General features: G+C 42.0%; 1 protein-coding gene and 1 long non-coding RNA gene across 2 annotated transcripts; one reads left to right on the forward strand and one right to left on the reverse strand.

Annotated features, from left to right (window-relative positions):
* Positions 1-26,137: 26,137 nt before the first annotated feature.
* On the reverse strand, positions 26,138-27,847 carry LOC111757570 (uncharacterized). The gene is made up of 2 exons (XR_002791888.2): positions 27,674-27,847; positions 26,138-27,497 (listed from the first exon to the last, which is right to left on the reverse strand). It is a non-coding gene; the product is annotated as an uncharacterized LOC111757570 (long non-coding RNA).
* Positions 27,848-27,966: 119 nt separating this feature from the next.
* On the forward strand, positions 27,967-37,330 carry Dact1 (dishevelled binding antagonist of beta catenin 1). The gene is made up of 4 exons (XM_063241533.1): positions 27,967-28,357; positions 30,916-31,048; positions 31,707-31,862; positions 34,446-37,330. The coding sequence occupies exons 1-4, from the start codon at positions 28,088-28,090 to the stop codon at positions 36,197-36,199; spliced, it is 2,313 nt and encodes a 770-aa protein (XP_063097603.1). The 5' UTR covers positions 27,967-28,087; the 3' UTR covers positions 36,200-37,330.
* Positions 37,331-72,089: the final 34,759 nt, after the last annotated feature.

The raw sequence follows: 72,089 nt of genomic DNA on the forward strand, positions 1-72,089 counted from the left end.
GGGTGTACAGAATACATTGATTGCCGGGGGTTAGAAACAGGAGTGAGGGCGATGATAAAGAAAGAGGACCAAGGGTTTATCTCTCACCCACCATGTTCAGTACTGAAATTGAACCGGGGACTCACGCAAGCCAGGAAAACACTTGACCACTGGTTACAAGCCCTGTGTTTTTTATTTTGAGACAGCCTTTCATTATATTGCAAAAGCTAGACACAAGTATGTGATCCTCTGGCCTCGACTCCTGACTGTGCACCAGGATTACAAGTGTGTGCCATCTTGTTCAGCTGGGAGTTACTTGATGATGAAGAAGCAACTGCGTATACTGACTGTGGCAGTGGTCATATGAACCCCGCCCCACACATGCACACAAGTGTGTGTGTGCAAATGCCAGTGAAACATGGTGATATCAATGCCAATGAAACATAGTTATATCAATGCTAGTGAAACATGGTTATATCAATGCCAGTGAAACATGGTTATATCAATGTTGGTTTCCTCGTTTTGATACAGTTATGTAAGATGGTGGCTGGAGAAAACTGGATGAAGGGCAGACAGGACTCTGTTATCTTTTCTTTTTCATCTTCCTGTGAACCTAAAATAATCTCCAAGCAAAATGTTAAACAAAAATATCAGTGAGCCTTTTATATTGTATCTTATATTATGATTTCTACTTGTCTGGAGAGAAAAATGATCAAAAAATTTCAAACTTCAATTTTTTTTTTTTTGGTACTGGGGATCAAACTCATGACCTTGTGCTTACCAGGCAGACACTTGTGCCGCCAAGTTAAATCCCTGGCCCCAACTTCAAAGGTGTTTTGCTTGTCTTTCTTTCTTTCTTTTTTTGTTTTGAAACAGAGTCTCACTATGCAGTTCAGACTGGTCTTGAGCTCACTTTTTAGTACAGGCTGGTGTTGAACTCAAAACAATCGTCCTGCCTCATTCTCCTCAGTGCTGGGATTATAGTCCTGTGCCACCACAGCAGGCTTCTTTTGCTTGTGTTTCTATTCTCTTTTTGTTTCGAAATATGCATTATTAGCATAACAATGATGATAACAATGAGGAAATTGAGGTGGAACTACAAATGTCAAGGCTGACTGAGGTAAAGTTGAAGGAAAAGGTAAATGCTTAAAAGGTTCAGTACTGGGCAAAATTCAGAACACATGTGAAGACAGAGAGGATGGAAAGCCAACAACTAATAATAGGATGCCTTCCTATTCTTTTTAATTTTTATTATTTACTTTGGTTTTTTGAAACAGAGTCTTGAGATTAGTTTAGGCTTGGCTTGGACTCACTGTGTAGCTCAGGCTGGCCTTCAATGTGTAGTAATCCTCCTGCCTCAGACTTCCAAATGCTGAGATTGTGTGTGTGTGTGTGTGTGTGTGTGTGTGTGTGTGTGTGTGTGCGCGCGCGTGTGTGTGTGTGTACCACCATAGATAGGACAGGATGTCTTCTTAAGTCCAGGCACATAACTGAAATGTGTCAAAAAATAAAAATAACAAAATAAAAAAGATTGGTATACCCAAGATGAGAGAGAAACCTAGGTCAAAGCTGTTTAGGCTGGCCTTGAATGGCAAAGTCTCAAAGACTTCCTAGAGTATACCTTGGGCCACTAACATACCTGCTCCAGTGGAGTTGTACCCAAGATCATCTTAGGTAGATTATGGATGTGCATCAGGAAGAGCAAACTGGGTATGTGAGATGCTACAGCTCTACCTGGCAGGGGTGCCCTAATAAACACAGCGGCCAAATTCCTAGTCTAAACAGGGAAATTCTATTTCTGAAAGCAGAGCTATGAATGTCTCAAAAATGAGTTGAGTTGAGTTGAGTTGAAGGCCTCATTGAGTAAATCACTACCTTATTCCTGAGGGTCAAGTTTAGCTTATAACAGGGAAGGGTGGAGAGTGGAGTTCTGCAGATTTCACTGACATGAACGTATCCACCACAGAGCTCTTTCAGGGGCACTGATGCTTACCCAGCCACTGATAACAGCTCATCTTTTTGGGTGTGGGATATTCAATCTGTGTCCCAAGTGGGGTGTATGCTTCCCCACAGGCACATTGCAATGCTTGCTTTGCCTCTCACGGTCTTTGTTATTATGTAAACAATATAATTGGAGCCATTTCATCTGAGCTGAATGAATCCCAAGTGCTACTCCACTGACACACAGACACATTCCTGCCATGGCCAGGGGCATCCTGCATGTGTGCCCTCATTCTGTGACCAGATGGGAAACAGGTTCTCAGATATGCAGGGAGAGAGGTCTGCTTTTAAAGGGCACTCAAATCTTTAGATTCCCACTCCTTTCCTTCATCGAACGTTTTTTAGGGGGGTACGGGGAATCGAACTTGCAATCTTGTGCCCACCACGCAGGTGCTTACACTGCTGAGCTAAATTCTCCAGCCCTCCTTCACCAAATTTTGAGTGGGAATTGTAATAATACATTTAATCAATTGTGATGGAGATGAAGCATGCTGCAAATTGAGAGAAGAATTACAGATTTTAGAATAGTTTCTGATGGTTCTTTGGGACATTTTTATGATTGAACAGTTATTTTCTAGAAGCATGACGGTGAGCTTACCTATTTATAGCAAATAGACCATCTAGATTCACAAATAGTCTACATGTTGGTCACTTGATCTAGTCATATGCCTGCATCTTTTGGTTCTAATCCTCAACTTGTACAGTGAGGGAAACTGAGACTACAAATATAGTGAGGACAGAGATATCTCAGAACTTGTCTCAGCCTGGTCATTGCAATGCCCTTTCTCTCAGGCCATCTCTCTGTTGACACTGTGCCTTTATAGGCTGCAAGATACCAGAGGAGCAGGAAGGGTCAGGCAAGGAGGACAGTTAGCAATGACACTGCTTCGAAGCAGTGGGGAATGATTGTTTTCATTCATGCATTCATTCAATATCAATCAGCTCATTCAACAAGTGCAGTGGTGGTTCATGAACTTAATTTGTTCTGTGATTTTGAAAAAAATGGCCACATCTGTGTGTATGTATGTGTGAAAGATGGCTGCAGCTATGTCTGTCACCTGATGCAGAGTTTGTAAATAAAAACAAAATTTTGCCAGAGGCTTCTGTTTGAGGACCAAACTGTTCGCAAAAAAAAAAAAAAAGTGTTTATGAACTGAGGTACCACCGTATTTATTGCCACAGACTGTCTTAGGTACATAAGTATACAGAAATAAATCAAACAGTCTAAATCCTTGCCACATTCAAATGATAGTAAAAATGAATGCTTAGCACTTACTATGTTCCTAGCACTGTTTTCCACATTCTACATGTATTAACCACTACATCCTTACAATGCTGTGAGGTAGGTGATGCCGTTGATCTCATTTTGCAGATAAACTAATGAACAAGGAACAAAAATTAAATTATTATGGCTGTGTGTATAGCTCAGGAGAACATACACGTAGTTATGTGGCAGGCTGTGTATTTTGTCTGCAACACTGCATAAAACAAAACAAAATGAAATAGCAACTTGCTCAAGTCATGTCACAAGCCAATGACAAATCTAGGATCTATATGGCCTTGAATTCTGGCTGTTGCACTCCAAATATTTGCTCCTAATTACTTGATTGTCTGATTAATAATAGGAGCAAAGCCACTGACTCTCTATTGGGGTGACAAAGAAGAGTTATTCCTATTTTAAAAAGTGAACTATGTGGAGCACCAAAAAATAAAATAATAAACGTCAACAAAATTTTGATGGAAAAGATAGAGATTGGATGGAAGAGTGATAGAGAATTCAGTCCACAGTGCCCTGAGACAGCAGATACTCAGGTGATAGAAGCCTGTGCCAAAACCCTTCTCCCTGCCCTCTTCAATCTGCCTTCTAGTGACATTACTATTTCATTCCTCCTTAATCCTACTAATCTGTGCCTGTGTTTTGTACAAAGCCTCCAGAAGGAGTTGAAGCAGAAGCACAGAAAGCTAGAGAACAAAGTGTCTTGGTTAGATCTGATGGAATGTGTGTATTTGGTGGCCTCCTCCTCCCCTTTGAGAATTAACAGGTACTGTGGCAGTCTTCTGTGACTGATGGGACAGAGTGTTAGATATGAAGTAAAAGGCAGGTGAAGGCATATTGCAAACATGCAAAACATCCTTCCATAATTCTATTTCCTTCCTTGACTGCACTATAGAGCTACAGATACTATTAGAAAGAGGCTGTGTAGTTCTTGGACCAATGGTATGTATACATGTTATGCTTTATATCTAGATTCCCTCCAAAGCCTCATTCAGTCATGGAGGCAGGCTTCAAGAGTTTGTCATTAATTAATGGCCCAGTGCTGGGATTATGGGTGTCAGTGCTACACTCACCCAGGGGCAAGTAGCCTGCATACGATGTAAGGGACAGAAAGAGTCTTCTCTTACCCTCCTCCCTTTTTGCTCTTATTGTTTTTGCTGTCTTCTGCCACCAAGAACTGCTCCCTTCTGCCATGAACCACCCTACTTAGATGTAGCAGATTATGTAATGAAACCACCACAAACTGTAAACTAAATAAAACTTCCTTTCCTTCATTTTGGGTGTAGGGTATTTTGTCTCTGCAACAAGAGCAAAGTAACCAACATAATACACAAACAACTATCTTGCAGATTTTTAAGCGCTACTGTGGTAGCACAGGGGAAACTGCCTTCTAGTGACATTACTATTTCATTGTTTCATTAAAAAATAGAATAAATAATACACTGCCCTCTCCCAAAAGAAACTGCCCCAGATTTGGGGGTGGGTATGCAGTACTAGAATACATGAATGAGCCCCTGGGTTCCATCTATAGCATTAACATCTCCACCACCACCACCACCACAAAAAAAAAAAAAAAGTGCTCAAAGTGGCCAGGATTGGGTCAGGGATTTAGCCCAGCAGCTCAAGCACTTACCTGTTAAGCACAATGTTGTGAGTTTGATCCCTGGTACTAAACAAGACAAAACAAAACAAAGTAGTTAGGATCATACAGTGGGGCTCATGCTGGGAATATGGCTCAGGGTACAGCACTTGTCTAGCATGCACAAGTCCCTGGGTTCAAAAGAGTAGCATTTAAAAGGGCATGGAATAATATGCTTCAAACTCTAAAAGAAAATAACCGCCAACCTGTATCACTATAAGTAGCAAAACTATCCATCAGATTTGAAGGAGATACACTTTCCAAGACAAGCCTAAACTGAAGGAGTTCATGATCATTAAGCCAACACCACAGAAAACTCTTTAAAAAAACGCTACCTTCAGAGGAAGAAGAACAGATAAACAGATAAATATATATTAGAACCAAATAAAGTATCACAAATATGACAAAATGGCAAAAATTGGCATATAATTTTCAGTAGTAGTCTGGCCTGAATCCTCTAATTAAAAAACACAAACAGGAAGATAGGATTAAAAAGGGAAATCCAACTATAGTTGCTTTCAAGAAACACACCTTACAAACATTAAAAAAAAAAGAAACACACCTTACCCAGAGAAACATACATAGAGTAAAAATAAAAAGGTGACAAACAATATTCTGAAAGAATCTGACAAAGTAAACTTCAAATCAAAATTATAGAAAAGACAAGAAAGGTGACTACATACTGGCAAAAAGAACAATACAGCAAGAAGAGATAAGCATTATAAACACATATGCATGAACACTGGTGCCCCCAATTTCTCTCTCTCTTTCTCCCTTTCTCCCTTTCTTTCTTTCTTTCTTTCTTTCTTTCTTTCTTTCTTTCTTTCTTTCTTTCTTTCTTTCTTTCTTCCTTCCTTCCTTCCTTCCTTCCTTTCTTTCTCTTTCTTTCTTTCTTTTTTTCTTTTTTTTTGTTGTTGTCTTTTTGACACAGGGTCTTACTATGCAGCTCAGGTTGGCCTTGAACTCACTTTGTAGTCCAGGCTAGCTTCAAATTTATAACAATCCTCCTGCCTCAACCTCCCAAGTGCTGGGATTACAGGTGTGCCCATCACATCCAGCTGGTGCCCCCAATTTCATAAGAAAATATTGTTCATCATAAAGGGAGAGATAAATGCTAATATAATTATAGTGAATGATGTCAGTACCCCTACTTTCAAAAACAACTCTCAAATGTCCCTCACATATCTCATATGTTGAAAAGTGACTGGATTATGGGACGTAGTAGATTACTGTTAGGAGGTGGGGTGTGGTTAGATGTGATCATTCGGGTATGACCTGGAAAGCATATTCTTGTCCCCAGTTCCTCATCTCTGTCCCTGCTTCTTGGCTAAGAAGCTGTCCTCCACCAGACCCTTTCATTGTGCCATTTCTGCCTTGGAGCCAATCAAGTTGGACAGAACCTACTGGAAACTGTAAGCGAGATAAACCCTTCCTTTAAGTCATGGGTGTTGGGTACTTTATCCTTGCAATGGGAAAATTACTAACATAGCTATCAAGACAAAAAAGTCAAGGAAAGAATATCATAAATTTACTACACTATAGTCCTCTTAAGAGATAGAGACTTAAGAGAACAGAGTGTTCTATCTGACAACAGCAGAATAAACATTCTCTTCAGCTGCTCATGGAACTTTCTTCAAAATAGATCATATTTTAGACTATAAAATAAATCTTACAAATACAAAAAAGCAAAATAATCTCATGTATCTTGTCTGATCACAATGAAATAAAATTAGAAATAAATAAGAAAAACCACAGAAAGTACACAAAGGATCAATACAAAAATGTTTGTTCTTTGAAAAGATAAACAAGATTCATAAACCCTTACCCAAACTCTCCAAACAGAGATAAAATCCCAGTTAGTAAAATTAAAACATGAAAAATGCAATATTACAACAGAATTATTGGAAACTGTTTTGAAAGTTTATATTCCAATAAGTTGGAAAATCTAGAAAAAAATGAGTAAGTTTCTACACATCTATCATTGTATCAAAATTGTACAAAAGGGATGTAGAAAAGAGATCAAGGGGCTGGGGATTTAGCTCAGCGGCATAAGTGCCTGCTTTGCAAGCATGTGGTGGGTAGTTCAATCCATGGTACTGTTAAAAAAAAGATATCAATAACAATCAATGAGATTGAGGTAGTAATAGAAAATCTCCTAATAGCTGGGCGTGGTGGCTCACGCCTGTAATCCCAGCACTCTGGAGGCTGAGGTGCAAGGATTGTTGCGAGTTTGAGACCAGCCTAGGCTACAGAATGAGCTCTGCGATAGCTCGGACCCGGGAATAAAACCCAAGGAAGCAAGAAATTAAAATTTGGGGAGCAAAGGCTTTATTTTAGGCCAGGCCTGGCATTACAGTCTCCAGGAGCTAATTTGGAGACTGTGTGCCTTACAGCTAGAAAGGTTGGGTTTTAAAGCCGAAAACCACAGGAATGTTGTAATCGCTGACACCGTTAGGTAGCATCTGGGCTTTATAAAACTTCCTGTAATTTCCTTGAAGTTAAGCATTTCTTAAAGAACAGCACATTTAGCCGGATAAGGGGTAGGGGAGGGGGTTACAGGAAAACTGATACCTAAGGCTTTTACAGCTTTCTCAGGAAATTGAAACTTAACCTAGAAAGATAGGAAGGGAAGGGGATTTACAAGGAGCTGAAACTTAAGTCTTTACTGGAGATGGAATTTTAATCTCTATTGAAACGGCGCATACAGAACAGGAAGGGGGCACAAGGGTTAAAACTAGGCTATAACAAGCTCAAGGCCAGCCTGAACTATATAGCGAGACCCCGTCTCAAAAAAGACAAAAAAAAAAAAAAAAAAGGAAAGAAAGAAAAGAAAATCTCCAAACAGAGAAAAGCCCAGAAAAGGACAGACTTATTGCTGGATTTTATCTGACCTTTAAAGAACGAACCTGAATGTTCCTCCAAGTATTCAATGAAATACGAAGGAAAGAAATGCTGCCAAATTCGTTCTGTCAAGCTGGTATCAAAACTGGGAAAAGATTTGACAGAAAAGGAAATACTGGCCAATATACTTGATAAATACAGATGCAAAACCCTTCAAAAATATTCTTGTAAACAGAATCCAGCAACACATTAGAAAGATCACCCACTATGACCAAACTGGTTTTATCCAAGGAGTACAGGGATGGTTCAACATACATAAATCAATAAATGTAATACACCACATAAACAGAATCAAGGATTAAATCTGCCTGATATGGTGATACATACCTGTAATCTCAGCACTTGGGAGGCTAAGACAGTAGGGTCACTGAAAATTGGAGGCCAACCTGGGCTACAAAGTGACTTCAAGCCATCCTGAACTGCATAGTGAAACCCTGGCTCAAACAAAAAAAACTTGGGGGAAGAGACCCAGGCTTCACAATGAGGTGGACCCCGCCTAGAAACCATGCGCAGCACCATGTGTGGCTCCTGCTGGAGTGGGGACAGCCACACCCATGCCTTTCTCCCCGAGTCAGTGCCATTCACAGACTGTGTGTGGGGGTGGGGGGTGGGGGTGGGGGTGGGGGTGGAACCAGCCCTCACAAAGTGATCCCTGCCTGGAAACCAGTGCCATGTGGGGTCTCTGTCAGAATGGGGACAGGCACACCCAAACTTCTCTCTCTGAGTCAACACCTTTTGTGGACTGTAGTGGGGAGACAACCAGACCTCACCAGGAGGTGATTGCCACCTGGAAACCGTATCATTTTTATTGTTTTCTTGGTGTTTTATTCTTTTGTTTTGTTTGATTATGTTAAATCTGATGGCATGAGCAGCTGTTTAAAAGATCGCAAGACAAATAATGGTAGTCATTTTGGATTTACTGTTAGCTTATTTTGAAGTCCTTTATTGCATTCATTGTTTTGTTTTGTTTTTGTTCTATTCTGTTCTGTTTGATTTTTACCATGTCCGAAAGTATTTGCAGATATTTTGAAGACAGCAAGAGGTGTTAAGGTAACTACTGCTGAGTTTGCTAGTTCATCTTGATTAGCTTTATTGTTTTATTTTCTTTGGTTTCATCCTCTAAAAAATAAAATTTTAAAATATGTGAAAAAAACCCCACTCAATCACATTGTAACTTTATTTTTTTGGTACCAGGGATTGAACTCACAACTTCACACTTGCCAAGGAGGCGCTTAGGCCACTGAACTAAATTCCCAGCCCCTCAAGCCTGTTACTAGATACAGAAAAAACTTTAGATCAAATTCAATAGTCTTCATGATTAAAAAGAAAAATATGAAGGAACTATGAGTAGAAGGATATAATCTCAATATAATTACAGCATTGAGGCTATATGCAAGAAGCTCACAATCAACATCTTTCTGATTGGAGAAAAACTAAAAGTAATTCCTCCAAAGTCAGAAATCAAACAATAACCATTTTTTAATTTCAATTTTTATTTTTATTTTAAAGAGAATAAAATCAAGAAAAATAAAACAGAATAAAGCCAATCAAAACAAACCAGTGTAAGTGACACAAGACTTCAAAACAATAGGAAAGCAACAGTGGTTACCATATGCCTCTTCTTGTCTTCAAAATAGCTGCAGATAACATCAGACATAGTAAAAACTAAACAAAACAGAACAGAATAGAACCAATAAAATCAAAACAATGAATGCTATAAAGACTTCAAAACAAGATAAGAGTAGATCCAAAATGGCTACCATAATTAGCTTGTTACCTTTGAAATAGCTGTCCACGCCATCAGATATAATAAAATTAAACAAAAAAAGAATAAAAGGCAACCCAACAAAACAAAGAAAATGATACAGGACTTCAAAATAAGCCTGTAGAGAATTAACAATGGCTACCATCTTCAGGAGATTCCCCCTTAGATGCTACATTGCATATTGTTATCCTCTGAATAGATGATTAGGCTTTAGACTTGCAAAGTCAGTGAAACACTAAACACTACAAGCATTAAAATGTATTTTATCTCAGTAGCTATAATTACAGCCTGTGTCTCTCTGGATTAGCTGGTTGCTTACAGCTGTGGGGCGGGGGCAGGTTGACTCTTATTTCCCAGCCTGTGTGCTGGAAGGGGCTGGCATCTGGCTGTCCTCCAGCAGCCTGTGCATGGCATTGATTTACAGGGAGGGCTTGCTTCTCGGTGACTTCTTGTTTTCTTCCCCTACAGTCCGCGAATGGTGCTGACTCATGGGAAAAGGCTGGCATTTGGCTCTCCCCTCAGTGGCCCAACCATTTTTTTTTTTTTTTTACAAAAAACTGGAGCACTCTCTCCTGATGGGAAGCACAAAGAAGCAGGAGGAGAGGTTAAAGCTGGGAGAGCAAGGAGTAAGAGTGCTCCAATAGTTGTGGTGCGTTTATTTATACACTTGAGAGACTATCATGTGAAACTTCTCCACCTAATGCTTAGCCACATGGCTTGTCTCGAGTTACATGGAGAAACTGCTGTAATCTCAAGCATACTGCACCTGAGACAAGAAACAATAATCATCTGTGTTTAATATAGTACCAAAGTTTTAGCCAGAATAATTTGAGAAGGGAAATAGGAAGGGACACAAATAAGAAAGAACCAAACTATTCCTATTCCTATAGCTAAACTATACTCTCCTTTATTTAGATGACTCAAAAAATTCTACCAAAACACTTTATATCTGATAAATTCAACAAAGTAGCAGGATAAAAAAAACTAAACATACAAAATTTAGTAGATTTTTCTATACACCCACAGTTGAGATACAAATCAGTAAAACAATTCCATTCACAATAGCTCCAAAAATTAATACATAAAAGTACTCAGGAATAGGGCTAACAAAGTGAAAGATCTCTATACCGTAAGAAAAAAATCGTAAAATCTGTATGGAAGTTTCATGACCCAGACAAACCAAAGAAACCTGGAGCAAAAAGAGCAGTGCTAGACATATCTCAACACTGGATTTCAAAATATACTATAAAACCATAGTAACAGGGCTGGGAGTTTAGCTCAGTGGCCTAAGCGCCTGCCTGGCAGGCATGAGGTTATGAGTTCAATTCTTGGTACCACCAAAAAAAAAAAAAAAAAAACAAAACATAGTAACAAAAACAGCATGATACTGGCACAAATAGGCTAAGGCAATAGAAAAGAGAACACAAACAAATCCATAAAACTAGGGGCCGGGGATTTAGCTCAGTGACATAAGTGCCTGTCTGGCAAGTGTGAGGTCGTGAGTTTGATCCCTGACACCAAACCAAACCAAACCAAACCAAACCAAACCAAACAAAAATCCTTACAACTATAGCTATCTGGTTTTTGACAAAAGTACCAAAAGCATATGTTGGATAAAAGCCTCTTTAACAATGGTGCTGGAGCCAGATGTGATGACACATATCCGTAATCCAAGCACTCAGAAGGCTGAAGCAGAAGGATCTGTGTAAATTCGACACCAGCCTGGGTTATAAAGTGAGCTCAAAGCCAAGATGAACTACACAGTGAGACCTTGTCTCAAAAAGACCAAAAAAAAAAAAAAAAAAAATGTAGAAAATTGAAACTAGATCTCTATGTCTCACCTTATACAAAATTCAATCTAAAATGGTTCAAAGACATAAACACAAGTTTGAAACTACGGGGAAAAACATAGAAGAAACACTTGAAGCCATTCACATAGGCCAAGATTTCCTGAAAAGAATTTCAACAGTACAGAAATGACAGCAAGAAGGTGTGGACGCCCACCACGTCACTCTCCCCAGACCCCAGCGTGATGTGCTTACTTGTGACTACCTAGATTGCTTTCAGTTTGAACAGTGAGTCTGGCTGAGGCTGTGTTCATGTCTTCACGGAAGCCAGTGGGTGGCACTAGGCTAACAGTGCTCTTCACAGGCACAGGGCAGCCCAGAGAAGTGGGTGTAAGACTGTGGGGCTGAGATATGAGACCACATCTCCACTGTAGCCTATGTGACTCCAGAGAAAACCTCTTCCCAGAACTGACTACAGAACAGCTTACTTAACGTACAACTGACATCTGGCTGTTCTGTTCCTTTCACAAGAATGCTTTGTTCCGTCTTTTACAAACCTTGTGTCTTGGTTACTTTTCTCTCATTACTGAGACAAAATACTTGACACTCAAAGTGAAGGAAGGAAAGGTTTATTTAGCTTACAGTTTTTGAAGGTTTTAGTCCATACTCAGCTAGCTCCAAGGTGGGGTGGCCTGGCTAAGGGGCAACCGTTCTTCATTGCAGACACAAGCAACAAGCTGGCTTCTCTTCCTGATGAGTGCAGCGCTCACAGCACCAATCCCAGTGCTAGACAACAAGCCAATCACAAACACTAGATTCAGCTGCCTCCATGACGGCATGAGGCTTGGGGGGCCATCTAAACACAAATCGTAACACTTTGCTTGCCTAGCCACTTACCTAGCACATCCAGTTTTAATCCCTTCACCACTTTCTTCAATGTGAATTTGATCAGTATATACCTAGGTTCTGGCTGCCTCGTGGCCTTTTGTTCCCTGTGAGCAATTGGCTGTCCTCAATCCCTACTGCATTACTACTTGTCTCCTCTTTCTTTTCACTATGTGCCCTAACACCTTGCAGGAAATAGGAGACTTAACTGCAGGGCTTCCTCATAGGAACCCACAAATGGAGTCACATCAAAGTTAAAAGCTTCCATAATCAGGGGAAACATTAGACAAACATTTCTCATTGAAGAGAAATGACAGAAATCTTTGCCAGTAACTGTTCTTTTTTTTTTAAATTTAATTTTAAAGGGAATAAAACAACAATAAAACAGATCAAAACAGTGATAAGACAGTAGGAAATCTACAATAGTTATTATATTGCATATTGTTGTCCTCTAAATAGTTCTCATCCAGCTTTAGGCTTACAAAGTCAATCAAGCAATACAGTTCCTCAGAATCAGCAGGTTGCTCATGGCGGGAGATTATTCTTCTCACTGCCAGTGAAAGTGTTCTGATGGAGGACTGATATCCAAAATATATGAAGCAATCAAAAAACACCAAAAGAAAAATCAAAACATGGCAAATAAATTGGATACACTTCTCAGAAGAAGTACAAATGACTAACAAAAGTATGAAAAAATTTTTGATATCTTTAGCTATTAGGGAAATGCAAATCAAAATTACTTTCACACTCTATTTCACCCCAATCAGAATGGCTGTCATCACGAGTACCAAAACCAATAAACGTTGGCCAGGATGTGGGGAAAGAGGAAATTTTTGTAAACTGCTGGTTGGTGTGTAAATTAGTGTGACCACTATGGAAATCAGTGTGTAGGTTCTTCAAAAGCTAAAGGTAGAACTATCATTTGATTTACGTATCATATTCCTTGGCATATTTCTGAAAGAACTAGTCAGCATACTACAGAAACACCTCCATCTCATAACAGCTAAGCTACAGAAACAGCATAAGTGTCTGTTAACAGATGAGTGCACATAGAAACAAATGTGGTAAGCAGAGTGGAATATTATTTAGCTAGAAGGAAGGATGAAATTATATCATTTGCAGAATAACAGATGAAATTAGAGATCATGATGCTAAGTGAAATAAGCCAGACTCGGAAAGTCAAACGTTGCATGTTTTATCTCCTATGAAAAAAACCTAACATAAAAAAAATTTAAAAATAGAGAGGCCATGATAGTAGAAAGGAAAGTATTAAAGAACTGAAAGCGGATCACAAGGAAGAGGAGGGTAAGGGAGGAGGTCATGGGAGGCCTGATGTAAGTACGTTACATTTATGTACATACATGCCCAAACTGAATCCAATACTCCAGATCACACACAGCTCGGACAAAGAAAACAGTGGCCTTCCGGGCTCAGCGCCGCAAGGGCAGTGCCAAAGTCGGGAGTGCAGCAGTTTGTGAAGCGACGCTGAGCCTTGATCTTCCGATGCCTGCTTTTTCCAGCCCCATCCGGCCGCTGCAGGCACAGAGAGACTCGCTCCGGTCTGGCACCGGGTCGCTTTCTCCCAGCTATTCCCAGGCTCCTCTGCCTGGGCTTTCCGCTAATTTCCTACTTCTGAGCGTTAACTCCGACAGTGTCAGCGGGTCAGACCCGGACTGCTCCCCAAGGCAGCGACTCCTGGAGGCCAAGGCGGGCCGGGAACCGCGCGGGTGGGCGGGCGGGCCCAGGGGAGGGGCTTCGGGGTGGGGCGGGCCCAGGGGAGGGGCTTCGGGGTGGGGCGGGCTCAGGGGCGGGGCCTGGGGCGGGGCGAGCCCAGGGGAGGGGCCTCGGGGCCTGGGGCGGGGCGGCGGGGCTGGGCGGGAGGCGGCGTCCGGGGGCGGCCCAGCCGGAGGGAATCCTCCCCGGGGCTCTGGGGGCTCCAGGCTGCGCGAAGGCACCGTTTTCCCGTGCTCCTACCCAAAGAGCAAGCAAAGTGCTTTACTTTGTAATTGGTCTTTACGTCCTTCAAACCGTCACCAAAACTTACTTGAGAATCAGTGCTTTTTAATCTTTTCTTTCTCCCCTTCTCTCCCTTACCCTCTCCTCCTTTTTTTTGTACTGAGGATCAAACTTGCGACCTTGCGCTTACCAGGCAGGCACTTAGGCCACAGAACTAAAGCCCTCCTCTTTCTTTCTTTGATGGATGTTGAGGGGTCTGAGTGAGTCTCCCTATGTTGCCTTGAACTCCTGGGTCCAAACCATCCTCCTGCCTCATCCTCCCATGTATCTGGGATTTTTTTTTTTTTTTTCCTTTTAAAGTCACTTTCCTCTCTTTTGCATCCCACTTCGCCTTGAGGGACAGATATAACCATATTCTCAATGAACATTAAATAATGGAAGCTGGATTGAATAATGGAGGGGTGAAATGGAAAATAAAAGTTGGAAGGTGGAGGCCGACTAGTATGGAGCAGTTTCAGCATTAGGCTACAAAAAACTGAGCTTTACTGGTCAACAGAAATGAGAATCTGGAGGCCAGACACAGAGCTCAGTGGACAGAGTCTGTCTGGCAAGTGCAAGTTCCCGAGTTCAATCCCCTGTACTAAAAAAGAAAGAAAGGAAGAAAGAAGCTCTATTATGCACTAGAGTTGAAGAAACGAGCCAGATTGGCTTGGTGATGAATCTGTTGCTAAAGGGTAGACTCATCAGAGAAAAGAAAATGGGGTCTGCAGATAAGAACTTTGAGGACACCACAATGAGACAATAAAATCAGAAAAACCTATCTGGAGAAAAGGTACAGAGACCTGGAGCTTTTACACCTGTGTGGATATTAAGGGCCCCTTCAAGTGTGGCTGCTGGGAAAAGTCATTGAAATAACAAGAACATGCACCGCGCACAGCACAGTCCCTGTGCAGAGCATTTGATAAGTGTTATTTCTCACTACTAACCATGGTCTCACTTTCTCTTTATTTTGCTTTGGGATAAGGTCAACTGTTGTAAAAATACTAATTTTAAATATATGCATGGATGATTTGTGCCGGGTAACTATGATTTTTGAAGTGAAAAACTCATTTCAGTGTTAGCCTTTTAATTAACATAGATATTTCTGCATTTTAAAATTCATTTTTGGAGGTACCTCCTACTGCGTGTAGCAGCTCAGACCCAGCAGGGCTATCCTACCATTTTTAAAAAGCTAGCTGACAATTTTATATTTATCCTGCTAATTATGGTTAAGACAAACCCCAGTTTGTTCACAACTGTGCAAACAAAGCCTCAGCACCCAGAGGCAAGTTACTTGCAAATTTGCATATTAATTACTGTTTACCACCTTTGCTCCTGAGGCTGATTACTTCTAACAAAGAGCATGATGTGTACTGTAGCTTGGATTGCCTGACACACAGGAAACATCTGAAATGCAGCCCATAGTGTCTGGCCAGGCAAGAAGGTCAATGGTGACAGGACTGAGGACACAACACAGTCCACGCTCCTGGGTCAAAAGATCCTTAAATGAACAGCCATAAAGATTTCTGCCACACATTTCATTTCAGTAAAGGACAACAGACAATAAAGATGATCCCAGAGATTCTAACAGATAGGGTCATTTTTGCTGGACTGAAGTGTGCTAATATCCTAATTTGTGTAATGCAGTGTGAAGGTTATTTGAAGAGTTGTTTAGGTATTCAAGTTAAACTGTGGTGTCAGTGGCCTGCAACAGAAGAGTTTTACAAAAAGCTTGGTCTACTTGCTTTCCTCAGTCCAGGTGCCAGTTCTCTGGGGGAACAATGTGTGTTGGAGGAGCTGTCCATATCCCCGTCCCCAGATTCCTCCTGAAGGTGCTAGAATGATTGGGACACTCACGTATCCAGCTTGGGAAATAAAGAATATATTGTAGAATTTTAACTTACTTGTAACTGAAGATAAAAATCACATTATTGCTTTAAAATACAAAACCTGAAAGATAACTCTTGGTGCTTACCATCCCAAGAAAGCAAACACAGCTTTCTCTAGACACAAAGTACCTGCTGTCCAGCAAAATGCCTGATGGAGGTGAGAGGCCAATCAATGGGAAAAATTTAATCCTAACATAAGCATAATACATTATGCATGATAATCTTCAGAGTGTGAAAGCCACTTATAGGCAATCATCTGAGAGAGCAGAGGCTTGCATGCGTGTGAGGAGGCTGCAGCCTCCTGTGGTTGTGTGGACTCAGTTAGGACTTAAATATGACAACAGAGCAACACCCCTGCTTCTATTCTCTGAAATAAGGAAACAGATATTTTCGTCAAACTTTGAGCCAAATCTTGAGAATGCACAATTAAATTTTATCCTCTCAACAAGGAAAATGATATTTTTTGTTCTCTTGAAAATGATGGAAACTAAAGTTCACAGGTTTGCTCTAGACAGTTGTCCAAAGGCAGAGTGATGGAGCTGGAATGTGAACTCAGGCCATTTGACTGGCTACCAAGTAATGCCGTGTCTCATCTCAGGCATTAGGCAACTGTGGTTTAGTTTCCTAATGCACCATGGTTGTTATAAAGTTGGGATTCTTCTTTGTTTTGCAGTGCTGGGGATCCAAAATGGGCCTCCATTGGGTGTGCTAGGCAAGCACTGTACCACTGAACTATAGTCTCCATCTCTTAAAATGGGATTCTAGGAGGCTGGGGATTTGGCATAAGCGCCTGCCTTACAAGCAGGCAGTCGTGAGTTTGATCCCTGGTACTGATAAAAAAGACGAAAGAAAAAAAAATGGAATTCTATTCCAGCTTTCTGGTCTCTAACTTCATTCTTTTTAATTCTTGCTGTCTCTTAATTAAAGCTGAACATTAGACTTAGAACATCTGAATATCATAGAGCTAAGGCTAGTGAACTTTGGTCTGTGGACCCAGTCTGCTGGGCGCTTGTTATGTTGTCTGCGGGTGCTTTGTGCAAAGATGACATAGTTGAGTAGTGACAGAGATTGTAGGGCATACAAGACTAACACATTTACTATATGGTCATTTATAGACAAAGTGTGTTGATTCAGAGGATGCATTTCCTTTCTTTTCCCTAACTAACCTGTGTCTAGGTCTTTGGGTGCAGTCTTGTGGAATGGGGCACCCTGGGCAGTGCTGACTTGGTCTGCAGTGCTTATCTTAATTCTGAGAGCTTGTTCAATGCCAGAGGAGGCAGCTGAGCTAACACAAGGGCACAGGATGGCTTGTCACTGGTCTCTCTCCCCATCTGTTCCCAAAATTCTGAGAAATTCTTTGCTGTACCTAACACCCTGAACAATTTATGAGCACTGAATAGGTAACTGTTGAATTAACAGTCAGCATTCTTGCAAGTATTCCAACTTGCATTTATGCGAGTATTGCATAAATTCTGTCCCGGGTCAGTCTTCCTCAGACCACACTTCTACCCATTCATTCACTGTTTCCTGAAACACCATTTCCTCTGCTGCATCCCCAGACCCTAGCGAACCTCTTCTAAGAGTTCCTGTGTCAGAGCCTCTGGGGTGGGGTTCAGACTCTATCCTGCAGTGAGACTTTCCCCAGCCACTTTCCTCTATCCCTGCAGGGGGTGATTCCTGTGCAACAGTTTGTATTTCTTCAAGACCTCACTCCTGACCATTTGACTGCTTGGGAGGTTGGTAGGGGAGCCAGACTAAGGAGGACTGCAGTGATCAAAACGATGCTTATGACATGCAAAAGAACCTGTGTGCAGGGGGGAGAGTAGAGATCAGGAAGTCAATTAGAACTCTATTTGAGGTGCTAATTGTGTAGACCAGGGCAAGGGGATTATAAAAGGAGGGACAAAGTGGAGAGACACTTGAAAGGAAACATCTCCAAGGATATGATAAATTGGTGACCCGAGGAATGACAGGCAGGATAAGTAGAAAGAATAAGTATATTAGTGGAGACTTGGTAGACTGTGTCATCATTGATAAAAAAATAGGTACTTTGGGCACAGATGCAAGGTAAAGGGAATGAGAGGAAGTGAAGGGCGTGTGGAAGAGTGAGTACATCCTTGCACCACCTGAAAGGCCTATATGGAACTGGACATGTAGCATTAGTGTCAACTTTGAGGGATTGTACATTTTAAAAGTTGACTGACTCATACACTCAGCAAGTATTTATTGAGCAGCACAGGGTGTCAGGCAAGGTCCCAGGCCCTTCAGGTATATCAGTGAATCAGACAGAGTTCCCTGCTTTTGTGGAGCTTGCATTCTAGCAAGGATGACAGACAATATACAATGAACATAATAAGTAAATAATTTAGAGTCAAAAACAAGGTAACGCCAGGTAAGATGGTTGTAGGGTAAGGAAGCAGGGCAAGGTCTCTGCAATTTGAAACCTGATCCCAGACAACACCTATTGCTTTCTCTCATTGGTGGTTTGTTATTCATCTTCCAAACCAGATGAGAGAATAAGAAATTATGGGCACCGGCTACTGTGTGATATTTTAATAAAGATTCTTCCCTAGGCCACCTCTGGAGGTAATTGCAAAACAGGGAAACTTCTTTCTGGGGGTTCTTATTTCCAGAATGCATTGCGCTCAACATGCAATTCAGATGAGTTGAGGTGATCATTTTCAGCAATTTAAATGTTGCCTTTTCCAGAAAGAAAAGTTTTGTTTAACAGCAACTGGGTCGGGGCTGGAGATTAGCTCAGTGACATAAGTGCCTGCTTGGCAAGTGTGAGGTTGTGAGTTTGACCGCTGACAGCAAAAAAAAAAAAAAAAAAAAAAAAAAAAAAGAGCATTTTATAAGCAGCTGGGTCAGTGGGAAATGTAGCCTCATTATTCACATCTCTCTGATTGGCTTGAAGTCAGAATGCAAGGTAGAAGGGATGTATATTTACAGAAACAGGAAACAGCTTTGGTGTTTGGCTCTTTCTCATGACATGGAGGAAAAATAAAAGGGCTGATTCTTTAAAAAACTTCTTGGAAGACAAACTAGAAAGGATAACTTCTGGTACATACCAAGGATTGAGCAACTAGTGAATAACGTCCTTGCTAGGGGCACATGCTAAATCGTTCTGAGTTTTTGCTGCTGTCCAACGGAATCGAGTGTGCCAAAGATCCACTTTAATTTCCACTGCTTTCCAACGCTCAGATGTTTATTTAAGTGCTCATCTGAAGAGCAAGGAGGAAGAGTCAGGAGGGTGCTTGGTTTGGTTTATGTCATAAGACACAAGTGAACAGCTAGGAGAGTAGAATGTGCTGCCACTCTAATCTAGGCTCTGCTGTATTAAAAACAGACAAACCTACTTCCTTGATGTGAAAATGAACTGGAAGAAGAAGGAAAAGATACGCACATGGGGTGTCATTTTCTGTGTTGTTTACGCTAAGCCAGTTTGAAGTCCCCTGGGTGCACGGGTGGCAGAAGGCAGGATGCATAAATGAGTATCCAACGCGTGGCAGAACCAGGTCATGCTGTATGCTCTGGGTAGCAGCTGCACACAGCAGCTGCTGGCAAGGTGAGATACTGGCTTCCCAGAAGCTTCATAGTAAGAAGATACCTGGGTCTACTGGGGCACCCTGGGGTCCACAGGCAGTGGGACAGAAGGGTCAAGCGGGCCTCACTGTGAGTGTTTCCTTGTTTAGAGAAGGGAGCTGCAGTGCAGGCAAACATCTTGAGAAAGGAATCATTTTGGGTTAGGAGAGCCCTCATGAAAAGTTTTTAGTGGAAATGGTATTTATTTAATATCGTGCTAGTGGTTTCTACTTCTTACTCGTATCCAATCCAACAAACATTTAAAAAACCCCTAGTGGTACTCAGGACTCTGCGATGCTACTGGCTACCACAAAGGACTCAAGCTTGGATTGATAAGAAAACAAAATGAAATCGCTGAGAGTCTTCTTAGGAATTAACTCCAAAGCTGTGAGCAATGAAAATTCTGAAACCCTGAGTAGTGAACTCCGCATCCAAGGAGAAAGGCTTTCTAGCTGAAAGCAGCCAAGGCTTTTTGCACAGTGTCAACTGGCTTTGCTTGGCCACTCTATGATGCAACCTTTAGATGAAATGCTGATTACAGGGCTTTGTGCTTCACAATGGGCCGTGGGTCTTTCTCTGTTTCTTGTCAACTTCAAACAGGCTGAGTAGTTAGTCTGAGTTTGTTTTCACTCTCCTGACCCCAAATGCCTGTTGTCTTTATCAGACTTCGTTCTTATCTTTACAGAAAAAGAAAGGGGACCTTTTTTTTCCTCTTCTTCCTATTTCCTCATATTTTCCTAAAGTGCACACATTCATAGAGACACTTCAAAAAAATGAAGCACACAGGACCAACACTCAACTTTTGTTTCTAAATATTCATTTATAGAATTCTCCAAAGTCAAAACTTTTGGGAGTCACGACAGGAATCATCTCAATCTATTCAAACGGGGACCAGCACTGGTGAGCATGCATTGTGTCCAGCACTGTCATGAGGGAGTGTGAAATGAAGTAGGATTTGTCCTGACCTCCAGGAGTTTAAAATCTAACAGTAAGATAGGCAACTCCCAGGCCAGACTTCACTTCTGAGTTTTTGAAGTCATGTTTTTGGTTTCAGTGTTGCTGCAAATAAAGGCCATTAGTTTAATCTGTATAATATGGGGAATTTAGTTGTTCATGAAAAATGTCTCTGAAACCCAAGTAAAGAAAACCCAAGTTAGACCCTAGATACTTTGACTTTTGGGCCGATGGTTTACTTGGCACTTGGTTCCAGACTGAGTGAGTTGGAGAACTAAGCAGTCACCCAGGCTTGCCATCAGCTTGGCCTGGGTCGCTCCAGCTGTCCAACTTGGCAGGCAGGCCAGGCCTTGAGGAAAGTTGCTGGCACAGAGTGGCAGGAGCCCAGGGCCCAGTGGCTGGAGTCGGGCTCTGAGGTTCAGTGTTTCACCACTTTAACCTGAGGGGAGTTTAGTCTTTCCACCCCTTAGGGCTGTCAGAATTGTGGGACCATGTTGTGCTTTTTCGATGAAAGATATTTACAACCATGGTGAGGTTTGAGAGTTTAATTGACTTGGTCAAGGAATCAAGCCTCAGTCAAAGCCTACATTCTTCCCAATACACTGCGAAGCTCCACTGGTCCATAAATGTTCTAGGAGCAAGGTCCTTGGGTTTTATCTTTGTGTCCTTGAGTAAGTGGATCTGCACTAGCTGGAAATGAAATAAAATGCACTAAAACAACATGATGTGTGTGCTTTATGAAAACTTTGAAGGCAAACAAGATGGCTAATGATAATTTTTATTCATGGAAATATCCTTACTTGAATTTTATCTTGTGTATGACTATGTGTTTCCCCACATGAATACAAAGGCTGAGAAGTTGAGGGTAATCAAACTTTATTTCACAGCCTCTCTATAATTAGGCATAAAGCTCATTTTGCAGATGAGAAAAATGAGGCTGAGAAAGGTCAAATTGGCCAACCAGTGTATGATAAGCATTTTGGTATGGTAGAGAGTGATGTAGCTGGGATTGAAACTGGCCTTACTGCAGGCAGCTGAGTTAGTTAGAAATAAGGTCCTCAAAGGAGCCAGTGCAGAAGCCCAGATACCTTGCAATGGTGGGGCAGACAGACACCTCCTGCTATGGGCAAGGCCTCAAGACAAAGGATCAAACAAATGCACCCATACCCTAAGGACTGATATTCCAAATAGTTCCCTGTCACCCTGAGGAGGTCAGGAGTCACCATTCCAACCCCCTAGGGAAGATTGCCCTCTAAGCATGCCTGCTTTCTGCGTGACTTGCTTCCCCATTTGTCCCCAATTTAATCAACTTTACCTGAACTATTATATTAATCTTATTGGTTAACCATAGTTCTGTCCCACCTTATGCCCATTTGCCTTGTGAATTCCCAGTTTTCCCCACCTTAAAGACATTTCACCCCATGATTTTGCTCTATGAAAGTTCCTAAAAAAGACAGTCCTTGACAACCTGCTCAGGACCCCTTCTGTCTTTCTTGGACAGGAGCTTTCTTTCTCTCAATATATTCTATTCTTAATCTCCGTTGTTCCTGAATTCATTCTTTGATTTTAGAAAACACAAACTCACAGACACAGTAGGTCGAGAGTTTCATTCCCCGTATCAGCCTGATCCCAAAACCTGTATCTTTGGACTACATTAGGAAGCACTGTGTCGAAATCAGATCTGATTTCTGATGAAAAGAGCTTCTACTAAAGTCAAGAATAGGTCAACCAAATTCCTCCGCAGGGTTGGGGAGGGAGGAGAGTGGAGACTCGCAGAGTGACTGTTTCTTTATCACTAGCAAGGCTCCCTAACTGTTTGAATTTAGCCCACCCGGACCAAGCTAAATAGAAGCACACTGTCCCATCTGTTGTCAGAACTGTCCTCCCAGACTTCAAAGCCTGGGCTGGCTCACGGAGGGGGAGCTGAAGCCGGCCTGGGCACGCTTGCAGCCTGCACCTCCTCCGGCCTGCGTTCCTCCCTGGCCTGACTTCTGTTTGAGGTCGGGAATGGGAGGAAGGGTTCCCTGCCCGGCCAGGACCCTGCCGCAGCCTCAGGGTGACAAGGGTCTTCTGTTGTTCCGTGGGGACCCCGGGACCCCAGGCCCTCTGCTACATGTGGATCTCGAGGCAGACGCACCCTGCGTTTCCTGTGAGGCCGCTTTGTGTTCTGATGGGTTTGTGCCTGACCTCGGGATCTCCGGAGAGCAGAGTGCCCGGTGGGCAAAGTCCTCAGCAGAAGCCTCTGCTGGCCCAGACTAGCCCGGAGCTCCTAGCCGAGGTGGCCTTGGTGGTCATCTCTGTCTGCTGCTGAGGAGGTAGCAGCCTTCACGGGAGCTGCTTGTGGACCAGTGGGTGTGACTAACACATTCTCATCTTCCTTTGTAGGATTATTCCAAGGAAAGGGCCACAGAAGCCCAGTAAGGTGGCAACTTAAAGCTCACTCTCATTTCAGTTGATGACATTTAGTTGAAAATACTGAATTGTCTTGTCATAGAGTGTGTATCTTTCTATAGAAACTTCAACTGTGCTTTAGGGAAAATACATGTTGAAAAAAATAAAATAATAAAAAGCATCAGATTCTCCTCCCCTGGAAAAAATGTTCTGTTCCTAATTTGTATCACATCATATAAGCCCTTCTAGCTCCATCCATGTTGCCACAAATGACAGAATTTCATTATTTTTTATGGCTGACTAATATTCTGTCTCGTATTTCCTTTATCCACTCATCTGTTATGGGCACCTTGGTTGACTCTATATTTGGCTTTTGTGTCTAGTGCTGCAATAAACATGACAGCTCAGGTGTCTCTCTGATATGTTTGTTTCCCTCTGGATAAATACTTGGGAGAGGAATTGCTGAATTCTCTAATAATTCTTTTAGTTTTTTGGAGGGACTTCCACACTGTTTTTTGTAATGCCTTTACTAGTTCATATCTCCACTAACAGTGTATCAGATTCTCTTTTTCTCTGTATCCTTGCTAGCATCTGTTATTTTTGTTGATAGCTCTTCTAACTGGGATGAGAAGATGTTTCATTATGGTTCTGATTTGCATTTCCTGGAAAGATATATCTGCTTTTAAAATATCATTTTGCTTATTGAGATAGTTACTTCACATTTGGAAATATACATGCCCACAAATGTATATAATTATTTAGTTTGTTCCAATTTACCACGTAGACAACAAGGTAGGGGCTAAACTTGATTCTTCATTATTGTGTCTTGGTATTAGGTACTCAGTAAATATCTGTTGAATAAGTTAATGACTATTCAAAGAGTTGCAATGTAAGGATGATGGTACAGATTGGCTTTCATCCTACTAGAAGCCTACTTTTTACACTTTTTCTCATGTTAAAAAGATTCATTTTACATTTAGATCTTGTCACTTTAAAAAGTCCTTAGTGTTTACTTTCATAAAGGAATATTCCATAGATTATCAGATCAGGTATCCAGTGGTTTGCCAGCTTGTGATAGCAATAATTTTAAATAATTGAGGAACAGTCTCCATAGGGCAAAGTAAAGGCAAAGCTCACCTATTACAAGTGTCTCAGGAAACCACTTCTCTCTGAAATATTTTTAAGTTTTGCCTGAGAAGGAAGGAGTCACTTGTCTCCTAGCTTCAGCTCCAGGGTGTGTAGTTCTAGGGTATTTGCATAATTGATGCCCTGTACCTTCTGCCTGTAATGACAGTCAGTAGAAATGATGAGTTAAGTGATCTGAACTCCAAGGTTGACAGAGATCTCAATAATGAAGACAGGAAGGAATAGCTGGACACAGGGGCACACAGCTGTCATCCCAGCACTGCAGGGGGCTGAGATAGGAAGGATGCAAGTTTCAGTCATAGTTGGGCAGCATTAGTAAAAGCTTGAATCAAAACAAAAAAAAGAAAGTTAAAAGGGCTGGGGAATGTAGCTCGGTGGTAAAGTTTCCCTGGATATGATCCCCAGTGCTGCCAAAAAGAGGAAAAAAGGTGGAAAAGTGAGTGTTTGGAGTTCACAGTGCTGTGTGCCAGGAGGCCTGTGTTTGTGGAAGCAGCGAGGTGCACAGAATCATCTGGAAGATAATCTTTGCTTTCAGGAGTGTGTCTGTGTCTGTCTTGCAGCCAGAGGGGGAAACAGGCTGTTTCACAACCTTTCAAACAAAACCAGCATTGTGGAAAGTTCCCTTCCTCTGCCATTCCCTGTGGCCCTTTGCCCTGGAATGATCTTTAAAGTGTCTAGGGCCATATCACACAAAAATGGCTGCGGTGTGCTATCCACTTTGCTTTCTTTCTGATCTTTCCTTTCAGGGTCTACTTCCTTTCCCCACTATGGACACTCTAGTAGTCTGCTTGTGGGGGTCAAACTACAATTAGTTTACATATAAAGTTTAATTCACTGCTGCTCTTCTGGTGTTAGACTCAAGTGGGCTTTGATGTTTGGCTGGAGCTTTGATCCCAGGCCCTCAAATCATCCAAACTCAGAGGATCGTCCTTTACTTTTCTCAATTACATCACTGCATCTATTTGTCCATAAAAGCTGTGCTGGGCATCATTTTGTTGCTTTTCTCTAAAACAAAATGTGCAGTTGATGCTCTTTCTTTTCCTTGTCTGCAACAGCAGCATGCTCAGGGCTGGACTAGGAATTTGTAGAACGATTGCTCAGGCTTCAGCGGGAGTGCTTTTAGAAAGGGTTCTGCCCAAGGGCAAAGCTCCAAAGGACCCTTTCAGACAGTGCCTAGGAAACATCTCCAAGCACAGCTACATGACTGCAATCTATTCAACCCTCTCTTTCCTGCTGGCGACTTTTGCTTACTTTTCAGATCTATTTCCTCTGCAGTACCACACTTTCCAAGTGTTGATAAGCAGCTTTTCTGAGAAGGCAGATGCTTGAGGGAAAGTAAAAGAATCAACTAGGACTCCACAAAGCTTGAAGAGGAGATGAGGAGAAGCATCAGTCTCTGATGTAAAAAAGAAAGTGAGGTTCCACTGCCAAGAGAAGGGAGAAGTGGGTGATTATTTTCCATCACCTTGCAAATACTTGCAGCCAAAAACAAGGAGTCAAAGAGGAAAGAAAATTCAGGGGACGAGATTGGAGGGGAGACTATTTGGCTGTTAGGTTAAGAAGTGAACAGGGGCAGCCCAGCACATCACACTTCATCTGATGACATTGGGTGCCTTCCTGGAAAAACAATTAGGAGTATTGGGTTCCTTGCTTCTAACTGCATTGGACAACCCAGGTTTGTTTTAATTGGCAAGCGAATGAACAGCATTATTTATTAACCTGTAATGGGTACTTTGGAAAGTGTAAGCTTTTTTTCCTATTTGTGACCATTTTATTGGTGGAACTATCTGAATGCATTAGTTTTAATATTTACACTTGTTGGTAATGCTTCTTCATGACGATGTCCAAGCTGTTAAGGCAAATGGCTTGCTCAGAATTAATGAGCCTGCACACGGCATCATTTGGTGGGAAGAGGGGGGTGGGAAGGCTTGGAGACACAGCGACTTGTCTGTCTGCTTAGATTTATTACTAGTATGTGAAAACATGTTTCAGCCCCCCCTTACATAAATATAGTTGTCAATGTATGACACAACACAGGCCACAATAACAGACTCCGCCCAGCCAGAGGAATCTAATTCAGAATCAGACAGCAAAATGCTTGGTGGAAATGAGTAGAATGAAACAAAGACCAACCACAGGGGCATGTGGCATTTGGCAAGCAGGAAAGTCATTATTCTTCAACGTCTTACTAAAATTAGGGTGCAAAATTGATTCTTGTATTATCAAGTAGAACTTGGCAAACAGTAGGCATAAAGAACAGCGGACCTGAATAGAATTGATTTTGTATGCCTAGAAAACCTTGAACATAATTCCTTTTTTAGCTGTAATCCAGCCTCTGGTTAGTTATGAATTAAGGTTGCAGTCTCTTTCAAGTCTGTGGGAGGCAGTAAAGTGGCTGAGAGGTGTCAAGGAAGCTCTGGCTTTTGTTTTTGTCTATTTGGTAAAAGCTGACTTAATTCTATTTGTAGTAGAGATTAAATGGGTACTATTAAGTTTAAAAGTTAGCTAAGCAGTATGTTAATGAAAAAACAATTTACAACCAGCTCACATTCTGTTGAGTCTTCCTCCAGCAATTATCAATTGAATGCTTCCAAGTGCAGTGCTGAGAACGGTGACAATAAGGTATCAAAACAGCCCCCACCTTCAGCGAGCTTTTATAATGGATAGGAAGAGAGGCACCACATAAACACCCATCCACACACACTGACGTGTGTGCCCAGCCCGATTTATAATCCAACAATAGCTTGTGGTAGGGATCACATATTCATGCAGCTAACCAGAATTCAAAGAGGGGAGCTAGTGGATTGATCTTGGAAAGAAGGTCAGACCACACAGAGAGAGGAAAAAGAAAATCTCTAGCAGAGGCGAGAGGCTGGGCAAAGGTTTAAGAACCTGAAGTAATGATGTAAGATGCATGCTTTCATCCAACTCTGCCTGGGCTTCAGGAAATCGAGACTTGCTGGATTCAATTTGAGGTGGTACTAGACATGGTACCACCCCACAGACAAGCCTGCTAATGGTGTTTCCAGCTCCCTACCCACTGAGATTCCCTGAGGCTGGTGTCCCAAGCCAGGGTGACCCTGTCGTCAATGATTCTTTAGAGAGATTTTTGTAAGTCCCTCTCGGGTTCTGCAACCTGGAGTCCACTTGCTGGGTGCCGGCCCTGCGGTCAGCGCTTCTCCTCCCGCATCTGTGCGCGTACGCGTCTACGCGGCCTGCGCCTTGGATCACAGCAGTTCGTGCAGCAGGCGTGTCCATTTGGAGGCGGAAGGATGGGTGCTGGTCCTGTAACTCGTCCTGACGGCTATTCGGGGGCGAAACAGGGATTCCGAGTCAGACAGTCTTGGTGCAGGGTTAAGGAAGTTAGACTAAATAACAACAATTAAAAACAAACAAAACCCCAAGCGCCAGGCGCCCGCTCTCCAACCCCCGGGCGACTTCCACAGTAAGACTCTCCTTAAAAGAAACAGACAACAGAACCTGAAGTTTCAGGGCGACACCGCGCCGTGCTTTGTGGGCTCGCCTTTACAAAATGGAGTTGGTGTGAGAAGGGCCGCCCGGGAACTGTCTCGGCGCCCCCCGCGCGGCTCGAGGGGCGCCGAGCTCCGGGCCGCGGGTGGGGCCGCGGAGGGGCGCGCGTGGAGCGGAGCGCGAGGGCCGGGAGCTGGGGCGGCGCTGGCCGGCCGGGAGGGGGGCGCGCCCCCTGTCGGGCCGGGGGTGGCGCAGGGGGCGGGGCAGGGCGGCGGCGCCGGCTCGGCAGGGCGCAGGGCGGGGGCGCACGGGGGGCGGCCGCGCGTGACGTCGCGCCGGCTGGGCGTTATCAGCGGTGGGGTCCGGCCGGGCCCCCTGCGCCTTGCTCTTCCGCGCTGCCGGCCGCTCCAGCCGGCCGGGGTCATGAAGCCGAGTGCGGCGGGCGCGGCGCGGGGCGAGAAAGGCGAGGTGGACACGGAGCGGCAGCGCACCCGCGAGCGGCAGGAGGCCACGCTGGCCGGGCTGGCGGAGCTGGACTTCCTGCGCCAGCGCCAGGAGCTGCTGGTCCGGGGCGCCCTGCGCGGCGGCCCCGCAGCCCGCGCCGGGGAACTGCTGCCGGGGGAGGCGCCGCCGCGGAGCCGCTTGGAGGAGAAGTTCCTGGAGGAGAACATCTTGCTGCTGCGGAAGCAGCTGGTAGGTCGCGCGGCCGTGGGCAGCGCCGTCCCTGCCGCGGGCCCCGCAGGTGGGTCGGGACGCGCCCGCGGCTGGAGAGCCATCCCTCTGCCTGGCGGACGCCCACGCGCGACCGCGAGCGCCCGCTTTGTGTGGCGGAGTGCAGGCCGGTAGCCGCGCGCCACTGCCCCGCGCGGCCTCTACTCTGGCGGCCTCCGTTCCGAGCGCTGCCCTGCTGGCGGAGATCCGCGGCCCCCAGTGGAGAGCCAGCCCATCTCCAGGGCTCTCCGAGGGCGTCTCCTTCTCCTGAGGGGGACAAAGCCAGGAGGGGGCTTGTGGCGACCGTGACCTTCTGACCCCACGGCTTGCGAGGGCCCTTGCGTGGGCGCTCCTGCTCGCCGGCGTGGGCCCGAGAGGCGCCGCGCGCGGACCCAGTCCTTTGTGGGCGGCCGTGGGGAGGGTGGTGAGGCGGGGAGCGCCCGGGCCGCTGACCCCTGTGGTCCTGATGGCTGCCGTGGGCCGTGGAGGTGGGCATGAAGACCACTCCTATTGGGAGCGGTGGTCTTGCTGGGCTAGTCAGCGATTCCCTCCTTCTGGGCCGACTTAGTTAAAAGGCGCGAGGACTTTGGGTCTTGCCATCCTGAGAATGGCGGCAGCGCTCTACTTTGGTCACCTCAAAATGTAGCTTAGCGAACAGCAAAGAGATCCTTATCTGACTGTGATGCTGTCTGAAACTACAGACACACGCTAGGTGATGGTCCTGTGAGAGCAGAGTAGTGATGCCGTGTGCTATTTGTCATGCGTTTCTTGGGTTACTACTTTCCAGATGATTAGTTGTTTAGAGCATTAAAGTCCCTTTTCTTTGGTTCATTTTTTTCTGGAGAAACTCAAATGTTAGCAAGCAAGCATATGGTTTACGTCAGCCTTTTAAACCGAAGGACAGACGAGAGGAGTGGATACTCGTGCATCTGTTTGTAAGGATGTAAGTGTGGTTCGTGCAGTAGGTCTTTCTTGGCGTTTTACAGTGTTTCTTTGGTAACAGGCCAGATTTGCATGTAACACTGATTGGAGCCTGTTCTTTCTGGTTATGCCTGATCCTACACGTTTTTTTTTTTTTTTTTTTTTTTTTTTGCATTATCTTGTACAATACCACCTTTCAGTGTTTGTGATTCTCAAGATGTGAATGGCTTAGTCCTCCTGTCCTTTGAAGGGGAGGGGAGCAGGACAGTGCGTCGAGAGAATTCTTGTCCAGTCGGTGTTTATGGCATTACTTTCAATTGCAGACTTGGCGGCCCTGATTTGAACCAGATGCCGAGTTCTTTTGCCTTTGCAGCGGCAGGAAGCACTAGGTGGCGGTGTAACTTAGCACAACCAGTCCGTCAGCTTTGGAAACTTTTGGAAACTCGAGCTGAGTTCAAATCGTGATGGGCTTTCCCTGGAGGGTTTTGGATTCTGCCAGTTTACATTATCGTACATTATCGTACTTGGCACCAGCTATTAGCATTGGTGTCTCACTTTCAAAGGCCCTAAGACTGATTAAACCCCACAAAGCAACTAATAAAACACAAATCTCTGCAGGCCAAGACATCTGGCCAGAAAACCTCACCTAAGTAAGATTATAGTGTATGTAGGAAATCTGTTATGCTAACATCAAATTTGAAAGTCTACTAAGAAGTATTTTTTTTTTAAAGCTGGCCACACACTGAATGATTTAAAGTCTCTGTAGTTTATTTGCTGTGATCTATAAAGTCACAGTTTGTATACATTAGGTAAAATTGAAAGAAGTAGTTTTTAAAAAATAAGGACACTATCACCACAGAATGAAAGAAAGAATTAAAGATAGGATATATCTTTTTGTGTGTGTGTGTACCAGGAATTGAACTCAGGAATTTGTGCTTGCTGGGGCAGGCACTGTGCTACTGAGCTATATCCCCAGCCCAAGACAGGCTATATCTTGAAATTCTTGGAATTTAAAAAATATATATAATTATGAAGTTTTAAAAAAAATTTTTAACATTAGCATGATTTTTTTTTTTTTTTTTTTGAGACAGGGTCTCTCGTAGCTCGGGCAGCCTTGAACTCATGTTGTAGCCTACGCTGATCTCGAACTCACAACAATCCTCCTGCCTTAGCCTCCCTGAGTTCGGGGATTACAGGCATGAGCCACCACACTCCGCCTAGCATATGATTTGTTTAAGGAACTTTTTTTTTTTCTTTCTGATAGTGCGGATCAAACTCACAATCTCATAATGTGCCAGGCAAGTGCTTAAGGTGTTGAGCTTAAATCCCCAGCCCCTCTTGGAGTTTTTTTTAAAAACTGGGAATGAAACTCAGGACCTTGCCAGACAGTTGCTTGTGCTGCTGAGCTACATTCTCTGACTCCTTAGAGTTTTTCTTTCCTTCAGGTTATGTAGTAAAATTTTGGTTTTGGAAGGGTCAGTGACTGTTAGATGGGTAATTTGATTTTTTAAATTTATTTTTATTTTTATTTTTTAGATAGGTAATTTGAGTATTTAGAACAGACTTGGTGATTGTCACAAAATGTCTTCATTTTTCCTTTCCCTGTTTGTCTTAATCAGAATTGTTTGAGGAGAAGAGATGCTGGTTTGTTGAATCAGTTGCAAGAACTGGACAAGCAGATCAGTGACCTGAGACTGGATGTAGAAAAGACGTCTGGAGAGCGCCTGGAGACTGACAGCCGGCCCAGCTCTGGTGAGAGCCCAGTCTGCTGATGGGTGGCTCCCTGTGGTTGGCATTTCCAGACCTGCAAAGGGCAGTGGGCTTTGTAATGCAGAGAGGATTTTAAAAAGCAGTCTGCTCTTCATTTGCATGAAATAAGGTCAGACAACAAAATTTGTAATAGTGAGATATTTTAGACTGGAGTCTCCTGGGTTTAAGAAATACAAGTTTCTTTTGATTTCTGGAGGAGCAGACCTCCTTTGAAACTTGAGAAAGTCAGAACTGGGCTAGAAAATTAGTCACACTTCAACTTCCTGAGACTATTGCAAAAGGTTTTTTTTTAAACCATTTGGCTCCTTAGATTTGTCTTTGTCTTAAAGTTATAAACATTCATGATAAAGATGAGGCTCTTTCACGTCTAAGTTCCTTTCTTACACGTAACCTAAAGGTTGGAAGAAGGTAAATTTAAAGGTGAGAGTAACTTTAAAGTTACTCATGGTTATGTGCTTTGACTCTTATAAAGAGTTTTTGATGTAAAACCATAAAATCAAGACTGTAAAATTTAGTGAAAGAAAATTTGCCTCCAAAAACCCAAAACAAAATCATCTACCTAGAAAGTTTACCTGTCTTTCAAGTGTAAATGTGTATTACTCCTTGACATTATCTTAATTCTAGCTGTCTTTATTTGTAGGGTTTTATGAACTGAGTGATGGGGCTTCAGGATCCCTTTCTAATTCCTCTAACTCGGTATTCAGTGAGTGCTTATCCAGTTGTCATTCCAGCACCTGCTTTTGCAGCCCCCTGGAGGCAACTTTGACTATCTCAGATGGTTGCCCCAAAGCTGCAGGTAAGAATTTTTTAGCATTGACAGAAATGTTCATTGGGATGGGTCAAGGGCCCTTACCTAGTTTTAGTGCCTTTTACTGATGGAAAATAAAGCTCTTCAGAACTGCAGTTGGTGCTGTGGTTACATCTAGAACCCATAGTTTGATCTAAAAGAATATCTGTAATGAATCCAGTGTCTTTGGGTGCCATTTGGCTTTATGTTCTGATAGCAGCAAGACACTATAACCTTGGAAATAGTGTCCCAATTATAATTCTTAAGCTCTCTTTTTGAGCCTTTGCTATTAGTTTTGCTTCTTTACATTTTTGGGGGTTCGTAGGGTCTTGTACTAATAAGTACACTAAGAACATGTTCTACTACTGAGCTGTAATCCCCACTACTAAGCAACATCCTACTGCCTCAGTTTTCTTTTGAAAATCATTCTCAAACTGTCCCCCCCCTTTTTTTAGCATTTAAAGCCACTATACCCATTAAGTTAAATATTTCCATCAGTGCCCCTCCATATTTACCAGAATACACTACCATGATGGGATCCTTCTAGTCCTCATGCCATAATTCTCCATTTGAGCACTGTATTCCAGGGAGAAGTAAAGATACCACTGGTGAAAGAATTTCCACGTTTCTGCTACGTGGCATACAGCACTATGTGCTCGCCAAACATTTATCTTCCTCTGAGTCCCTCCAGTAGTTCTTTAGGGTACATGTGTAAACTCTATTTTATGTGTCAAAATTGAGGCTAAACAAGGTCATTTAGGGCTGTGTAGCTTCAGAGTAGCAGTAGGATTTATTTAAGCTCCTGTGTTGTACTGCAAGGTCCATGTTTTTCTGCTACCACTAGGAAATTCAGAAATTATATTCAACCATCTTGTATAATAGAGGAGGAATTTTGGTTTACAAACCTTTGTTAGAACTTAACTGCTTAATGGTATTTACCACTGAAACTCAGGACTCCTTCATTAGTCCTGTCATACCGTGATTGCTTGGAAAAGCAGAAAAATATGGAGATTAGAGCTCTTGTAAGTGTAGGCACAAGTCAGTATACCTGTGGTTTACACTTTGGTATAAAGCTGAATGCTTTCATCCAGGCAAGGCCAATGTAACACTGAACATTTGAGGTTGCTGGTTGGTGTCTATATCTGTATAATGTGTGTTGTCAGCGGTGATCATTTGGAGAAATAGAACTTTGTTATCTAGGGTGTCTGGGCCTCAAGTTCATTCATAATTGTACCCCTTCACTCTGCAGATCTGGTTTCAAAGGGAAATTTTATAAACCCATTAAAAGCACTTTGGTACAGGTTTTTCTTGAGCCCTAGTTCTCCCAAGGGTCACATCTTCACATAATTGAAACAGTTGGTCTGGGCCCTGGAATCTGGTCTGTTTTGTTCAATTCTAAATATGGAAGAGGGATAAATGATTGGTAGACAAAGGTGACTATGTGAGGCAAAGATAGTAGTTACGTGGTTGGGGAGTAGGGATGAGGCAGGGTGTTAGGATATTAGAGAGATTTCCTTGTCTTGGAACAAGCTGTTGCTTGGGCTTGAACAGGTAGAACATGGCATTTTGGTTTTCTTAGTCTTTTCTTTAAAAATCGTCTTTGGGGTCAGTGTTTTTGCCCAAGACTGATAATTACTGAGCTCAAGACAGTTTCCCTTAAACAACTGACATAAAACCTGGCACACAGGGGTATGAATTTTTGCATGAATAAACAATTATGGAGGATAAATTAGTGATGAACTCAATTTTTATTTTCTCTGGTAAATGAAGGTCATTAAAAGGATTTGATAATATCACTAAGGTAAGAGATCAAAATCACTTAAGAAAGTTTCTTTTTTTTTTGAATTGAATTCAGTACCTTGTTTTTGCCAGGCAGGCACTTGTACCACAGAGGAATGCCCCTGGCCTGTTTTTATCTTTTTGAGACAGGGTTTCACTATGCAGTTCAGACTAGCCTTGAATTCGCTATGTAGCCTAGGTTGCCTTGAACTCACAATGATCTTCCTGCCTTAGTGTATCAAGTGCTGGAATTTCAGGTGTGCACCACATTTAGCCTGACACCTACATTTTTTTGACATGTGAAATTTATCCGTTAATACTACTCAATTTTAAAAACTTAAGAAATCTTACATTAAAATACTTGGCTTTTTAAAGTGTAATCATGGAAAATATACTGTAATTATTTAAACTTTAATAGTTGTATTGAAATTTGATGTTTCCCTGAGCTTTCAATTGATAAGTTATATTTGAACATATGTCATTAGGAATCAGGATCAAAAATGAAGTTCACAGAATGTATGTTATCCAAAGCATTTAAAAAGAAGCCAAGAATAGAACATAGAGGGAAGAGTAGACTAGACAATGACTCATTTTTTCCTTTTGGCATTCTCTGTCTAACCATGCATTTGTTTTAATAAAAACTGGCCAGAGTTAAACTGGTGCTAACTGATTTCTTCAGAGTGTACCTCTGCATATTTTACAAATCTCACAGGATGAGGGAATATAAAAAAGGCTGCTGTGAAGATCAGGGCTCAGGAGTAATGTGCTGTTCTCCCTCCACACTATAATTTATTTTGTTGGATCTTATTGCAGATCTGAACCCGAAGTATCAGTGTGATCTGGTGTCTAAAAACGGGAATGATGTCTATCGCTATCCCAGCCCACTGCATGCTGTGGCTTTGCAGAGCCCAATGTTTCTCCTTTGTCTGGCTGGCACTTCTCTCAGGGAAGAGGAGCAGCTTGAAAACCAGGCCAGTGACCTTTGCAGTGGATCTGAACTGGACACCACCAAAACAAATGGTTCCTTACCATCCCCAAGCAGTCTGTGGCCTGTGTCCTATCCTGCATCCAGTAAGAAAATGGATGGCTACATTCTGAGCCTGGTCCAGAAAAAAACACATCTTGTCAGGACCAACAAACCCAGGACCAGTGTGAATGTGGACCTCACGAAAGGGCTTTTGAGGAACGGGAGCCTGTGTGTCCGGGCCGCTGGCAGCAGTGGCTCCCAGGCCAGCAGTATAAACCTGAAGAATTCAAAGCTGGTGTGTTTCCCTTCTGGTGGAATGCCCTCTCTGGACAGTGCAACCTTCTCCCCTGTGAAGCAGCAGTCAAAGGAAACCAAGGCGGAATTGGAAGGCAAGAGACTGCTAGTGTCTGAGGGCTGGTTAGCAGGTGCAGCCTTGGAGCTCCCAAGCAAGCATCTCCCCCAAAATGTCAAGGCAGCCTCCCAGGAACAGGCTTGGTGTTCTGCCACCACTGGCGCAGGTGAGTCCTTTAAAGAAAGTTGTCAGATTTCAGGTGCTACTCCAAAAGAGAGCCTAGACCGTGGCCCTGGGCTCCTGCAAGAGCACAAAGGTGTGCAAACCCTGAAAAAGGTGGCTCAGAAAAGCAGCCTGCAGCCTTCTCAGGCTCCCGCACCTCCCCCACTGTTGCCTGCAGCCTTCACGGTAGACGAGAGGCCAGCCTTAGACTTCAAAAGCGAGGGCTCTTCCTCGCAAAGCCTCGAGGAAGGACACCTGGTCAAGGCACAGTTCATCCCGGGGCCGCAGCCAGGAGCCAGGCTCCACCGAGGCCACCGGAACCCGGGTGGCACGCGAAGCTCCACTCTGAAGCATCGTGGCCAGGGGCTGGAGAGTGGCCTGCCCACGGTCAGGGAGAAAACTCGGGTGGCTAGCAAGAAATGTCGCTTCCCCGATGACTTGGATACAAATAAGAAACTCAAGAGAGCCACTTATAAGGTCCGGAAGGGTGGAGGTGGGGGCCCTGAGGGTCTCCACGGCAGGCCCCCGAGCGCTGGCAGCCATAGGGCAGGAAACAAGGCACACGGCCACGGACGGGAGGCGGTGGTGGCCAAACTGAAGCACAAACGAACTGATTACCGGCGGTGGAAGTCTTCAGCGGAGATCTCCTACGAGGAGGCCCTGCGGAGGGCCCGTAGGGGTCGCCTTGAGCACGTGGGCGTGTACCCTGTACCCATGCCTCTGCCCCATGCCAGTCCCTACGCCTACGCCGCCAGCGACTCGGAGTACTCTGCTGAGTGCGAGTCCCTCTTCCACTCCACTGTGGTGGACACCAGCGAGGATGAACAGAGCAACTACACTACGAACTGCTTCGGTGACAGCGAGTCCAGTGTGAGCGAGGGCGAGTTCGTGGGTGAGAGCACCACCACCAGCGACTCAGAAGAGAGCGGGGGCCTAATTTGGTCCCAGTTCGTCCAGACGCTCCCAATTCAGACGGTGGCAACGCAGAACCCGAGAACCTTTGTGAAAATTAAGGCCTCGCATACGCTTAAGAAGAAAATCCTCCGCTTTCGGTCTGGCTCTTTAAAGCTGATGACAACGGTTTGAGTATCATTGGTGTGCAGAGTATCTTTCCCCTTAGTTTCTGACAAAAGGAAAAAGAAAGTGGTGTCTTAGTTTTTGTGTAACACTTTAATGAAATACTTTTATTAAGGTAAAACCAAGGTAAATTATGTCTCCTGTGTATAGACCCTAGTGCCTTTAATGGAAAGTAAAGGATGTATAGATAGTTAGAAGTAAATACTGAGATTGTAATGGTGCTAGTGAATGAATTGTGTGCGCTCAGCTGATTTTTATTTTAAATTTTTGGAGCATCTAGAAAGGTACAGGTTTTGACATTTAAATTTTAATGGAATTCAGATATTTAGCTCCCAAGGTCAGATGGAATTTTTAGGACGTTTGTCCCTTGATTCTTCAGGGCAGACAGTGCCTCTGCAAGGACTTACTGTGGAGGAGCGTTGCATACAGTTGTGGGAAGTGGGCCTGCGAGGCAGTTGTTTTCTATGCCTTTTTATACTATGGTCTGCATTTCTCCTGTCTTCCTCAATCTGTTTTCTTCTGGGAACTGTTCTGTTTAATGAACTCAGAGCTTGTAGACTGCATCCTAAATCCAGAGATGGCAATCTGGATAGGGACACTGGTAGTAGTACCTTCAAAGGACTCAGAGAACCTTTTGCCACAGTTGGTGCCTGGGCTCTGGTTACTGTAGCCTTTTCTTGGGCCATATATCCAGTATTTTTGATGCCTTTTTTTCCTCTCTTAATTTGTAGCAAATACAGTAATTTGTCCCTTGGAGGACTTGCCTTTGGGATAAAATTTTGGTACTCTGGTACAGAGAAATTCACTGTACACGAAATAACTTTTGGGCATGATTCCAGGCCCAGAATTGCTTGCTGAGCACTGTGCAACCTAAGCATTGGCCTGAACAGTAGTGCAATCCAGTCCAGATTGGACCACTGACCTTATCTGGAAGGGCTTTAAAAAATTTTCTTTTGGCAATCAGTGTTGTATAAAATTGCTCTTTTTATATCAATATATGCATGTTTTGTGCATGAATATTTGTTTTGATATTCCTGTTGTTAAATTACTGTATGATATAAGTGGTATGTGTTTTTACATATATCATTATGTAAATTTAATATAACACATATACCATAATAAACAGTTTGTTTTACTGCTGTTCAGTTTGTTATTTGGGTATAAAACCAGATGTTTGCATCTTGTGCTGATTTTTGGTATTGTGAGATTTATGTTAGAGCCAGTGTTAGAATATTATTTGCAATTATTAAGACAAGTTTTGGTGGTCTTGGAATGGATAGTGAGTAAATTAGGTTGGAAAAGCAAGCCACTTATTTAGAATGGTAAGTTACATTAAAATTTAAGATGAATTTTATAGCTGTCTTTTAAGGAAAGCATTTCTAAGAAAAATCTTGTCTTTTATGAAATGTAAAAACATGAATTTGTTGAAATGATGGTACAATAAATACTTATATAGCCACTGCTTAGATTCAACAGTTATTAACATTTTGCTGTAACTTTGTATTAGGCTAAACCATACTACTGTTTTTGTAGGTCAAAGAAAGATGTAGTTCTCTCCCTACCATAGACTTCTACCTTAATTTAAATGTCAAACATAATGTTATACTTCTATTTTCCAAGAGTAAGAAGGTTCTATAAAACCACAATATTCTGATCACACCTAAGGAAAATTAGTAATTCAGAGTCCCAAATATTTATATCCAAGTTTTCCATTAACAAGAACTTTTGTTGTTGTTAATTGAACCCAGGGCCTTTCACATGCTAGGCAAACATTCTACCATTAAATTTTAGTCTAACTCTTTTTAAAAATTTTGAGATAGGATCTTACTAATTTACCCAGGCTGTTCTCAAACAGTTCTCCTATCTGAGCCTCCTGGATAGTGGGGTTATAGATGTGTGTGACTTTGCCCAGTAGTTTTTTTTTTTTTTTTAAATTTAAAAGGAAAAAGAGAAAAACAAAACAAAACAAAACAGTGTAAGGGTACAATTAATACAGAACTACAAAAAAAAAAAAAAAAAACAAGAAAAAAAAAACAAAAAGAAAACAGTAAGAAATCACCATTTAATAGATTACAATTATCATCCTAGAAACAGTTGCTCAAGTCACAGTATCAAAGCATACAAAGTGGACATTCAAACAGTGAGACTGCAAACAGTTGTGTTCAATGATCCAACCAAAAACATCAATATGTTGCCCAGTAGTTTTAAGCATTGCTAAATAGCTTCCCATCTTCTTCTAGCCTCAATCAGTATTGAGTGAATGTTAAGTCACTGCAGTTCGTTAGGTTGTGAGTTTCTAGTCTTTGTAGTCTAAAATATTCCTCCTACATTGGAAAAAAAAAAGGCACTGGCTTTCTTTCAGTTGAAAATGTTGCCTGATAAGGGACCACTTTTTGGCTTTGATTCTTTATATTGTAATTTAACATCTTTTAGCCCCTTCATTTCCTATAAGCAGTGTGAGGCTTGACTGTACTGAGGTTAGCATTCCTGGCAAGATTTCACTAGGGATGTATGCTTGGATTTCACATGGAGAAATATATCAGGTTGCCCCACAGTTACTGAATGAGTGCTCTTTTGGTTAAACTGGTAAATACTTAGGACTGGATGTCTAGGTCTTATCATAGTTGTATGTTTAAGTTTTTTAGAAACTACAAAAGTGTTCCCAACTGATTGTACCACTTTACAATGCCACCAGCAGTATATGAAAGTTCAGCTGTCAGAACTCAACATGCTCAGTTCTTTAAACATAAGCCAGTCTGATGACTGTATAGTGGTATTTCCTGGAGGACTAAAGACATGGAGGATTTTTTCATGTACTTATTGGCCATCTGTGTATCTTCTTAGTTGGAAATGTCTATTAAGATACTTTGCCCATTTAAAAAATTGGGTCATTCGGCTTCTTGTTAAACTGTAAAAATTCTTTGTAAATTTTCTATAAAAGTCTTTTGATATATTATGAATATTTTTCCCACTCTGTGGTTTGCATTTTAATTTCTTAACAGTACATTATGAAGAGAAACATTTTAAATTTGTTCATGTCCTGATTTTCTGTTTTTCCTTTTGTTGTCTGTGATTTTGATCTAGGAAACCTTTCACCAGTCTGATGATGCAAACATTCCATCCTATCCTATAAATATTGTGGCTTTTAGGTTGCATATATGTCAGTCACCTATTTTGAGTTAATTGTTGTGTATGAAGTGAGATGAAGGCAGAGGTCCAATTTACCCAAACAGCCAGTTGGATAGGACTGTTTATTGAAATGACTTTCCCCTCTACGTTGCCATCTTTGTTAGAAAAGTCAATGTACTCTGTATAATGGTCTTTTTTTTTTTTTTGTACTGGGGATTGAACTCATGACCTTGCGCTTGCCAGGCAGGCGCTTACATCACTGAGCTCGTTCCCCAGCCCCAATGGTCTTATTCTGTGTCCTATTATGTTTACCTAGATGTTTATGTGTTTCCGCCAATACCAAACTGCCTGTTTTTTTTTTTTTTTAACCAGACTGTCTTGATTTCTATATTGTATTGAAATCAGTTTCTACAAATTTAGTTCTTCTCTTTCCCCTTTTCCTTATTTTTTATAATGCCTTTGGTTATTCTAGATCCTTTATATTCCCATATAACTTTAGAATTAGGTTGTTAATTTCTACCAGAAAAAAAAAAAACAACAGCCTGTTAAAAAATTTTTACTGGTGTCCTATGGAGTAGAGCTCACTATAAGGATATTGCTTATCTTACATGATATATCTTTAAATCCTTAAGTATGATACATTTTTCTATCTATTTAGATCATCTTAAACCAGTCCTATCCTTTTCCCAAATCCTTACCCCTGACCACTCTGGAAAACACACATAGGCTTTCTGTGGTCTGCTTTTAAAATCTGATGAAAAGTTCTTCAAAATACAGCACTCTTTCATCAGGAGGGTGTATAGGATTAGCACACTATAGCATTAGGTTTTACTTTTTTCTAGGTGCAGAGTTTTGATTTTGACAGTGGAAGAGATATATAATTATTCACAAGTCTTTCTTCAGGGGTTAAGAAAAAAGTTCTCTACACATGTGTATATTGCCTGCAAGGTGAGGTAAGAATTCTTTTTATTTCGTGGAATCATTTTGTTTGGTTTCAGACTTATCACTCTTATTTTCCTGATCATTGTATATCTGGCTGTAATATAAGTACAGCATGTAATTATGCTTTGGAATGATTATTTACTGCTTAGTCCACAGTTGGTTTTTTGGGAGCTGTAATGAGCTATCTGTTAAACATAAGGACTAACAGCATGGAGCCCAAAGCTGATTCAGAGAATTCTTTTAATTTGGGACCATTGCACAGGTAAATAACAGCTGCTTTGGAACCAAACCATTAGAGCTGAAGTAGTCAATGAATAGTTTGCTTTCATGCTTAACTATAACATGATTATTTGAGGGCTACCAAAGTATAAAACACATTTTAAATATGAGGTATGATTGAAAAATGTTTAAATAAAATTACTACAGTAAAAAAACACTTTACCATTATCCACCCCCCCCCAACAGTGTCCCTGACTCATAACACACTTACCCCATTATTTGTGCCTCTTTCTGAAGCCATCCTGGAAGTCCTCTTTAGTGAGTGTGTTTAGCTGTGCTGTTGTGACTACCTTGATGTACTGAATCCATTCAAAAGGTTTGCCTTTCCTGGTGATTGTGACTTTGGGGAGGAGCCAGAAGTTGCAGTGGGAGATCTGGTGTATAAGGCTGACCATGACACTAATGCCTGTCTAGAGCCTGCTTCTCCATTGGCTGGCATGTGGCCTCAGTGTTCAGCATATTTTTAATCACACTTTGTAAACAGACTTTCAGAAATGCTTTAGAAAGTGGCAAGAATGATGAGCTAAGTGTATTTGAAGCAAGGTGGAATATTTTGGAGGGGGTTAATGGCAGTGTGTGTTTTACTATAACAAGTTGAAAAATTCATTGTATTTTTCAATCACCTCTTACTGGTTTTTTATGTTGTAAAAGGAATATTTTAAGTAGATTGTTGGGGAGAATAGCATTGGGGAGTGGGGAGACAAAAAGTTTCATAGGGAAATTGATTAATGATGGAAAAAAAATGATCTGAGTATCGTTTTGGTTTTAGTACTTGTCAGTTTTAAGCAACATGATTAAGCTTTTGACTTTGAACATGAAATCTTCAAAAGCAACTTTCCCATGAGATTTTCTTTTTAAATTTGTACTCCTTCACAGAAAGAGGCTATTTATACATTTCTAACTTTCTAGTGAGTTTCTGATGTTTTGCTCTGAATATAGTATCTTGCTTGAATCAGGAAATGCATAGGGACACATTTTCAGGACAGAGGAAAACAATTTTTCAAGCTGAAAAAACAATATTATATACATACACATGTATATGTGTGTTATAGACAGTGAGAAATCACAATAAAAAATAATTAGAAATAATTTTATTACTCAGTAATGATTCCTGCCAGCTGTTGTGCTTGCCCATCCCTTCCAGATGTGTGTATATCTATTTCTGTACTTAGAGTAAGCCCATGCATGTTGTTACCATTTGCTCCTTTTATCTTATATTTTTGCAGTGCTGGGATCCAACCCAGTGCATGTTAAATAATTACTCTGCCTCTGAGCTGCAGTCTCGGCCCATCCATTTGCTCTTTAAAACCTTTTCATAAGTATTTTCATCTTATCTAATACTCATCCTACAACCGCATTTCCCCAATTAATACAGAAAATTAAATAATCATTGATAACTAAAGATATTATTGTGAATATTTACATGAATTGACTTGTTTCAGAGATTTCATTGGCGGTCTGACAGACCTTAAGAATTGGCATTCATAATCATGGTTTGTCTTTCAAATTTGTTTCCGCCGCCCCTGCCGTACTGGAACAGACCTCATTACCTTATGCTTGCTAGGCAGGCACTTACACCAATGAGCTAAATCCCCTCCCTCAAGTTTGTTTCTTATCATGGCCATAATAAGCATAGCAAAATTACAGGTGAGCTGCTTATGCTTTGGGAGATTCAAGGAACCCATTCGGTTAGGAAGTTCCTAATGGAATAAAAGAAAATAGGAAGAAAAATACATATGGAGGCATGTAACAGTAAGTGTATTTGTAGCTTTATACTTTGTATACCATTCCAGTGATGCAGCAATTAGTAATTAGCAATTACACTGGGGTGACTGGATCTTTAGGAATGGCCTGGGAAATTGCTGACCATTACAGTGCATCCGATAAGTGAGTTTCGAGTTTTGTCCTCAAATAGATACTCCAAATCAGGAAAGAGTTGAAATTCTTTCCAAAAAGACCAAAGTAGTCTAAGGGAGGAGCATGCTTTCTCTGGAATCTTACCAATTGGTATTTACAGGAAAGGAATATGGCTTGTCACCCAAGAAGCAAATTTCTGGAAGACTAGTACTATGACATAGATACACATGTCTAATTTTTCTTTTTGTCCACTTTTAAATATAAAACAAATATTTTTATATTTAAAGTTTTTAAATATAAAAACCTAAAACCTATACATTAAATACAATTTGACAAATAAGAAAGATAGTCATTGTTACTTCAACTTCTTAACCCAAAGTCATTCACATTTTGGTGTGGTTCTTCTAAATACTTTAATACATATGCCATGGTTGCTATCATATACATATATATGTACATATATAAACATACCAGATTATATATACTGTACATACATGTACATAGTGTGTATTGATAGACATATAAGCACATAACGGTGTATGCTATATGTACATGAACAGCGTATGTATATGTACATACATGCTTAGCATTAATCAAGGATTTTCTCAGATAACTATAGTCTTTCTACAACATTGTAGAATGGTTATTTATTTTTTGGTACTAGGGATTGAACTCATGACGTTTTACTTGCCAGGCAGGTGCTTATGCTGCTGAGCTAAATTTCCATTCCAGGATTCTTTTCTTTTTTTTTTTTTTTTTTTGTCTTTTTCCTTTTTATCGGTACCGGGGATCGAACTCATGACTGCCTGCTTGCAAGGCAGGTGCTTATACCAGGATTATTTTCTTATGATAGAATTTCAGAAATGGAATCACTGAATTAAAAAGTATGTTTGTTTTCAAAGCTGTGAATGTTTATTGTCAACCGCATATAGTTCCTGTCCTTTCCTGCTTCTGAGATATGGTCTCACTTGCCCCTGGCAGCCTCCTTCCTGGCTCCCCTAAGGAGGTGGAGGCGGCCACTGTGGGTACTGTGTTGGGCCACTGCAGTGAGGCATAGGCTCTGCTAATGTGTTTATGTGCCTTTTCTGTGGGAGGGCCTATAGTAACAGGAAAGGTTGACTAGAGTCATTTTTATTTCTTGTAAAAAGCAGTTATGATTTTCTTAGAAGCATTAGTTGTACGAAGTCAGTTTTAAACCGCATTGTAAGCAGGGGCTCTTGCTGATGGCTGTCAGGGTTGACCCTGCCTGGGGTAGTGCGGTTAGGAGCTGGGAGGATGTGGAGCAGGTGTCTCCACAATGGGGAGAAGGGTGCGTTTGGCCCGGAGGGAAGGATCAGGATACACTGGAGGATGAAAGAAAACATGACTACCATCTTTTACCAGTTAGGATTCATTTCAGAGGAATAGAAACCCTGGAAATTAAAATAGCTTAACCTGGGTGGGAGTGTGTTTCTGATATAAGGTAGATCTAGAGCAAAACAAGCTGGTTGCTAGGGAAGTTTCCTGGTGTCTTCCTGTCTCATGGCTCCATATTTCTTGGCATATGTCTCTTACTTCTGGGTCTCCAGTGACTGCCAAAGCTCTGGCCATCATATCAGTGGTCCGGAGAAGATGGAGAGGAGAGGCACATGCCTCACCATGGGTGCTTCCTGGTGCTACTGACACCCTCCACTAAGGTTACACAGGTTGGAACCAGCTGCAGGAAGGCTAGAAAAGGAAAATGGGGTGACCATGTGTCCCAGGTAAATTGGGGGTTGTGTTACTATTCTGGGGACACCCTGCAGGATCTCTTGGTAGTGTGCCTAAGTCCACTTAGGAATTAAAACTATTCACATGTTAATTTTTAAATAACCACATAAAGCTATGGATTAGTCCAAATCAGCTGATTAATGCAGGTGATATTGATATAAGGGAATGAAATTCCCAACCTACTATGTCTGTGAGTTCATGTTCTCTAAAATTGAAGAATGAATTGTAGGAACAACGGAGGTTAAGAGTAAAATATATTTATTGAAAGAAAGAAAGCTTCTGTCTCAGAGAGACACAAGGAGTTCTGAGCCGGTTGCCAAGGACTATGTCTTTTCCAGGGGCTTTTATAGGGTAAAATCATTGGGTGAGGTAGTTCAAGATGGGGAAAATTGGAAACTCACAAGGCAGATGGGCAGTGGGACAGAACTATGGTTAGCCTATAAGATTAGTAGTTTAGGTAAAATTGATTAAATTGGGGACAAATGGAGAAGCAAGTTGCCTAGAAAGCGGGCATTCTTAGAGCTGTGACTCTTCAGTAGGTGGTTGGAATAGGGACTCCTGGCTTCCTCAGGGTGATAGGGAACTAATTAGAATATCAGTCCTTAGGATATGGATGCATTTGTTTGATCTTTTGTCTTGAGGCCTAGCCCACAGCAGGAGATGTTTGTCTTCCCCACAGTTGCAAGGTATCTGGGCTTCTGTACTGGCTCCTTTGAGGACCCACCCCTGTCTGACTGCCTATGATATTTCTAACTAACGCAGCTGCTTGCAGCAATATGAAGGCCATTGAGAGAGACCAAGACAGAGACAGAAAAAGAGAGAGAGAAAGAAAGAGAAAAAGAGAAAGAGGGCCGGGGATTTAACTCAGTGGCATAAGAGCCTGCCTGGCAAGCACAAGGTCATGAGTTCAATCCCCGGTACCAAAAAAATTAAGAGAGAGAGAGAGAGAGAGGAGAGAGAGAGAGATATAAAAAGCAGGGTGACTGACTGGGAGACCAATCAGAAGCATCACATTTGAGGGGGTGACAGAATATCTGGCGGGAAGTAGGGTGAACTGGAGACAGCTCCAGGGAGCAGATGTTTATATCAGGTGAGTGGTACAAATGGAAAAACATGTATTGTGTTATGAATAAAATTCTGTTTCTTTTGTCCTCAAAAAAGGTCAGAGGAACAGTTTTGAAATCAATGTATTTTTTTTGAAGGATACTTTTACTATCTTTAAACAAATCTTTGAAGCTGTTTTACTTAGGACCCGACCCCCAGCCCTCAGTCAGTGATTCTTCAAAGGCCTCAGTTTCCTGCATCGGCTCTACTGGTGGTGGAGATTTCCCTAGGCCTGAGGATGACAGGGCCTCGCCTCTGCAACTGCTTCTTCAGCACGAGAGGAAGTGCGAGAACTTGCCTTACATAGGTAGAAGCTGCGTTTCTTTTGTCTTCACTTACTTTTAAAGATTACATAGCACATATTCAGTTAGAGAGTTAAAAAGGATTAAAAAAAAATCCAGTAACACAACTCCAGAGACGACCCTCATCCATCTTTCAATATCAGCCCTTCCAGACTATTTAATCTCCTTTGGTAAATACAGCCATATAAATGTTCATTTATTTTTTATTTTTATTTTTTTGAATGTACAGATACTTTATTGCTCACCTTTCACACAAAGCGCACCTCCACCAGTTTCTTTCACAGCTTGACAATGTTTATGTATTCAAAAACCCAGCAAGAGGCATCATGTCACTCAGGTTTCAGTAAAGGAGAATGTGAAACATCCGCTCAGTCTGGCTTTTGTTTTCTGCAGCAATAAGCACTAAGCAAAAATATCTTACTTTGTAGTGCATTTCTTTCATTAAAAAAACCGTCAAATCTGCATTTTGTAGTCTTTATTTCATTTTTTTGGTACTGGGGATTGAACTCATGACCTCGTGCTTACCAGGCAAGTGCTTGAGTTACTGAGCTAAATCTCCAGCTTAATCTTTATTTTTAAATGTAATAATGTAGGATGATCTTTTGGGGGATCAGGAAATATAACTGCATCATTATTTCAAATAGCTGCATAATATTTTTTTGGGAGGATGTAAAGGACCAATTCTCAAAGGTATAGAGTATACCTGTAGCCCTTCTGACCTTAGGAATTTACGAACTTTGAAGAACTGCTAACTCACAGGAGCTGAAAGAGAGCAGAAGGCTTGAAAGAAAATCATCAGAAAGGTCAGTTACACTGTTGCCCAAGGCTGTCGAGACGGTGAATCTAATACCTGGACAACTGGTTGCTCCCAGAGGTGGTGTCTGGAACGCGGCTGTCAGCAGTGTCAGGGCGAATCATTATTGCCAACAGCTTGCAGCTCCTCCAGGAAACCCAGGTGAAGGCCTCTTTGGAGGCAGATGGCTCTGGAGAAGTCACTTCATGACAGCTGGTGTTCTGTAAAAGGCCTTGTCTCTAGTTTGGGTTAGAGAGTTAGAGTACCGTCAAATTGGGTGTAGTTTTTGATGACTTTGGTTGCTGCCTCATTCCCTGGTTGCCTCAGCCCTTCTCTCCCCAGCATTGCTGACATTCTGGTACCAATATCTGATGCATATTGAAAGCAATTACTTCATGAGCAGGGTATGCAGAGTGCTTAAATCTTCCCACTGTGGAGTTTAGAAAGAAAACTCAGATTAGGTAACAATGAGGGCAGGATAAGCGAGGACATTTTTTAACAGTGACATAATGACTTTTCTCAGTTATTTCCCATTGTTTGAAGGGGATCATTATCTCTCTGTGAAACCACATCTGGCATGGAGGTTGGGGGGAATTTCTGAAGCACTGTTCTTTGCTTCTGAATGGTAAGAGCCCACCTGCCTCCTTCTAATGGCTGTGAGCCATGGGCCGCTGCGGGCCCGCTGCTGGGCGGCCTGATGTTATGCGTGAAGGGTACACGTCTTATAATGTGAGAACTACATCTGATACAGATTCTGCTCTGCAAGAAGCAAACTTGTTCTTTCTTGAGGGTAAATGACCTCCGGGATCACTGGCTGTTAAGTGTTATAAATTTTTATGACATTGTGAAAGAAATAGGGGCCATGGTAAACCACTTAGTATAGTTCAGAGGGAAATACTAACACGCAAACTTGAGAGGAAAAGAGGAAAAGGAAGAAAGGGAAAGAGTCACTGTACACTTAGCCACATAGCACGGAGATGAAGCACAGTCCTGAGATTCTGGGTTAGAGGGCGTGTTCTGGAAACTGTGTCTGTTGTTATGTGAACATAAAAGAGTGACCAGATCTTTACACAAACCTAGATTTCCCTAAAGGGAGGTTACCGTTGTGTCCAAAGATGGAGTCAACACAACGTGTAGGAGGCTGTTGGGGCATGGGAGAGCATATGGTTTTATAGTAAACTTTTACAAAAATGTAAGTAGAAAGGGTACACTCTAAAATAACAATAGCAACATAATATAGTAAATACGTAGATTAGATCACAACCCCAGTACTGTGTGCTGAGTAATATATAATGGGATGCACTCTAGTTTTATTTGTGACTGGTAGCACAGAAGATAGAATGGTAGAAGTGGCAGAACTTTTCAGCTCCATTGTAATCTTACGCGACCAGTGCCACTTGGTCTGTCACTGTCACTGACCAAAGTGTTATCATTTGGTATGTGATTGTATTTTAAAATGCTGAAAAGGGTCTTTCAGGGAGGAAAGTAAGAGTTTGTAGAGGACTGAATGTTTGCATGCCGAGGTGGGTCTTTTACTCTTGACAAGCGAGGAAATGAAAAGGCGATGAGTCGGAGTCCTCCGCATGTTCTAGGGGACAGCAGTCTTTCTGAGGTAGGCTGCCAGGAAGCTGCTTTTCCTCTTAATAGTCACAGAGTTCAAGTAAGTCGTATTTTTTATTAAAGCAGCTGAGATTAGACCAGATCTGGTGCATTCAGGGTAGTGTGGCCATAGACAAAACTGAGGTTGGAGACTAGAACACCTTGTGCTTCGGCAGTCAAAGCCTTGCTGCTGAGCTCCACAGCTAGACTGATGGTGTTCCCTGAGAAGCCAACAAAGAAACAGCAGCTGAGTCATAAGACACGCCCAGAAGGTCGACCACTGAATGCTGTCATGGTAAGTTGCCCAGAAGTTAAGGATTGCTGAGGAACTCACCGGATGATCCCATCTCGGTTGTGAATTGCTCAGCAGGACGCCGATGCACAGGATTTCTTAGAACTTCAATGTTGCTGCTTTATGTCTTTCTCAGTCTCTTTGGGGGAAGACAAGAAGATTGCTCAAAGGAGAACCATAGGGAAGATTGTATAACTAAAACTAACAACAAAATTCAGTCTGAGTGGGGAGGCTAGAGGCCTGGAGACAATTCATTGAGAAGAGGTCTGCTATCAGATAAGATATGGTCTTAAATGTATGAGGAATTATTAGTGTAAAAAAGAAGGTGACCGATCATTCGTCTTAACTAAGGATAAACTGAGAGGGAAGAGGTGCTTGTTCATGCAGAAGGCAGCCCAGCAGGTGACAGGGAGGAACGGGTGGAGTGGACAGAGCGGACCTTGTGATGGCTTTGGGAGGAAACCCATTTGTTCTGTGGCTACATGGACAGCAGGTGATTTTTTCGGCTTCCTGGGTCTGCTCTGTCTTTGGGCAGGAGAATGGACTTTCGGGGGTGGGTATGTGGCTGGATCACTCTGTCAAAGCTCTTGTTTTCGGGCAAAACAGGGTCTTCTTAAATTCTTTGGCATTTTTTTCAGGCTGTCGACCAAATTGCATCATTAAATAACCTGCTGCCTTCTGCTCCTCAGTCTGAGGTTTTGGTATCTGGCTTGCAAAGTATGCTCGCATTAGATCTGCAGGTCCGGGACGTATTTGTTGCCAGTTATTTAGAAAGTGATTAAATTATATGATGTGGGTGCTGCCTTTGCCTTGAAGGCACCTGGTGGCTACTTGACTAGAGACTGAAATGCATATTTATTTGACTTTCAATCACATGATTTTGTTTTTCAAATAAAGATAATTAGTGCACACCCTCTTAACTGCAAAAGGAAAATACTAACTCCCTCCTCCCAGTCGCTTTAAAATCACCACCTACCTCATTTCAGAGCACACGGCTCAAGGGCAGAAAGCTGCTCAGTGCACTGTGTAAGGGGGAGGGGAGGATGGCATTTAGCAATGAAATCCATGAAACTAACCCTAAGTGTTGGCTGCTGCATGTGTTCAATGAAAACTTCAGATTATAGGAAAAAAAAAAAAACTATTGAAAGCTTCCATCTAGTATTTATCAGGAAAAATGGCTTCAGATGTTTCTCAGCAAAATACACCATGGCAAAAAAAATTATAATGAAAGAGCAGAAAAGTTGTTATAGGTATTTAGTGCCTAGAAAGTCATTAGAACCAAACTCACTCTGCCATTTTGCTTGCGTCTCTCTGGTGCTTAATCTCTCTCTTGGAAGTCCCTTTCTAGGTCAGTGGTGTCTCTGACCAGCTGGAAGTAGTTTTAGTGTGGAATGGAACTCTTTTCTGATAAAATGAAGCTGTCACAAAAAATAAGGCCTTTGAATGAAAATAAACAGTGCCTGTATCTAGTAATTACACACAAAAATTTGTATTCACTGCACATTCTGACACTAATAGACCGTTCTGTTGCCAGATGGGTGTCCATTTAAGTCACCCTCTAATGGCTTTTCTTACATCTGACGAGTATTCCCTTTATGTGCCCTACTGGTAGAAATTTCACATCTGAAGTTATTAGACTCACAATGGTTATATTTAATATGGTTTAGTTTTATTTTTCTAGTTCAAGTTTGGGTGAAATTGTAGAGAATTTGGGTTAAGTTACACTAGCCTCCCCTAGTTCCTGTCACTCAGGTGAGAAAGCTTTGGAAGAGCGTGTGCATCTTGGCAGCTCTGAGTCAGATCTGGAACAGTGGACATGGGAGACTGCAGGTACCAGGGCCTGAGCGGGCTGGTGGGTCCAGGGGGAAGGAAGGCACACAGGATATGAGGTGGTAACAGTGGCAGCATTAAAGGATTTTGCCCTGAATGGGAAGCTGCAGCGGTGGGAGGCTGGCAGTGGAACCCAGGGGCTCTATCTTGAGGTCACCTTCCCCGCCCCTAGGCAATTTACCTGTGGGGCGAAATGCGTTCCAATGGGCTACCTGTGCATCGGTAATGCCCTAAGCAATATGTATGCCCCCACACCACGTGTCCGGCAGAGAGAATGCCAGACTTAAGTGGTGGTGAGGGGATTCTGTCTCCGCATTCTTAAAATAAAGGCCACTTTACTTTATATTCTGTCTTCTAACTGCGCCGAAAACTCTTTCTTTCTTTCTTTTTTTTTTTTTTTTTTGTTTTTTTTTCCGGTACCAGGGATCAAACTCATGACTGCCTGCTTGCAAGGCAGGCGCTTACGTGCTGAGCTCAATCTCCAGCCCCCACCGAAAACTCTTTTAATCATGAGGCCAGGAAAAGGCCAAGGGGTGAAAATCGGGCTGATTTGGATGAACCCCTGAGATGCTGGTGCCCCTAGTGTATTGTGTGTATCCTACACGTATTCACTATGAGTCTCCCTGAAACCCTTGTATAAGTGTTGGCACTCTCATCTGACAGCCTGTTCCACTCCAGTTGGATTACAGAGTATCTTCAAGAGCTAGTCTTGAAGTCATTAGATTTCTCCTGTTTTTTCATTGGTAAGATTCTGCAATTTAATATACATCTATATATTAGCAAATAGCCCAAGACCAACGCTGAGTGCTCTGTGTTTGTGAAGCTCCACATCCTGGAGCTGGAGAGCCCTACAGATGCCCCTGTTCCTTATCATGTGTAGTCTGTATTCAGTCTCAGAGTGTTGGTCCTCGAAAAGCAATGCTTGTCCCACACAAAGTAACCCAGAGTACTCTGTATCCTGGGTGGTTCTCCCACATCTGGTGAGGGGACAGTGTGCAGGTCTCGTAGGCAAAGCTGGCTCACTGACTGACACAGGACACTATGTGGCATGGATTCCCCTGATTGAGGGGATGATTAATTTACTTTGCTGAATTTTTATAACAAATGGAATTGGATTTTTTGTTCTGTGTAACTAGGAAAATGGGGCAGCTGCCATCAGGCCATTGAAATGGTACTACTTGTCATCAAAGTTCTCTGGTGACACATTGCTCAAGTCCTGCTGCTAATTCACACTTGTGCTGCTCCTCCCCTTTGGGCTGTGAGAACTGAATCCAGAGGGTACTGGACGGAACAAGGTAGGTGTGGGAGGGCGGAGGTGACTGGCAAGATGCCAAAGGAAATGGTGCTTAATTTGAGTCTCTTTCCTCAGATCTATTTTTGGATTTGCTAAACATACAGGGTGAAGTTGCAGTAGTGGTGGAGAGTACATCCTGTTAGAAGAGGTGTTGGCATGACAGGGTCAGATGGGGTCAGGAAAAGCAAGAATTTGTTCCTAAAGGAAGAAGCAGTATCGTTGGGGCCACTTGTGTGTGTGTGTGGGGGGGGGCAGGGCAAGGAATGAGCCACTAAACCAAGTGTAAAGCAAAATGAATTCAGGAGGCCTCTGGGATTCCTCGGCCATCTATTGGCTGACCCTGCTTCTGGCCTTGCATGGTGGGCTGGAGTACAGGCTGGTCTCTTGTCCCAAGTGACTCCCAGTAAGGAGCTGCAGGGATCTGCAGGAGGGGAGTCAGGCTTTGGAGTAAGTGGAAGAAAGCCTCCCTGCCCTAAATAGTGACAGGTGGAAGTCACAAGGGAGCCCGCTGTTCGGAGTCACGACCTTTTCTGTGACATCCTGACAGTTTCATGAGCTGCTAGAGAGGTTTGTGTGACAGGCTCATCTTTCAGCACATCCCAGCCACACCACTTGATTGCAGGGCAAGAGGGAAGGCGAGGAGAAAGCTTGCCCTTCTTCCTGAAGATCCCCGTCTCTGGGTCAGGACCAGGTCGGTCACAGAGACCACCGGTCACATGGGAATGTCACAATGAGAAGGAGAAGCATTTGTCTCCAGCTCTTTTGTCAAGCACCACAGGCTTCGCAAAAGCTGTGACAGAAGGGCTGCCTATCTCACCTGGCCATCTCCACCCCCACACTGCCTTTAGCCCTGCAGCGGAGGGAGACCCTTGCCTGCCTTTGTCACCATCCAGGCATTTACCAGGGTACCTGTGATGTCTAATTATGTGGGAAACCATTTTTCTCTTTTTAAAATGATGAATGACTTAGGTGAAGCAGACACAATCGTGTCTTTTCAGGATTACTTAGATGTGGAGGGAAAAAAAATGGATTGGATTTGAATTCACTTAGCTCTGACTAAGACAAATTGTCCCTAAAACATCTGGTTACATATTTTCACGGTCAAGACCATTTCCTTTGGAAAACTACCTATTTACCAAAGGCCTCTTGTCAGTAATAAGAAAGGAATGGGATAAAAATGATCAGATTGGGACTGGGGGTTTAGCTCAGTGGCATAAGCACCTGCCTTGCAAGTGTGCTGTCATGAGTTCGATCCCCAGTACCAATTAAAAAAAAAATGATAAGATTAGGAGACAACCATTAACACCATGCATGCTCTTGGTTTGGTTGGCTGAAATATTTGGTTGGGCTGCATCTTTCCTGTGTCCTGCAGTTTCAGCAGAAAAATCTTGATCGCTGCTATCCCCTCATTTTGAAGGTTTTATGCATTCCTGTAGTCACAAACACCATGATGTTCCACAACAAATTCAGAGTGATTCTCTCTTTACATGTCTAACTCCTCTTTATAGGACCCAGATAAAAACCATAGGCCTACTCTCTTAGCAAAATTTCCCCCAAATCATACATTTGCAATTACTTCTATCTATAGCCCATTTCTGAGATAAGGTGCAAGAATCATAACTCTGGTTGCTTCTGAGGAGAGGAACTGGTTGATTGCTGCTACTTAATGCTTCTTAAACTGCCCTTTAAACTGTTACCTGTTAATATTAGACACATTCCTTTCAATAATTTTCTTTGTTGAAAAGGCGATGTTATGCTGGCTGGTGTGCTTTTTCAGTTAATGTTTGTGATCAACCCCTAGTCCATACATTCACCCGCTTCAGAAATGCTGGGTGTGGTGGTGCATGATTGTATTCCCAGTACTTGTGAGACTGAGGCAGGAGGATCATTGTGAGTTCGAGACCAGTCTGGGTTGCAAAGTGAGCTCAAGGCTAGCCTGAATTGCATAACAAGATCTTGTCTCAAAAAAAAAAAAAAATGCTAATAAGCAGAGAAATCACTCGTAATCTAACTTTCAGAAGTTATTGTTGTTAACCTTTCTCTGTACACCCATATCCACTGTATAGTCAGTCTTTTTCTCTATTTGACTATGTCCTTAAGTGTGGGCTGGTGTAATGCTGCCACCTAAGTCCCCTCCAAAAGCCAAGCAGGTAATATAAATGTGAAATCAGCTAGCTGTAAGGGAAATTACAGAATGAGAAAGATCACACTAAATCTTACAGTTTAGCCTTAGCCTAGGATAACTCAAAATTTCAATAATATTTGGCCAGTAGAACGAAGTAGTATGCTTCTACCAGTTGATTTTATGGGAGATAACCAAAGGTCCTATTTTCTTCAGTGTCATTTCTAAGATAATCTAAGATATAAGGTTTATACATGCATGCACATGGAGACAATCCCCTCCCACTTTTTATTAAGCGTGCCTAATAGGCATTGTCACTTGTCTCCTCTCTCCTGATTATCTTCTTTGTCCTTTCCTGAGAGTGTGGGATCTTTTCTACTGTGGTGTGTGCGCATTTCCTCTTAATGGAAGATCTCTTCTCATTTTGAGCCTGATGCAGTCCCATACTCTCTTCCCTTCACATCACGTCTTGCTCCTTTCCCCTGCCTGGCTTGTCTTTTTCTCTCCCATCAGTTATGATTATCTTCAGGTTCCATTAGTACTTTTTCATGCTTCCTGGAGGAATCACGAGAGATGTTAAATAGGACCAAGCCTGAGTCCGACCCTTGGTGACCTTATTAGACTCAACTGTCTTCCCTAAATCGAATACTGGATCATCCATCATTGTATTTTCTGAGTGTTCTTGCCAGCAGCTTTTAGCTATAAGGAGCTGCTTTTAATATCTGCCATCTGTTACTAACCCCTATCTAACAATATAACAAATTTAATGAAGGATCTTGTTCAACTAATAAGATTATTAGGCATGATTCTGTTGACAGTGCGCACATTGCCAGCTTTTCTTGAGTGCTTTAAAAAAAAGCTGCTTTGGCTGCAAATAAAGTACACACTTTCCCAGAGGGCTTAGCGTTAACCAAGTATAGGGAACTGAAAAGAGTTCTAATTTTAATTTTCTGGGTGCATCTAACCACTAAACTCTGATGTCTTCTAGTTATGTCACAGGCTTATTGGAGTAAAGTTAAAAAACAAATGTGAAAATCTGGATAAAATACCACATAAATAGACTGTTGAGGGCTGCTCAATAATCCCTTGAGAAAATAGGGTGGCTGGGGAGTGACATCTATGCTGCGTCCAACCACAGTTTTCCTCCCAGCCTCTCTCTTGTCTTCCACTTCTTCTTAGAGCTCCTTATCCAGCATCTCCCTTCGACCCTGAGCCCGTAGAGACTCCAGCCCCAGGCTTCCTCACACTCCACCTGCTCTGGGTCGCAGTCTTCCCTGCTCACCTTTCCCTCACCGCAGCCTTGAAGACAGTAGATTCCCCTCTTCTGCACCTGTCCCTGCATTTTCAGACCCACCTCCCTGGCTTTGCTCTGTTTCTCTAGGGTATGACTTTGCTCCTTCTGTACCAGCTCCTCTCCTGCAGAGCTGCTCATGTGCCTTTCTGTAAGGCTCTTCTCTAAGCGCAGCTAGTCGTTTGAGGCTCCCACACGCCCATTTTCTCCTCCTGTCCATCAAACATTTGCTCCCCTGCACTTCTTGCATGCCCCTTACGCCCTCAGCTTAAGCACCACCTTGCCCAGTCTGAGTGACCACATTCTTACAACTGAGTCTACTGGCGCCTATGCTGTTCTCATCTTTCTTTTTTTTATTAGTACGTTTACAGTACGTAATGATGATACCTTCATTCCTTTTTCATTCCCTTTCCTTCCCCTCTGCCTCCTCCTTTCATCTCTTGATCACCTCACCCCCCCCCCACCTTTTTGTGCCAGGAATTGAACTCAGGACCTTGCACTTGTCAGGCAGGCACTGTGCCACTGAGCCATGTTCCCAGCCCTCCCCTTTCCATCTGAGGAAGATTTATCTCCCTTTTTCCTATTATGTCTTTTACTTTGCTATTTATTAATATTTTGGGTTTGTGGGCTGGGGATTTAGCTCAGCGGCATAAGCACCTGCCTTGCGAGCAGGTGGTCGTGAGTTCGATCCCCAGTACCGATAAAAAGAAAAAAGAAAAAAAAAAGTATAAAAAAATTTTGGGTTTGTCATGAAAGAGAAATCACATGATGTTTAAGCTAATGCATTTGATTTATTTCAGTTAACACCTTGGTCTCAATCTTTCTAGAATTTCTTAACATTGAATACTGTTAAGAATAAGGTAAAGGGGTCGTGAGTTTAGCTCAGTTGCCTGGCAACCATGAAATTGTGAGTTTGATCCATCTTACAAAAAAAGAAGTACAGTTTTGTTTTCATTCCCACCTTCCCAAAAAAGGCTGATTTCGTTTTTCTTTCTTTTTTACCCCTTACTCCTTAAAATTAGTTTTTCTATGCAGTTCTGTCCTCAAATCATGATAGTTTGACTAAGTCTTATATTTTTCTCTGGATAATTATCAAATACCCATGTCATGGCCTAATTCCATCTCCCCAAAAGTAAGACCTACCTGGAAAACAAGTTCTAGCATGATTTTAGAAGAGACAGTGCCCTGAAAATGAGCCCTAGTGTTCTTTTCCAGGTAGGTCTAGATTTGTATCCTCAAATCCCAAACCTGCCTTTCCAACAGCTGGCAGGGTATTTCCACATGAAACCCATTATTACCAAGTCACTCAAATTCAATATTTCACGATCAGACCCGTTATCTTTTCAGAGCCCATTTGTACACTTAATTTTCCTATTTCTTTTCAGAATCTTTTCCCTACCAATTGATAATTATTTCTAAAGCTGAATCATGAATCAAACCTCAGGTCTTTTGATTAGTAAGGAATTAGATGGAAAGCAAATCAGGAAAAAATTTAGAGTAATATCAGTATGAGCAAAATTAGCAGAAGCCACAAAAGAAATTAACATGAAGTTTGAGGCCAGAAGATCAGGACTGTTCAAATGGCAGAGTTTGTTTCTCCAGTCTTCTATCAAGGCTCCTGACCAGAGCGTCTGAACTTTTGTCTCTACAGTAATGGATTGTTTATTTTTATTTTTTGGTACCGAGGATTGAACTCGTGACTTCACACTTGCCAGGCGGGTGCTTGTGCTGCTAGGCTACATCCTCAACCCAACCAATTGTTTAAAATCTACTATTTGATAACCATATTTCTCTAATTATCAACTTCCTTCTCTTTTTAAATTTACATATCACTCATTTTTTCTCTTGTTATGAGATATTTTAGACACATGGAGAAGGAGGGATAACAGATGTTTCCTTATCATTAAACACTTAGCCAGTTTTGTTATATTTGCCTCAGCTATTGGTAAAACATTTCCATATATTCTTATACTGAAGCAATTGTAAAATAATAGAATCTGCTAGTACCCTTCAGCCATCTCCCTCAAACATCAGCTCCTTACATAAACACAGCACAGTGATCAGAATTAGGTAATAAGTGTAGATAAAATGCTTTTAAACCTTATTTGAATGACCACTTGTCCCCATAATGTCCTTTCTCTGGTTCAAGTTCCCACATTGCCTCTGGGACAGTTCTGCAGGCTTTCTTGTCTTCTAGGATAGGATAATTTTGAAAAGCGTAGAATGTCTCTCAATGTTTGTTTATTAATGTTTCCTTATGTTTATATTTAAGTTAGACATCTTCAGTAATACCACAGAAGTGATTCTGTGCTCTTTCAGTGTATTGAATGAGGCATTGAAGGTATTGAAGTTAATAAAGTCCACTAAGTATGGTCCATAGGCATCACTTGGGTCCCACGACTAAGGAGGTGTTTCTGTCTTTCTCTCCTGTGAATTACTCTTTTTGTTTTGTAGTAAGTATCAATACTTCCAGAAACACTTTGGGACTATGCAAATATCCATGTTCTAATCGTGTCTACCTATGAAAGTTACTGTCCACTGTTGATTCTTGCTGCAAGTCACTACTTTGGTATTCGTCAAAGGGAGGGATTTTCATTTCCATCATGCCTTCTTGTTCATTTATTACTCATTCATATTAATATGAACTCATGAAATTTACTTCATTTTAGCCACTATGTTATTATTTTGTCATTCAGGAGCTCCTGGATTTGCCACTGGTGATTCCTCTGAGATGTCTTCTGTGAACTTGCTTCATGCCCCATCCTTTCTAAGTACTTTTTTACTTCATCGCTGTGGTAGATTAAAAACTGGTGGTCCACTTAAACACCAACTGAACTGAATCAGCATGGTGCTGAGTGTAGATGGCCCACCTGAGGACTGTTGCCAGCATAAAAAGGAGACCTGGAAAGGAAGAGTAGCATTGTGAGTTCTCCTCAGCATTGCTGTTTAGAGCTGTTGGTTCTTTTGGAGCTGTTGGTTCCCCTGGAGGAGCTTGTCATGCAGGTTCTCCTGATATGAATTCAGCTGTTATCATCAGAGGAGCTTGGGGCCTTATCACTGGCAATGACTGTGGTTCACTTTGAGGGAGCTCTGGTTTTTATTTTGAGCATCACTTTCTGGCTCTCCAGAGGGGAAGATGTGTGCTGTTCAGCCTCCAGAAGAATCTTGTCATGCTAGCTTCCTGATATGTACTTTGCTGTTCTCATTGTTGGAGGAGCTTGGGACCTCATTGTCACTGAGGATGGCTGTGGTACTTTATGGGGGAGTGTTAGCTCTTATTTTGAGTGTTGATTCCTGGCTCCAGTGAGGCTCCTCAGCCTACTAGCACAGATCCTTCACCCCACTGACACAGACTTTCTAACTTCCACCACTGAACTTTGAGCACAGATCCATGAAATACACTTGCATGAGTCATTGTTGTGGGCTCTAGGACTCCAGCTGGACTCTTGGGAGGCATAATCGTGGCGTCTAGGTTTTCTGCTGTACTCATGCAGGTTACTGCAATAGGATCTTAGCTGGACTTTCTGGAAAGGTCTTTAGTGTATGGACAGATTTCCTGCACCTCTTGTATTTAACTCTTGGGTGACCATTATAAATAATACTATAAATTATATGTCCTGTATGTAATTGTTCTCCTTGTAACTCATGTCTACAACAATCCCTAGGCCTCTTTTTCATTTTAAAAAATACACAAAGCATCACAGAAATCCTCTGAGCCATATGAACTGTGTGCCATTAAATTCCCTGTTTCTCTCATTGGATGCTTCCATTCCCTGACATGGGACATGTCAACTTCTTACACATTCCTATCCATGACTATAAATCAACTTCGTGTCTATATATCTGTAAGTAGATGGCTCACAGTGGCTATTTTTGCATATTTTTTGTAATACTAGATGAAACAATATTACAAATTAATAGACATTTACAAATTTGGGTACATGGGGTCAAAATCATACATACTTTAACTACAACCCAGTATAGAACTGAAGGATTATATAAATTATTTGTTCTTTTTTTCCTTAATCATTTTGACTATATCTACTTTTTACTATTGTAAACACAAGCTCTCTCCTTGAACCATTACAAACGTAGAGGATCATTATGGCATGGTCTTAGAAGTATAATTACTAGACCATAGGATATGTCTGTCTTCAGTCTCATTAGATCTTGTCTCCAAAATAAGTATGTTTATTTGTACTCCAACCAGCAGCATGTGAGTCCCTTTTCCCCTCTCCACCAGTCCTCCACATTGGCAGTCATTTAAATTTTTTGTCAAAATGTTAGGAGCCAAATGATATTTTTTATTTTAATGCCTTTTTCTTGATTATTAGTGTGGCTGAACAACTTTCAGTCCACATTGGACATTTCTTTCTTACATGCCGTTTATAATCTTCTTTCTATTTTTCTGTTAAATAGTAATTCTCTTTTAGATTTGCAGTTTTTGTAAATTCTGAGTACTGGCCCTTGGCTTCTTATCTGTGATGCAAGCTTTGTCTCCCAGTCAACGGCTTTCTTTCTAACATTGGCTGAAGTATCTTTTCCTCCTTCTAACTTCAATTCAGTCTTCTGTGTGGCTTTCCTAAGTGTTCATATTAATGAAGGACCTTTTGCGTTCTACTCATAAGTCAATTTCTTTTAATTAAATTCATTTACCAGGAGTTTGAAACAACAGAATGAGTTTAAAATGAATTTTTGGACTCAAGGATCAGAAATCCACTCAGAGATGTTAAAAAAGAAAGAAAGAAATCAGAGTGACTTTGATCCTCTCACAAGTGAGGTGTAGCCTTCATCTGTTTCTTTGTAATAGAATACGAGGCCGAGAAGAGTCTCTTTGATATCCATAATATCCAATTTAAAATTCACTGGATTCTGGAAATAAAGAACTAGAGGAACCAGGGGCACCATCTGCTTCAACCCTCTCACTTTTCAGGAAGTAGATGCTCAAAGAGAAGAAACTAAACCGTTAGGGTTAAGATCTAGTTTCTTTTTCCCCAAAGATTCTGGTTCTTAAATGGATGGACTTAGCCCTGTGTTCCTGCAGAGGAGCAGGACTTTCACAGTTTGACTCAGACATGCGTAATCTCCTATACTTTACTCTGTCTTTTGAGGTGTCCTCTCCTCCCCCTGCTAACACTTTTAGGGCTCTGCATAAATTTTTGTCAAATGCTTTGGACACAGCAGCTAATATTCTTCTGAACCTTATGGACATTATAAATCGGTTTGCAGAACAGATGGGAACTTCTGTGTTCTCTTTGCTATTTCCTTCTTTTTCTTTTTTCTTCCCTTTTCTCTTTTTTGTTTTCAAAGTTAAGATCATTTCTCTTCCCTAGAGAGAGAGAGAGACAGTGAGAGAAAGAGAACACAATCAGTCTTTTTTCGACTTTGGAAACTGGTTAGAAATAAAATGCTGCAAAGAATCAGATGAGCAGCCCTGAGTGAGACTGAAGAGCTTCAGGATTTTCTTACCACGACTTTTTCTTTGCAGGGTTTACATCTAAGTGGCTTGAACATTTGTTTTGGTTAAGTCAGTCTTTTGTGTCCCCAAAAAAGTTCTACTTGAAGGGTTATGTTTCTAGTTAGGGCCCATATTAGCTCTAAAAAAATCTGTGAATCTAGGATAAGATACATCAAGCATGCTTTGAGAAAAACAGAGCAAGCAACTGAATATAAAATTCTCTGGAATTGCCAGTAATTATAATCTCTCTTAACTGCCCAGCACTAAGTCACTCCTAGAATTTCCTTAAGCAGCTTTCCATCATAATTGTCAGATTTCTCTGCATCTTTACTTTAAAAGACAGCTCTTCACACTCAGCAGCTCAGCATGCTAACTCCCAGGCGGTCAGCTCCCAGCCAGCGGTGGGCACCACCTGTTTTTTCTGGCTTCCTGGTTACAATGATCATGATGTGGTTGGTGGGGATGGTGATAAAAATAAAAGTAAGAGAATTATGTTTGTTACATACCAGGGCCTGTTCTAAGTATCTCACATATATAAATAACTCATTGAATCCTTACAAATCTCAGAGGTAACTTCTGTTTCACCCGTGCAAGTTTAAAGAGGTTAGAGGGGACGGAGCCCAGCGACACACTGTCTGCCAGTTAGGCAGGAAAGTCTAGGTGATGGATAAGTATAGGTTTAGTTACAGAAGGTGGGTGGGTGCAGACAAGGCACTGACAGAATGGGGAGTGGGACAGCTCTTACCACCTCTCGGCCTGAATGGGTGAGTGGAGGGAGCAGAATACAGGAGAGTGTGGTGTGAAACCGGTGGTACCTTGCATAGCACATGGTGCAGTGGCAGCCCAGGGACAGTCCAAGGCAACCTTGCACAGAAGGAGCCAATAGAACATGCACCCTAATCCTGTTTGCTCTTTTGTACTCCAAAAGGACCCTTCAGTGGCAGACTTTGGAAGAACAAGTGTCCCAAAGCCTGTTGATGTCATTACGTAGCTGAACACCAGTGCAGAGAGCAGGCTACATGTGGAACATACAAAGAGTAAGTGGCAAAGTTGCCATTTGAACCCAGGCAGTCTAACTCGGCCTTCATCTTCTCAACTGCTATACCATATACAGTCTGGTACAGGAGAGGCCCTCCAGGGCATAGCAGCTAGCATGTGGCTAGAGTGTGTTCCATAATTTACCTAAGAGGCGAACTCACTCAACAGAAGATGCGCTGGGCTCAGATGCTGCCAGGGTGTGTACTGATGGCAAAAGAACTGGCACAACCATGTTGACTTCATCACCGACTTGTGTCTGCTCTCATCCAGAAAGGGTCGCTCCATCATTAATCCTAGTCCATCTTCACATTTTTGGTAGAGCAAAAATCTAGTGATTTCTCTCCAATTACATAAATGTTCTTATTGTCACATCCTCTCATTGATTATCCAAAAAGAATTATAGTTGATCTGCAGTTGAAAGTTTCGAAAGGTTGCATGGCATCTTTTAGTTTCCAATCTGGAGGCAGAGCAGGCAGATTAAGGTGAAGGCAGAATGGAATTTTATAAGCAATAAACAAATACTCCAAGAATGTTATAAAATATTTTGGTATTATTATCTGTAGTTTAGATTCTCTTTGGCAGAACAGAAAAACCCTGGAGTTCTGTGTTGTTTTTCTAAAGAAGAAGAATAGGCACAAGGAAGTTTCTGTTTTAGGTGAAAAGTATCTGAGAAGGGAACTGTGAGTCCCTTCCTGGGGAGAGGGCCTGAAGGCAGTGCTTCATCTTGAGCTCATCAATAGAGGAGGCCCCAGTGGAATACATGGTCTCTGGGGAGAGAGAAGAGAAAACGGGGAATAGGACAGCATAGGGTGCTGTGTAAGAAAGATGCAAAAGCTTTGGATTTTCTGTTTTAAGCTTTGCAACTCAAAAACTGTCAGTGGAAATAAGGAATCGATGTCAAATAACACCATATAAGTTGTGATTTTAAATTTCTAAAAGCAAAGAGTAATGTAAAAAGCCAGGTACAACACTCTCTAACTTCTTCAAGTTGTGTGTGCTAACATCATTGCTCCACAGCTCCAGAGAAATAAAAACTCTGGGGACTGCGGGGGCAGATTTTCTCTTTCAATACAGGAACTCACTCCCTGAGGCAAAGCAAAACTACAGTGCTATATAGATCTGAAGACCTTTCCTCTCAGTTAGAGGAACGTAAAGCAGTGTGTGAAACTGTGTTTCATTTTCCTTTTTGAGATGAGAATAACAGTAAATTGCTAAGAATGTGGGGGACTGCTTGGTATCTGGACCACAAAACCATTTTAAGGGTCACTCAGTAGCACTATCCTGTAGAGCACCTCCATCAGAGCCTTTGAGACCTGGCGGTTCACATGGCTGGGCAGGAGAGAGCACTGGGCTGCGGAACAGGAGTTTCTGACCTGAGATTGCATTTGTCTTCCACCCTTCCCCCTTCCTGTAGGAAAAAGATGTTGCAAGCTGCTTCATGTGCAGACACAGGTAGAAAATAATTTTGAAGCACATTTTTCTTGTTTTGTAAAAAGACTAGCTTAGATGTTCTTTGGTTGCCTTTGTGAATGAGTGGGTGTTGTGGTCTCAGATGGGGATGGCCAGGCAGCAGGGCCCAATCCTGGACCAGCCTCCCAAGGGTAACCATTTCCTTGGAAGGGGCTATCACCCCACCTAAAGAAGCCATTGCTAAGAAGGCAGTGCCCAGCTTTATTTCTCTGGAGTAGGGAGTTAATGGGAGAGGAAGGAGTGTCCTGCCTCGACATTCATGGGAATGGCCAGAAAGAACCAAGGCTCTGCGGTGGCACTTTGCTCTCCACCTACCTTTGGGGAAATTTTTCCTGATTGAGCCATACTTCCCTTCCCTGTAGCCTGTCTTCTAAGTTGAACTTCCATATCCTCATACTTCTGAGGACACACACAGGCTTCCTACTTGGTCTTGGTAGATGCAGCTGAGTAAAGAAATGACATAAAAGTCTGGCCCTAGATGTGCTGGCCAGCCTGGCGGGGAGCTCGTTTACTGACCTTAAATACTGGGAGTGGACAGTCTGGCCTTGAAGAGGTACCCAGCCCAGTCCCTATTGGTGCCTGTGGGAGCCAGAAACTGCTGCCAGCTTCTGTGCACCTGGAAATGATTCCTCAGGAACACCCCACCAAGTGGTCCCCAGGGTATGCAGGAGGCGGTGAGAGAAAGGTTGACAGATGTGTACAAAAATACAGATAGATAGGTGGATTAAGCATCAGCATTTTACAGCACAGTAGGGTGACTACAGTTGATAATAATTTATTGTATATTTACAGCTAGAAGAAATGATTTTCCCAACACAGAAATAATAAATGTTTGAGGTGGTGGATATACTAATTACCAATTTATTCATTACACATTGTAAACAAGTATCAAGAGATCATAGCATTCCCCATAAATATGTACAGATATGTGCAGTTAATAAAAGGAATATCCAGCCAGCATCCCTTAGCTTTAGTTTAGTTGTCAGTGGTTATCTGTTGTATTGGACTTGCTATTCAGACATCTGAGTAGCCTGAACAATTCCAGGACACAGAATGGCTTTAGCTCAATCCTTTATTACTGCTGTATGAAGGTTTCAACCTCACAGCTAGGAATTACTAGTGTTCATTATTTGCACCCCAAACTGTATAAGTTATTCCTTATTTATAGAGCATATGACCCTTGCTCTCATAAAAAAGATTCTATGCCTATAAAATCATTTGTAAAAAATGAAAAAAAAAAGATATTGTATCCTGTGGCAAGTGATTTCAGTATTGGGTACAAGCAGTGGATAGTTGGATTAACTTAATTTTTTAAAAATTGAAAATCTGTGGAACAAAAGACAAAGAAGGAAATTCTTTTTTAATACCCGTGTCTTTTAGGATACTTATTTCAAATTTGATTCAAAACCTGCCAGGTTCCTCCTGTGAAGAGTTTTTCTGGCCTTGAGGTTCTTTAGCCAGCATTTGTAGGGGGCAAGGTGATGTCACCTGGTGCAGGTATCTGAGGCAGACATCATAGTGAGCATCTTTCCTTGTATCTAGTGGTGGAAGCACATCGTGCTGAGCAGGCAGGGTGGGAGGGAATAGGGGTCGTGGGAGAGCTTGTTTTATGATTTGCAACTGAGGAGTAAGGTATGATCCAAGTAAGACTCAAAGAGAAACTTACACATTTCCATGAGATTATTAGGTCAAAGAGAAAACTAGAATGTTAAGATTTAGGGATCAGGGAACTGGGTTGAATTATGTGTTTATACACTGTGCTGGGGTAAAAGATTCACCAGATGTGCCTTGGACAATTGAGAGAGTAGTTTCTTTCTGTCACTAACATATAAAGGAACTCAAGCCCAGAGCTCCTTCTTTTGCTTCCTTAAAGTGTAGGACAAATTGTGCTCCATTTTTGAGGTGACCCTAATGGCCTTTTATGTAAGAGTTCAATGGAAGCAAATGTTCAGCCTCATGAGTGTGTCAGGGGTTTTCCCTCCTGCACAGCAGAGATCTCATGGGAGACTAGGAGAGAAGCTGCACAGTCCCGTGAGAGCTGATGAGATGCACACAAGTCCCAGTTCAGTGGCATTTATGGTCTGCAGTGAGTCAGCAAAATGCCAGTCACAAGCACACTGTCCCTTAAGACATTTGTAGTGTTTTGCTGTCTCTGTTTTGGAGACCAGCAGCCACTGATCCCATGCTTTGGTGGCACCAGGACTGAATTAAGCCCAAGTAATTATTGGATACTTACATTGGGCCCAGCTCTACCTGGGTTCCACAGCACCTTTATTACAAACTGTCCTGGCCTGCAGGACTTGAACTCAAGACAAGACAGGATTAGAAAATAACACTTGAGCAAATATCACTGGAGGTTCCAGCAATCAGCCACCCAAAGGCTGCTGATGCCTACAGATTTCACCCATGAGGAAGGCAATGCTGTGGTTTGTGGAGGGAATTGAATCCTTTGATCTTCGTAACCCTCTTTGTTCCCAGGTGCAGAGGGGATGCTGGTGGCTCTCTGTCAGTACTTGGCACTGAAACTTTTCCTGTACTCATATCTCATTTTTCTTTTTAACTTTAACAAACATCTGAATGCCTCATCCCACCCATTCTGTTCCCCGTGTAATGTACCTTGCTACAAATGGGAGATGATGCCGTGAGCAAGACAAGGGTCTCCTGACTTGCAGGAGTGACAGAGGTCAAATGCATGACCACACATTGAACCAATTATGTTTGTGATCAATGGGTGAGGACAAAGCAGATGTTATAGGGCTGGTTATGTAATAGAGGACACCCTCCAGTTTGGAGAATCAGGGGTGGTTTTTATTTTTATTTATTTATTTTAGTCCCAGAAATCAAATCCAGGACTTTGGACTTGCCAGGCAGGTGCTGTGCTGATGAGCTATATCTCCAGCCCCAATGGGCAATTTTTAGAATGAAAGATGTTTGAGCTGAACTTTGAAGAGTGCGTAGGAACAACTTAGGTGAAATAATAGTGGGAAACATTTGCCTCAGAAATAATAGCACATGCAAAGGCCCAGGGCAGTAAGATCATGAAAAAACTTTTTTTTTGTAACAGACATTGAACTCATGACCTTGCATTTGCCAGGCAGGTGCTTATGCTGCTGAGCTAAATGCTTGGCCTGAGTTTTAGTTCTTATTAATTGTTTTTGTCAGTGGAGGAGTACCCTTCAAAGGATCGCAGTGACATGAGCTAGTGTGTGTTTTGAAGGTGTGGTCTGGGCACTGTGGAGAAATGTCAGTGCAGGAAGGAGATAGAGATTGCTGAAGCTCTGTAGAGGAGACAAAGGGAAGTAGGTAGATTCCAGAGGTGGTTAGAGGTAATGCAGAATCTGAAGATTAATGAGGTTCAGGGAGGAGGGTTTGTTGGGTGGGTGGTGGTTGGGGAAGGTGTGAGAGAAAAAGTCCAGTGAATCCCCTTGAACACAGGACAATGGCTGCAACTTTGATTATATGGAGACTCATTTCCTTATACTAATATGTAGAGAGCTGGCTATGTATTTCCTTTTCTCTTCATATGGCTCTAAGTATTGCAAATAAGGCCAGCCAAGGTACTGGTATATAATCTCTAAAGCCATAAGACAGTCTCCTGTTTCCTCTGTAAAAGATATGAGCACAGTGGGATGTGAGAGCCATTAGCTCCAGGAATGTCAACTGGGTATGAGCCTCAAGGTAAAGAGGCTGTGACTCCCCACAGCACAAAAGTTTATATATATGAAACTGAAGCAACAGACTCCTAAAACAATTCAGTTGCTACCTTAATTGAATTATGCAAATTGATCCTTCTACTTATCCTTATCTCTGCATTTTGCAGAGATACTTTTCCCCCTAAATCTGACTAGCCAGCTCAAGTCACTCACAATTCCTGCCATCCTCACTGTCACTCATCCCTGAGCCACCGCCCTTCTTCACAAGATAATAAACCCCGGGGGAGGCCTAGGATTGGGCCTTTGTCCACACATCTTCACAGGACCCCTTGGCAGCCCTTAACTTGGAATATGTCTTGGTGTCTTTACTCTCACAGTGGGGTGCATTGGTGGGGGTAGATTAAAATTAACTTGCTGGGATTCCAATGACGTCTCAATGGGATTACAAATATAACCTTTTGGATTGTGAGGAAAACTAGAAAAAGGATTACCATCCTTGGATGACTGTACACAATATTTGGGATTACAATGGAAGGATGGAGAGTTGAGGACTGGATGTGATGACTTCAAGGTTCTCTGGTACATGTAGAGGTAGTCAGTGGGTCTTTCAGTGGACAGTCTCCAGTGGATTGACACTGTTGGTTGGATAATGCAGTAGCCATTTTCAACTCTTTTTCCTTTCTTGGATCCCACAGGAGAATAAACCAGCAGGTCACTCTTGTAGAGCCAGGTAACTATGACTGAGCTTCTAGCCAGTGAAGTAATGGGGAAGCATGTTGTAAACACTTGACTTTTCTAATCAAAGAAATAGATGCAAGAGGAAAGTTCTCTCATTACTCCTTGTCATGTTATCCTGTGCTGAGCGTGAATGTGATGCCCAGAGCTGCACAACCAGGTGATGAGGATGAGAATAAAAAGCCAATGAATGCGAATGACTAAGTACAGATACAGGACGTGTCTTGGTCCTTGATGATTTTGCTGAGTTAGTGAATGAGCCCTGAGGCCAATCACTTCTAGATATGTTACATGAATTATAAATATCTTTGAAGTTTAAGGTACTTACAGTCAGATATTCTATTATTTGCAGCCAAAAGTATTCTTTAACCTGTAATCCCAGACTTGAGAGGCTGAGGCAGGAAGACTGCAAGTTTGAGGCCAGCCTTGGCTAAATAGTAAGTTCAAGGCTGCACTGGACTACTTAGCGAGAGCACATCTTAAAAAAGTATTCTTTAATAGCAGTTTTATTGAGATATAATTAATATCCTAAAATTCACTCTTGTACATGTTAAATTTAGTGTTTTATTTTCGGATGTCCATTGAGCTGTGCAACCAGCAGTACTTTCTAGTTATAGAACATTTTTACTACTCTAAAAGAAACTCCATAACCATTAGCAGTTTCTCTCACATTCTCCTTCATCCATCTCCACTGATTTTCTGTTTCTATAGCTTTATCTATTTCATGTGAATGGACTTACATAATATGTGATCTTTTATGATGATTTATTTTCACTTAGCATAATGTTTTGAAGAGTCATCCATATTGAATCATGTAGGCATTAATCCATTATTTTTTAATGGCTGAATCATATTCTATTGTATAGATACATCACATTTTGTTTGTTCATTTGTAATCTAAGTTTACAATGTTTATATTTTTATCTATTATAAACAATGTTGCAATGAACATTCATATAGTTTTGTATGAACAAATATTTTCATTTCTCTTGTGTATATTCCTGGCAATGGAATAACTTGTCATGCAGTTTTATTTGATGAACATTCTGAAGAACTTCCAGAGTGGTTTTCCAGGGTACCAGCATCATTTTACTTTTTATCAGCAACACAAGGCTTTTATTCCTGTAAATTCTTACCAACACTTCATGTTGTCTATTGTTTTTATTTTAGCCATTGAACTAGTTATAAAGCAGTATGTCATGTGGTCATGATTTACATTTTCCTGATGATTAATGGCATTGAGCCTTTTTTCCTGCTTATTCGCTGCTGGGGTTTGAATGTATGAGTTTGTATTAGTCAGCTCTCCTGTCACTGGGACCAAATATTTGACAAATATGAATTAATGGGGCAGAAGTGCGTTTGGTTCATGGCTTCAGAGGATTCAGTCCATGATTGTCTGGCTCCAAGGCAGGAACCTTATGGTAGAAGAGCATAGCAGAACAAAGTTCATCACATCTGCAAAAGAGTAGAAGAATAATGTTAAGGATGAAAGGGTCACACTCAGATATACTACCAAATGTCAGACCTCCATAACTGACCCAGACATACCCAGAAAGATGCTTTGCTAATCCTCAAGGTAGCTTTCAAGCTGATCAAGTAGATAATCCAGTTTAACTGGCACATTCTTCCCCTTCTCAACTTTACACCCAAACACATCTTCAACTATGGTAAATCTCCAAATAAACCAAGATCTTAATCCCACAAAACATGATGTAAGTAGCCCGTGTGCAGCTTAACATGCACTAACACCTTCCCCAAAGGCTCAACAGTTCTTGCATTGCTTGAAAGTCTAGTTTCAAAGTCTTTTCTGCGACTCTAGGTAAACTCAGGTGTGAACCTCTGCAAAATTCAGAAAACAAATTTGTTTCTTTAAAATAAAATGGATTTAAAAAAAGAAAAGAGAAAAAGAAAGCAAGTTAATTAATTCTAATATACAATGGTACAGAGTAAACACTCCCATTATAAATGGAGGAACAGTAGTATAGAAAAGAATAGGACCAAAGCAAGACCAAAAGCCAGGAGGACAAGCAGCTGGCTCCAAGGAAGAAGCATGGCAAAGCATGTGGCATAGCTTAATTAATGGTGTCTGGGGAGCAGAATGGAGACCAGTACCAGCGAGGAAGGTCAAGGGGCCAGATACAGCACTCAAGGTCACACCTCCATCACCCACACAGGCATACCCTGAAGTGTTTTTTACTAATCCCCCATATTTCTCTGAAACCTATAAATATGACAGTTCAGCCTAACTGTCACAGAGTTCTCTCCAAATTCATCCTGTAATTTTAACTCCAAGATGTTAGAACTAAGAGGTGGGGCCTTTCTGGGGTGATAGGTCATCTGGTTTTCAGGAAGAGGACTGGTGATCTTATAAAAGGGATAGGGGGAGTTAATTCTTCTGCCTCCTAATATCTGAGGAGAGAACATCATCCCTATCCAGGACGCAGGGAAATATAGTGAAGATGGGCCTCAATCAGACACTGAATCTGTTGGTACCTTGCCCTTGGACTTCAGGCTCTACAACAGCGAGAAAGAAATTTAGGTTCTGTGCAAATTATAGTTTTAGGTATTTTTTAGAGCAGTGTGAATAGACTAGGATGTTTGTATATCTATTTGGAGGACCATCTATTCAAATTCTTGGCAAGTGAGGCAATGCTTTTCATATCATTTTAAAAAGGCTGAATAAGTATTTCAGTGTTTGGTCAGGTTTCCCATCCTGAATAGACTTGTTAAGCACACTTAAAATATACCCAGCATCCAGAGCACTTATTAGCTCTTAATCATTACACTAATTGGATGTAGATTTCGCAACCTGCCTCTCTTTGCTTATGGGTCACATGCCTATCTCCATTGGTGTCATTCAGTAATGTGTCAGAGTCCTCTGGATCGGTCATTGCACCCTCGAGTTGAGCTCTGTTCCCCAAACTGCGCCCTTTCCAAGTCAGACTTACTGGCTTGTGTTGTAGTTTAGCCACCTATCTAAAGGCAGACACACTGACCTGCTTCCCTAATGTCATTTCAGCCCAGATACAAACCATAGGGTTCTGTTAGAGAAGGAAAACAAAATAAGAATGTTTCCTTTTTCTGTTCATTTCTCAAAATCCATTTTGGTACTTTCGTAGGGAGATCAAGTGTTATGGTTTAGAGGGAGACATGACTTATTTCATAAATAGGACTTTGCAGAGCTTTAGGTGGTGCTTGCAGTGTGTAACCCTGGCTGATTATTTAATTGCTGGGCAGTCAGTCAATCCTGATGAGTTTTATAGGGTCAGATGGAAAGTCAAGGTCATTGCCTAGAATGAGGCTTTTAATTTCAGTGGGTTGTGTCTAATCAATAACCAATGCAAATAGTTTATACACATGTAATCAGGGAGGCTTAACAGACATTTACTGAGCTTTTACCATTGGACATCATGGTAACCCTGGGATACAGAGTTATGCAAAAGGTGATTCCTGCCTTTGAAAGTCTTGTAATCTCTTTGGAGATGTGAAGTTTATGTGCAGACAGCTGATACTATCTGAGTGTTTCTGAACTTTTAGAAGTCTGTATAATCTGGACTCAGATACAGGTCTGTCTCTAAGATCCTGGGGTATGTGAGAAGGCATGATAAAGGAAAGGGCTTGAGGAGACTTTCAAACACTCCAGGTATGGGCATGGATGGGTGATTAATGAAATGGAGGAGTCAATGCAAATCACAGAGCTGGGAGATGTGTTTTCCTGGAGCTGAGGATTATGTGTAATTTTACAATGCAGGAAGCTAAAAAATACATCAGAGTGAGATGTCAGATGCCCTGAATTTTATTCCATGACATTTGGAACTTCTGGTGGTGATGATGGAACTTCTGATGATAACTTTCAGATGGTATTAAAAAATGATTAGTCAGTGTTTTGTAGGAAGAACTTGAGTAGTTGAGAGATTAGAAGTAGGGGAACATAGGAGACAGTATGGATATAGACTGAGATGATTGCAGCCCTCTTGAGTTATAACCACTGTAATTACCCCTGAGTAACTCTTGGTGTTCTTTTTTCTGCATAATTTCTGAGCAAATTATAAATAGATAAAACCATTAGAATCTGATGTGGGGTTTTTACATTAGAATCCTGACTCCACAATGGGTCTGACTTTTTGATGTCATTTAAGACAAATCAGGTACAGTTTCAGCCAGGATAAAGTCATTTTTGTCCTAATCATACATGTGCCCTTCTTTCAGACCAATGTTGCGGGGTTCCACCTGCTCTTGATGCCCCAGGAACATGCTTTTCCTTACACAAGTTCCTCAGTAAATGGTACTCCTTGTCTGTGAAAGGATTTTGCCCTGAATGGGAAGCTGCAGCAGCGGGAGGCTGGGAGGTGAAACCAAGGGGCTCTATCTTGAGGTCACCTTCCCCGCCCCTAGGCAATTTACCTGTGGCACAAAATGAATTTTAATGGGCTACCTGCGCATCAGTAATGCCCCTTAGGCTCCACCTCAAACCTAAGCTACATGTATGCCCCCATACTACATGTCTGGCAGAGAAAAAGCCAGACCCCAGAGGTCATGGAGTCTCTCTCTGCATTCTTAAAATAAAGTCCACTTTTATTTCATATTTCTATCTTTTTAGCCACACCAAAAATTCTATCAGTTAGTTCCCTGAACGGGAATGGCAGGCGAGTGACTCCTGGGATCCTCCCAGTCTGAGTCCCCTGCCAATTCACCGACTGGACTGCGTCCTAGTTCTCTCCACGTGGGAGCTGCTCAACTTGTTGCTGCTGGTTTGCAAACAACACTGGTCTAATTCATTTACTGCAGGTGAGTCAAGTCCAAAGATTACTCTGTACTGGTGGGCCCCACACCAGATTTTCTTTCCCTTCCCTGGACTGGGGTAGTGCTCTCATATCCCTTGGGCAGCCCCAAAGCAGAGCCACTACTGTAATCCATGGGTACTCCACTCATGCCTTTTGGTGACGATTAAAAAGCACAAAT

The sequence above is a fragment of the Cavia porcellus genome, unplaced genomic scaffold (genome assembly GCF_034190915.1).
Source record: "Cavia porcellus strain 051 isolate PalLab524CR breed Dunkin Hartley unplaced genomic scaffold, mCavPor4.1 scaffold_31, whole genome shotgun sequence".
Lineage (NCBI taxonomy): Eukaryota > Metazoa > Chordata > Mammalia > Rodentia > Caviidae > Cavia > Cavia porcellus.

Bases quoted from the DNA above. Each gene is read 5' to 3' on its own strand.
- Dact1 (XM_063241533.1), top strand. From the start codon at position 28,088: ATGAAGCCGAGTGCGGCGGGCGCGGCGCGGGGCGAGAAAGGCGAGGTG. The intron at 31,049-31,706 runs GTGAGAGCCCAG...CTTTATTTGTAG, and splicing joins TGACAGCCGGCCCAGCTCTG to GGTTTTATGAACTGAGTGAT. The intron at 31,863-34,445 runs GTAAGAATTTTT...ATCTTATTGCAG, and splicing joins TGGTTGCCCCAAAGCTGCAG to ATCTGAACCCGAAGTATCAG.